Source organism: Hyperolius riggenbachi, chromosome 9, assembly GCF_040937935.1.
Source record: "Hyperolius riggenbachi isolate aHypRig1 chromosome 9, aHypRig1.pri, whole genome shotgun sequence".
Lineage (NCBI taxonomy): Eukaryota > Metazoa > Chordata > Amphibia > Anura > Hyperoliidae > Hyperolius > Hyperolius riggenbachi.
Genome location: NC_090654.1, coordinates 201,927,377 through 201,999,465, shown reverse-complemented (window position 1 = coordinate 201,999,465; position 72,089 = coordinate 201,927,377).

Genomic DNA, 72,089 nt, shown 5'->3' with positions numbered 1-72,089 from the left:
TCCGATTTTTGGTTCGCGAACCTCGAATGCGAACTTCCGCAAAAGTCCGTGAACCTACGAGCTTTGCGAACCACAGTAGGCTTCAATGGGCAGGCGAACTTTGAAAACTATAAACACTAATTCTGGCCACAAAAGTAATGTAAAAGTGATGTAAAAGATGTTTCAAGGGGTCTAACAACTGGAGGGGGGCATGGCGGAGTGGGATATACACCAAAAGTCTCGGGGAAAGTTACGTATTTGATGCACAGCAGCGTTTTAAGGGCAGAAATCACATTGCATTGCTAAATTGGAGACAAAAAGTGCTTTAAAACATCTTGCATGTGTATACATCAATCAAGTAGTGTAATTAGTGTACTGTTTCACACTGACAGACCAAACTCACTGTGTAACACACCGCAAACAGCTGTGTAGTGATGGCCATGCTGGAATGGTGTACACCATGGCGAGAGTGCAGGCGGTGGCGGTTTTCAAGCCGATATGGTCGGGCTGAGGTAGCTCAATGAACGAACAACAGTGACTGTCCAGCTGATCGAATTTGGTCTGTCTACAATGAAGCAACGACCTCATTATCTTGCACACTCATATAGCCGGTCATTGCTTCATTGTGGTACGCAAGCCCCGAAGGGGAATTGACACATGCCTTTTGTTTTGTTGTTGCAGCCGCAGTGCAGCCAGAAAAATTAGGCAGGCATGTACACCCACCAGAAAAAAGTATTATTGTTTTCGTTAGTGGCCGCTGCTAGCAGCGGCCTTAAAAATTCAGGAATCCACCTGGAGTCCTGGACCCTGTTGGTGGTGCAGAGAAGGCAGTCAAGCGGCCTGCAGGAAAAGATGCTGTGAGAGGGGACTGACTTAGTCTTGGGGCAAGCAGCAGCGGCCGGCAGGCAGGCAGAGATGATGTGTGGGGACTGACTTAGGCTTCGGGCAGGCAGTAGCCCTCTTGGATCCATGCCTCATTCATTTTGATAAAGGTGAGGTACTGAGCACTTTTTTGACCTAGGCGACTTCTCTTCTCACTTACAATGCCTCCAGCTGCGCTGAAGGTCCTTTCTGACAGGACACTTGAGGCAGGGCAAACCAGAAGTTGGATGGCAAATTGTGACAGCTCTGACCACAGGTCAAGCCTGCGCACCCAGTAATCCAGGGGTTCATCGTTGCTCAGAGTTTCTACATCCGCAGTTAAGGTCAGGTAGTCGGCTACCTGCCGGTCGAAGCGTTGGTGGAGGGTGGATCCGGAACGGCTAAGGTGAGGCGTTGGACTAAAGAATGTCCGCATGTCCGACATCACCATAGAGCGTCCTGTCCTTGCCTGCGTGGATATGGGAGGAGAAGGAAGATTACTGGCAGTAGCACCTTTATTCCGTTGTGCTGTGACATCACCCTTAAAGTAGAGTGACCAGACGTCCCGGATTGCCCGGGACGCGTCCCGGATTCGGGGTCCGCTGTCCCAGGCAGCATGAGGTCCTGGGAAACGTCCCGCTTTCAGCAGCGGGACGTCCCGGCCTCGGAACTCTGGCCACTGTGCGTTTATTTTGTACTGACATGTTTGCCCGCATTGCGTTTATTTTGTACTGACATGTTGCCCGCATTGCGTTTATTTTGTACTGACATGTTTGCCCGCATTGCATTTATTTTGTACTGACATGTTTGCCCGCATTGCGTTTATTTTGTACTGACATGTTTGCCCGCATTGCGTTTATTTTGTACTGACATGTTGCCCGCATTGTGTTTATTTTATACTGACATGCTGCCCGCATTGAGTTTATTTTCTGGTGTCCGGGGTAACAGTTACTGCATTTATTATTTAATGGTCAGAGATGGCTATGTTTGCTGCTTTGTGGTTACGATATACTATTAGCATCACACAGTTTCTGCACACCCATGATGCAAAGTCTCGTTTGACCACATCATGGCGTAAACACTGCTTTCTTATGCCTCGCTGTTACATCATTACGTTAGCTCCGTCCATACAATGTCATGTCATGGCCACGCCTATTTTCGCCCCCACCCCCAGTCTTCGCCACTGCGCGCTCCTCAGTCACTCCACTTTTCGCCGCGGCGCACTGCACGCGCTGAAAATCCCAGGTTGGACCCACAAAAATCTGGTCACTCTACTTAAAGGCACTGTAAAGTATACTTGCTAGCTTGTTGTGCAAGTGCTGCATCCTTTCTGTCTTGGTAACATCTCCGCCACTTTGTGCTTATACCAAGGGTCTAGTGGCATTGTCACCCAGTACAGATCATTCTTCTTGAGTTTTTTTTTATATGGGGGTCCCTCAAAAGGCTGAACAGCATGAAAGACCCCATCTGCACAAAGTCGGATGCTGACCTACTATCCATCTCCTCTTGCTCTTCCTCAGTGATGTCAGGTAAGTTCTACTCCTCCCCCCAGCCACAAACAACACTACGGGAAAGGTGAGCAGCACAAGCCCCCTGCGACACCTGCTTCAGTTGTTCTTCCACTTCCTCCTCAAAAAAAGCACCTTCCTCATCTGACTCCTCTTCCCCAGATGACTCCTCTTCCTCCTCACCCCTCCTCTGTGCTGCCGCAGGTGTTGATGACAAATCTGGTTCTGGTCGTGATGTTTCCAACAACTCTTCCTCCTCTTCCTGTTCATTCTTCTCTACAGCTTGATCCACCATTCTACGCACGGCACACTCCAGAAAGAAAGCATAAGGGATGAAGTCGCGGATGGCACCTTCACTGTGACTCAGCAAGTTTGTCACCTTCTCAAACGGACACATGAGCCTGCAGGCATCACGCATGAGTGTCCAGTACTTCAACCAGAAAACGCCGAGCTCCCCAGAGAATGACCTTTGAGCATAGCTGTACAGATAGTTGTTGACGGCTTTCTCCTGCTGTAGCAGGCAGTCAAACATGAGGAGCATTGAATTCCAGTGAGTCTGGCTATCACAAATCAAGCACTTCGCCAGCAAGTTGCTTTTCTGCTGAATATCGGCCAAGCAAGCCATGGCCATGTAGGAATGCCTGAAATGCACACTCACCTTCCTAGACTGCTTCAGGACCTCCTGTAAGCCTGGGTACTTACACAGAAATCTTTGGATTATTAGATTCAGCACATGTGCCATGCAGGGTACATGTGTCAACTTTCCTAAACTCAAAGCCGAAAGGTGATTGCTGCCGTTGTCATACACCACGTTGCCGATCTCCAATTGGTGCTGGGTCAGCCACTGATCCACCTGTTTGTTCAGAGCAGCCAGGAGAGATGCTCCAATGTGACTCTCGGCTTTGAGGAAAGACATGTCTAAGATGGCATAACACCATCATACCTGGCATGCAGCATAGGCCCGGGGGAGCTGGGGGTGTGTAGTTGGAGAGGAGATCACAGCACCAGTAGAGTGGCACTGCCACTCAGCCGAGGAGGAAGAGGATGACAGTGAAGAGGATGGAGTAGGAGGAGTAAGAGGAGAAGGAGGTGGCAGCAGCCCTGCCTGCAAGCCGTGGAGGTGTCACAACAACTAGGTCCACTGCAAAGCCACGTACTCCCTGCTTGCCAGCAGTCACCAGGTTGACCCAATGTGCCATATAAGTAATGTTCCTGCCCTGACAGTGCTTTGCAGACCAGGCATGGACCCTTGACCCAACGCTGTGTGCCAGAGATGACACCACTTGCCTTTCAACATCACAGTACAGTTTAGGTATCACCTTTTTTGAGAAATAATTGCTGCCTGGTATCTTCCACTGTGGTGTCCCACTCACCACAAATTTTTGGAAGGCCTCAGAGTCTGGTATGGTAACAGCTGGCGAGCTAACAGTTCTGCCAAGCCAGCTGTCAGACACCGGGCAAGGGGGTGACTGGCAGACATTGGCTTCTTCCACTCAAATATTTCCTTCATGGACACCTGGATGCTGTGGGCAGAGGAACAGGAACTGCTCAAGGTGAGAGGTGGTGTGGAGGAGGGTGGCTGTGAAGGTGCAAGGGATAAAGCGGCTGAAGATGCTGTACCTGAAGGAGGAAGAGGAGGCAGAGGGTGGCTTTGCTTTTGTGTGCTGCTTTTTCTCAGGTGGTCATCCCATTGCCATTTGTGCTTTTTCATCATGTGCCTTTGTAAGGCAGTTGTCCGTACGTGGGTCTTGGTCTTTCCACGGCTCAATTTTTGGTGGCGGAGAGTACAGATGGCATCACTGTCACCTGAGGCAGACACACAAACACATTTCCACACCGCTGAGCCCTGGGATGTTGGCACTGTGGTGGTGGCTGCAGCTGCTGACCCTGAAAGGCGTGTTGGCTGGCTGTCCATAGGTGGTGATACATGCTGCCGGACACTGCCACAAGCTGTTTCTGACGACGAGCTCCTTCTACTTCTTTCAGCAACTCGGCTCCTCCTACTTCTCTCTGACTCCCCTTCTGAACTGTCCCCCTGTTCATCTCGTCTATTGGGAACCCACGTAACAACCATGGCAGGATCATCATCATAATCCTTCTCCACAGCTGTGCTTGTATCAGACACCTCAAGAACTGCACCAACAGCAGGTACTTCATCATCCTCCTCACACCTTACGTCCATAGAGACACCTAACTCAGACATATAAGGTGGTCTAACTTGCTTAGTGCCTTCATCTTGTTGTAAAAATAAGGTATGCACTGACTGGTATATAAAACAGTTTGCAGTGACACAGATGCAGTGGAATTTATGCAGTAACTGCTAGAATAACAATGTGCAGTCACACAGGTGCAGTGAAAATGGATGCAATGACTGCTGGTATATAAAACAGCGTGCAGTCAGACAGATGCAGTGAAAGGTATGCAGTGACTGCTGGTATAACAATGTGCAGTCACACAGGTGCAGTGAAAAGGTTGCAGTAACTGCTGGTATAACATTGTGCAGTCACACAGGTGCAGTGAAAATGGATGCACTGACTGCTGGTATATAAAACAACGTGCGGTCACACAGATGCAGTGAAAGGTATGCACTGACTGCTGGTATAACAAAGTGCAGTCGGACAAGTGCAGTGTAAATGGATGCACTGACTGCTGGTATATAAAAAAGCGTGTGGTCACACAGAGGCAGTGAAAGGTATGCAGTGACTGCTGGTATAACAATGTGCAGTCATACAGATGAAGTGAAAGGTATGCACTGACTGCTGGTATAACAATGTGCAGTCACACAGGTGCAGTGAAAAGATTGCAGTAACTGCTGGTATAACAAAGTGCAGTCACACAAGTGCAGTGAAAATGGATGCACTGACTGCTGGTATATAAAACAGTGTGTGGTCACACAGATGCAGTGAAAGGTATGCAGTGACTGGTATATAAAACAGCATGCAGTCACACAGAGGTACTGAAAGGTATGCTGTGACTGGTATATAAAACAGTGTGCGGTCACACAGGTGCAGTGAAAAGGTATGCACGGACTGTTATGTAAAACAGCGTTTTGTCACACAGATGCAGTGAAAGGTATGCAGTGACTGGTATATAAAACAGCGTGCAGTCACACAGGTGCAGTGAAAATTTATGCACGGACTGGTATGTAAAACAGCTTGCTGTCACACAGATGCAGTGAAAGATATGCAGTGACTGGTATTATAATACAAGGGGCCTGATTCACAAAGCGGTGCAAAGTGTTTGCACGCCTGTAAAAAGCCCTTTATCACGCCTAAACTCAGTTTAGGCATGATAAAATGAAACTCGCGCGAAATTCCCGGGCGCAAAGTTTTGCACGCGCAGTCGCGCGGCGCACGGTTCAGTGCGCGCGATGAGCATATTAAACTATATGGGCGCTGTGCGCGCAAAACTTTGCACGTGGGACTTTGCCCGCGATAAAGAGCACAAATCGGTGCTAACTCAGCGGTGCAAAGGTTATCACGCCTAAAGTTTTTTAGGCGTCATAACTGAGTTATCACCGCTTTGTGAATCAGGCCCAATGTGCAGAAGTCACACTAGGCACTGAATGTGCTGGGCCTGGCACAGTAAAGCAATTATCCAGGTGCGACAGACAGGGCTGTATATGCAGTGTCAGTGGGCCACACATAAAAAAAAAAAAACATTGCAAGAACATTAGCTCTCAAAAGAGCTGTTTTGGGATGCTTTTTATCAACAAATATCAGCAAGGAGCAAGCTAACAGACCTCCTATCGCTTTCCCAATCTCTCCAATGTCTCTCCCTTCTCTCACTAATACAGCAGCACACAGAGTGAGAAAATGGCCGATGCTGCTGCCTTATATAAGAGGGGGGGGGGGGGGGGGCTCCAGGATGGAGTGCAGCCTGATTGGCTGCCATGTGTCTGCTGACTGTGATGTAAGGGTCAAAGTTTAGCCCAATGATGTAGTATAGGGGGCGGGTCAAACGCAAACGCGAACCCACATTTTTCGCGCAAGCAAGTTCGCATGCGAACTGTTCGGGCCATCTCTACTTGTAGGATATTTATTCAGGATTTTTGTTTAGGTCTGAATATATATCTGAATATCTTAAAGTCCCCCTTTTTCATGGAAATCCCTAACTCTCCCGTTTTTGAGGACAGAGAAGTATTTAATTGGTGGGTAAGAAATGAGCAATTCAATGACAATAAGTTTCCTAAGACTAAACAACTTATAATGTATAATGGGCACCCCTGGGCACCAAGAGGGAATGAATGTGCGGTGCGTGGGTGTGGTCATGTGTGGGGCCAAATGTACATGAACATAGCAGTGATGTAACTTAAATATATTAAATAGGCAGTATTTCACATAAATAAGACCTTCACCTGGCTTCTGTCTTGTCTTCGGCTGGCTGGCCTGTGTGCTGTATGCTGGTGGTTATGCTGGGCTTGCGTGCTTCGTGTCTGTGAGCAGCGTGGGCCCCTGTCTTGTCGCCACCGATCTGAGGTGCAGTGCAGAGGCAGCGGGGATCGGGAGCCGGCACACTGTGGGGGGAGGGCAGGGCAGTTTCTCGGCTAAATTGCACCTAGGGCGAGGGTATAAAGTTCGCCCCCCCCCCGGAGTCAGGTTTCAGTCGCCCCCAGTATAGGTAGCCAGGCATAGTTGCCTCCAGTATAGGGTAGCCCATACAATTGCCACAAGTATAGGTTAGATAGGTATGAGCCCCAATACAGGTTAGATAGGTAGTTGCCCCCAGTGTAGGTTAGATAGGTAGGTGCCTCCAGTATAGGTTAGATAGGTAGGTGCCCCAAGTATAGGTTAGATGAGTAGGTGCCTCCAGTATAGGTTAGATAGGTAGCTTTCCCCAGTATAGTTTAGATAGGTAGGTTTCCACAGTATAGGTTAGATAGGTAGGTTTCCCCAGTATAGGTTAGATCCTCCGGCAGCGGGGGGAGCGGGCACAGGTAGTTACGTTATCACAGGAGGCGCTGTAACCAACGGATGGACGCCAGGGAAGGAAATAGAAAGAAGCTGGAGGCTGTATGCGGGGATCGCGGAGGACGGGGAGTTTGTAACTACCTGTGCCCACTCCCCCAGCCGCTTGGTGCAGCGCGCCCCCTCCTGCCGCTCAAACTAGCCAAAACACTCCTGGGGGAGGGAGACTCACGGCCGGGGCACCCGGCTATAATGGATCCGGGGCACCATGGCAACAGGTTCACGGCCGGGGCACCCGGCTATAATGGATCCGGGGCACCATGGCAACAGGTTTGGGGGCGGTGCCTCAGATCACACCCCCTAGCGATGCGCATGGGTATTACAAGACTGGGAACTCCAATGTCCTATATTAGAAATTCTATGTGATGTAAGACTTTTTTTTATAAAAGCAACGGACATTGTTCCTTATTAAATTTACTTTTTCTCCTGAGTTTTCTCTCAGCATTTCCTCTGAATATTATCTAGCTTGCTGGGGACTTAAAAGACTTTTTATTGGCAAGGGGAGAAAATATAATCTAGGAGAAAACTCAGGAGAAATAGTAAATTGAAGAAAAGCCACTGATTCCCAAACCTTCTGGTGATATTTATAACAATTTTTTATTCAACAAGTTCAAGGAATGCCAGAAAAGTGTTCCTATCATAATTTCTCCTTCATTTTCCACTCTTCGTTTTTCATAGGTTGCTCACCAACGTTAAACCTATCTTCTCAAAGGGAAACTGAAGAGAGAGATATATGGAGGCTGCCATGTTTATTTACTTTTAAACAATACCAGTTGCCTGGCAGCCCTGCTGATCCTCTGCCTCTAATACTACTAGCCATAGCCCCTGAACAAGCATGCAGCAGATCAGGTGTTTCAGACTTTAAAGTCAGATTTGACAAGACTAGCTGCATGCTTGTTTCTGGTGTTATTCAGATACTACTGCAGAGAAATAGACCAGCAGGGCTGCCAGGCAACTGGTATTGATTAAAAGAAAATAAATATGGCAGCCTCTGTATACCTCTTACTTCAGTTCCCCTTTAAACACTTGTTTTCCACATCTACCATTTATCTCCACATTATTGTGACAGTCAGGCCCATATGCAATTCACTTTTCAACTGAATTTTCTCCTAGGAGATAATTTTTCATGTTTGATTTATAATAACTTTTTAGCACTTTGCAATTGAAAAAGTACCAAAAAGTAGGTGAAAAAGTGCTATCAACATTATTTTTAGTGTTTGTTTGCTTGCTGGTGGTTTACAAGGCATTTTATTGACAGGTTCGAACATTTCACCTTGGGGAAAACTCAGGTGAAAAAATGAATGAATTGCATATGGGCCTCAGTGGGGCTTCTGTTTGCCATTTTGACACCACTCTTTCATCTTGAGTATCATCTACTTTACTCCACTAGGATGCCTCTTTTCTCCAATTTCTCAGCCTAGGTCACAGGTGAAAAGTGTTTGTTCTCCATCTCTTATAGGAATTGATTCACAAAGCTTACTTGTTTTCCACCATAAATGTAAGGAGAGCTAGCACATGAGATAAACAAATAAGGAGAAATCATTAAAGAGATAAACAGATCAGGGCCCATATGCAATTGACTTTTTCTCCTGAGTTTCCTCATAGGTAATATTTTAACTAAATCATTTGTAAATGACTACTGTAAAAAAAGATAAGCAATTTTTTGCATTAGGTTATCTTCACTAAAGTTGTACAATCTTACCAAATCTATATAGTAGAAGGGCGAATCGAGTGAATATGCTTTGAACAGACACTTCAGGTGTCCCTCATACTACATAGGTGTGGTAACATTGCACAATCAAGACATTGATATATAATATTTATTATGAGTACTGTATGAGCTAGACAGCCGAACAAGTACGGTAACATAAATTAGGAAACTAAAATCAAAGCAATCTCCAATAATAGACATAGATGATAAGCACAACAAAAGGCCATAAGTCAGTCACATGATGTTAGTAAACATGGTCTGTTTTTTTTTGTTCTTGTTTTTTTCATCACATGACTTATGGATGTTTTTTAACAAATGAGTTTATTAAATAAAACAGAAAATTGCATACAAAAATTCCAGTATCAGAAGTTTTGAATGAGATATAAAAGTACATTGCATACAGTCATATATAGTAAAAAAGTGAATCAGTGCAAAGATTTATATGCACAAAAAAAGATCCCATCAATAAAACTAACAGGACCACTTGCTACATGTAAGCAATAATCAACCACAAATACAAGGCAAGGAAGAAACACCTCTAAGACCCAGCCCTACCATGTGGGGAGCACCAATCAGACCATATAAACCATATTTTCGTGAACTTGTCAGAAGTTATATAAGGAGAAGGTCATTTCTACCATTAGGAAAATCTTGTGCAGCTTATGAGAAAGAAAGAGCTGTGAGGTGAATAGATCAGGATTTCCACTTTCTAGCAATCAGAGCCTTAGGCCCGGTTCACATTGGCGTTTATTTGCGGACCGCAGCCGGACCGCAAAGTCCGCAAACGGAATGGACGATTAAGGGTCCATTGTTAATCAATGGACCCGTGTGCACTCGTCCGTTCCTTCAGATCCGGATGCGGTCTGTGGTCCGGCCTGCGGTCCGGAATTTTCCAACATGCTCCAATTTTCCGGACCGGTCCTCCGTCCACCGCCGCCGGACCGGATCCGGACAAAGAATCCAGCACAACAGGTACTGAGGGGAAACGGAAGTGCACAACACACTTCCGGATGAAAGCCGGACGTCCTACCCAACTTCCTGTGGGGTTCTCTATGGTGCAGGCGGCCATGTGGATGTACCCAGCGCCGGACAGCCCCCCAGCCTCTCCACAGCCACCCCAGAACACAGCGGAGGATGGAAGGACCCGACCATCCAGACGCAGGGCCCCTACGGGACGAGGAGGATGATGTCCGCACAGCAGGCTCTCCCCAAGAAGGACTCCAGTGCTTTTCCAGACCTTCCAGGCCCCTCTTTGAAAACGGAAACGGATCCAGGACGCATGAAGAACAGAAGAAGATCCGGATGAAAACTGAACGTGACCTGACTGGATCCTGATGGCCTCACGATGGCGAACGGATGTTCTCAGAACGGACCGGACTGGAACGGACCCGTTCCACCGGTAAGTATTTCATCAAAACGCAAGTGTGAACCGGGCCTTAGTCACATTACAAAATTTTGAGGAAGTTTTGATATAGCTGCTTTAGATCCCCTTTAGTGGTATATTTATGAGATGGCTATGTCTTGCTGGGATTTTGTGCCTCCACTGATCTGGCACCATCTTGGCTTCCTCAGCCTTGTTCTTCCAAGCACAGAGCTCGGGGATACCAGGGTCACCGTCCAGCATGGTTCATTGGTACCCATGCTGGGGTAACCAGCAGCGTGTGCGGCAAGTGGAAAGTGAAAAGGCAGCGAGGCGTGCATTAGTGGCTGGTCGGAGTGGAGCTAATCTGCCATGTGTCTCTCGGTGGTGCATCCAGGTTCCGCCCCCACAGCAGCTACTTTTTGAAAGCTTCAGAAACTAGGTGACATTATACTGTGGGGCACACTATAGCCATATATGGTGAAGTCTGGGTAGGGTAGGAAAAAATCTGCTGAGAGTCTACCTTTCACTCAATGACCTGAGAAGAGGCCAACTGCTGCTCTCTGTGGGTTTCTGCCTCATGCCAAAACAAGCTTGCATGTGGTGCTGCTGAAGTGGGGAGTACTTTATAGAGTCCTCCTGAGGCCACACTCAGGGCCCGAATTTGTATTCTTTACTATCACCAGCCACCCCCCTTCAGTATAGGTAGCCAGATGACCCCTCCCCCTCAAGTATAGGTAGCTAGATGACTCCCTTAATACCTACCTTTCCCACTCCCACCTTTCTGTACAGGTAGCCAGCTCGCCTTCACACTGCAGTAGCCCTGCACCCATTAATATATCAACATTGAGGGGAAATTTTGACGCCTGTGATGCCGGATATACAGGGCCGGTTTAAGCCACACGAGGGCCCTGGGGCAAAAGTAACTTGGGGCCCCCCTACACCCCCCCCAGCGGAGTCAGCCCCCGAACCGACTGCTGCCCCTCGTGGTCTCGCATAGACTTCCCCTGTGGCCCCCGCACATTGTGTAGCTCAGCTGCCTTGTAATAACTCACCTGTATCATCTGCTCCATCCTGGGCTTTGCCTTCAGCCCTGCTGCCTGTGTCTCCTCCATCCGGCACATGTTACATGTAAATAACATGCACAGGGTCATAGAGGCAAGCAGCGTGGCTAAAGAGGGAGTACAGGATGGAGCTGCTGCAGGGACAGGTGAGTTATTACAAGGCAGCTGGGTAGGGGCGTAACTACATCAGGCCCCTCTGCAGAGATTTGTTGGTGGACACCCCCCTTGGACAAGAACAGAGACATACCAGCAGAATCAATAAGTAAAGAAAATAAGTGTCACCCAAGAAAAAATGAGTGTCACCCAAGAATGTCCCACAAAGCTACGTATGCCATGTTCCAACAAGCTATTCAATCAACTATTCAGACATTTAAAAAAAATCACCAGGATTGCACTTTTATTTAGCTTTCCTGTATAACAAGAAGACACAGCCAGCCAGCACTAGGGGAAGAGGGAAACAAAGGTGAATGAGGGAGGGCAGGTGCCAACCAAGAGGGCTTCTGAGTGTTTTTCAAATCAACAGTGATTTGGAAAGCACTTGGCTAATGTTACCCTATGACGGTGTTCTCACAGCAGCGTTGTGATTTTTTTCAAAATAACAAACACACTGCATGTGGCATTTTTTTGAGCGATTCATTAAAAAATCGCTCTGAAAATCATTTCATAAAATCGCACTCACAAATTGCTAGCCATTGCTATTGCGATTTTGGCGTCTACTAGCCCAGAGAGAGGAGGAGTGGAGAGAAATTCAGAATAGCCTGAGATGGAGCAGAGAGCTTATCTGTATTGCAGTCCCACATCACACAGAGGCTACTTGCCTGTAATAGGATTCCTGTCCCTGCCAGTCTCTCACACAAGTCAGAAAGCAGCCCTCCTGGAGTCTAGGGACTGTCAAAAAATTTTCAAGTTGTATAACACCTTATCCACACATGCAGTCATTATAACAATGGGGAGAGACAAGACAGATGTTTGCCCACGGACCCTCCAGGCAAGCTCTGCATCATGCTGTGTATATTTACCAGCTTGCCTGCCCTCGAATTGCACTTTTATCAGCTTGCCTTATGTTTTACATTGCCTTGCAACAACAAACCTGAATACACCAGACCCCAGACTAGTCCTAAATCACTGAATAAAAGGAGGCCTGGGGGGAGATGGCCCCTTCCCCCCTGGCCAGTGTGGGTCTGCCTGCCACTGCAGCTGAGCTGAACATGCAGGCATATGGGAACAGTCTGAAAGACCACCTGGGGGGCCCAGCAAAGGTCAGAGGCCCCGGGGCATTTACCCCTTTTGCCTCTATGGTAGCGCCGGCTCTGCGGATATAGCCCTGCGCCCATTGCTGCTAATATAATTTCTTCGCTTTAAGGAGAAGCCGGGTGCATACTGTTGAATTTAACAAATATGCACGAGGATTCTCCTTATAGTGGAGAAACTACATTAGCGACATACCGGTTCCCAAACCTCCTCGCGCCTTAAAGTGGATCCGAGATGAACTTTTACTTATTGCATAATTGTGTTCCTTTCCTATTGTTCCTCCAGCCAAATACTTTTTTGTTTTTGTTTTAATTCTCTAATTCCCCATAAACTAAACAATCCTCGCCCACAGTTTTTCAGAGAGCCTTGGCATTTTCAGACAGTAGCAAGGGCGCATGGGAGCTCAGTCTGGGCAGGAGGAGGGGGAGGTATTACTAGCCAGAGATTTCAGAGGCAGAGGGGAGGAGGGAGGAGGAGGAGGGGGGAATTAGGTTTTTTCATAGGGTGAGACTGACGATACAGATACGCTTGCCTGTTTGTAATGTTTAGAAACAACATGGCTGCTGTCATTGTATCACAGGAAGAAATAATCATATTCTATTGAAGCTGTTTGCAACTAGATTTGCTGTGTAAACTATCTAAACTTTAGATAAGATATACAGTATAGACAAGTTGCTAACATTTGCATATGTGAAAAGATAGCATGGAAAAATGTGACTGATCTGACAAGCATGGCTGGAATATAGATCAAGAAATAACTTAGCCTATGTGCTTTTGCTTAAAATTATTTTCTCTAGCTGTCCTGTGAAAATCCTGTATGTTATTCTACCCTGATATGCCGGGAGCCTTTTGAAAAATATATCATTATATGCTAGTGGCAGTGAACTGGGTGATTTCCTTGAATTTCCTTGACTGAATTTAAATATAGAATGGATCACATATTGCTAAAAGACAAAGTTTTTCACATGAGGATAATATGGATACATTTAGATTGATCTGGGAAGAATGGATGGAGTGTAGATCAATTAATATGCCTTAGCACAAAATTTGCTTTAGCCTGAATTGATTTTAACCATTTCTTTAGCTACCCTAATCCTGTATGTTAGGCAAAATGTTTCACCTTGCAGAAATCATTTTTTTTTTTTCAGTTTGCATTGCTTTAAAGTGTTCCCAAGGTCACATGTGACATGATGAGATAAGCATTTGTATATACAGTGCAAAACATTATTAATTAGGCTGTTTTACTTGTATTATTTTGCTCCCTGACAGAGTTAATTTTTAGGCGTAGAAGTGACAGCTTCTGTCTTGTTGGTACCTTAATATAGTAATCATCACTGATAAGCAAATTGCAGCCATAAAAGTTTTCCTGGCAGAATACACTTCTGAGATTTGGGGGAGATAGGCTAAGGTCAATAGTTAATGTATTTTAATTTAGGGACACTTAATAGGCTGCCACTGAGCAGAGACAACATAATATTCATTCTACTAAATATAAATAAAACCATGGGATAGCTAACAAAAAAAATATTTTTAGGAGTAGGAGGATAAATCGAATTGTTTATTTCATTCGTTTATTTTCACTTTGGGTTCACTTTACAAAACAAAACTTTAGGCAAAAGGGAAAAAAGGTGAATGTATGGCGTACGAAAAGGTATGCTTATTGTTGGGTTTCTTCACAGCATACCAATATTGAAGAATCTAACTTTGAAATGATTTATTCATTCGGCAGGTTGTCCAGTATACTCATAGCACCGGCAGAATACCCTTCTCCACTGTAAAAAATTCATAAGGCCGGGAGGAATTGCAGGCAACACTGAAGGCATAGCTAATCCTCAGCCAGCTCGGAGTCTGTTGTGAACATGAATAGTACATCAGTGCATCCTATAGTGTATTCATAAAATATACTAATGCTGTAAAATCTCCATTACTGTCTCTCTGTTGTACGTGTTATATTAACCTTGGTTTTACCCTAGAAATGCATGTCTCTTCCAGGCTCAGAACAAATTTTAACCGTTAGACTATTTACAGTCAACTAATCGTAAGAGCTGAGGTGAGGTCAATTTTCAGGTACACACCATTAAATACGGCAGGCTCTCTTCCTTTGTGCCGCTATACACTGCCCTTGTCTTTCCCTATTTATGGAATGCGTAAGTTATGTGGTCTTTTACCTGGAACTGTTCATTAACTCATTTATTTGCTATTTCCCCTTATCAGTAAAGGACAGAAATACAAAGCAATATCCAGTCTGCCTAACCGCTTATTCCGATGTTTGATTTTGAAATAAAACACAGTGACATCCGCAGATATATTCTCTCGGAGTCCCTTGTGCAAAAGGGTATATAAATCATTTTTATATTTGGTTTAATACAGGACTTCACAGGCTGCGGAGGAGCCATTTATTTTTCAGCGCCAAGCAGGCTGTGTCCCCAGGTCTTCTTACAGACTTTCGCTAAGAAGCCTCAGCAGGAGTAACGCAATGTTTTCACAATTTTAATCTTATTTTCTTTAAAGAATAATTCCAGTCTAATTAAAGACTAGGAGCTGCTGAAATCACAAAATATATTCAGTTAAAGCCTAAGGGATTGTTCACACTGTTGGCATAAAAAAATGTAAGCGGTAAAAGCAAAAAGACGAACTAAAGAATGCTTGCATTAAAAATTGCTAGAAGCAACAAAATGCCTCCGACTACATCTGTGAACATTTTGCAGCATTTCACATGCTTCTAGTCATTCCTACTAGTGCTGGTCGATTATCCCGCTGTTTGGTTTGACTACAGTTGAGCTGAACAAGTCAAAAGGTTTTGGGCATGAAAATCCAAACACTATTGAAGTCAATGGGTCAGGAAATCATAGATGATTTTAACTGGCCTCTTGAGGGAAACTGCTGCAGCCAATAACAACAAAATGAAATGGTGTTGAAGCCCAGTAAATAACCAGATGGCTGACAAATAGGGAGCAGTTGTAAAGGGTACAATACACGTTCTGTTTAAAAGGGCACCCTCTATAAAAGCCTGTGGGTGGGTGCCAGCTATGCAATCTGTGGCCAGGGCTGCTCATCCGGATTCCGGATATCCGGGTAACCCGAATATCCGACCTTTTTTCAGCTATCCGACCAGATTCGGATTCCAGATAGTTGGGACCAAATTCGAATAGCTATCTGCGGATAGTTGGGCGCATAACCCGGATATCCACGGATATTGCGGATATCCAGATCCAAAATACTGTAACTAAGGAGCTGACATCCTGGAGCCAATCAGAGGGCTCCCAGCAGAAGCCCTAGCAACCAATCACAGAGGGGAACCCTGGCCAGCCCCACCTGACCTCATTGAGCCAATCAGAGGGCTCCCAGTCTAAACCCTGGCACCCAATAACAGAAAGGAACACTGGCCAGCCCCCCTGTATAATAAGGAGGGCTGCCATGATGAGACAGATCGTCCTAGCTTGCTGAATGCTCACTGAGAGACATGCTCCAGTGCTGATGGCAGGGCTGCCTGTACATAGTTATAAACCTAACGCTATTCAGTGAACCCTTCACTATCACTACACTATAGTAAATCATTAATTAGCTTGATTTCATTGTGTGACAGACAGTCAGAGTGTGAGCTCCAGTGCTGCTGCAGCTGCTATGTGTCTGTGCGTGTCCTGTGCACAGACCATGCCAGCTGTTGCCTGCTGGCCAGCTATTAGCATTAGCCATAGCTAGCTACAGTTTAGATTAAGTTAGGGATTAGGGAATAGCATTACTGTGTAATTGCGTAGTTACTGCTAGTTAGTACTGTAGTACTGCAGTCAGTGCTAGTAGTTGTTAGAGTAGTAGTACTACTGTGTTAGCTTACTACAGAACTGCTGTGCTGCTGAGCAATGCCAGTGTGACAGTTAGTGTCCTCTCCTCTGCTGTCTGACTGTCACTCAGCACGTGGCACTCGCCGAGTGCAAAGTTCCACGTGCCACATGCAAACACGTGAAGTGCCACGTGCAAACACGTGCAAAGTGCCACGTCACGTGCAAAGTGCCACGTGCAAAGTGCCACATGCCACCTTGCACGTGGCACTTTGCACTTTGCACGTGGCACTTTGCACGTGGCACGTTGCACTTTGCACATGACTTTGCACTTTGCACGTGGCACTTTGCACGTGGCACTTTGCACTTGGCACTTTGGACTTTGCACGTGGCACTTTGCACTTTGCATGTGACTTTGCACGTGGCACTTTGCACTTTGCATGTGGCACTTTGCACTTTACACATGGCACTTTTCACTTTGCACGTGACTTTGCACTTTGCACATGGCACTTTGCACGTGGCATTTTTCACTTTGCACTTTGCACGTGACTTTGCACTTTGCACATGGCACTTTGTACTTTGCAAGTGGCACTTTGCACGTGTCAGGTGGCAGGTGGCACGTGCAAAGTGCCAAGTGCAAAGTGCCAAGTGCCAAATGCAAAGTGCCAAGTGCCACGTTCGGCACGCTCCTGGCAGACGTTACACCTGCTGCGGCTGCTGCTGCATTGCCCTGCTCCTTCTGCCTTTGCTGCTCTCACCGCCAGGGTGCCACAGGCCACTGCTGCTGTCCTGATACCAGGTATATTTAACCCAAAACACAATTGCTGCATAATTTTTTAGAGGTGTGTGGGCTGAAAATTGCCATGTCCCAGTTGTGCGGTTGGACTTTGGACACAATGGGCTGCACGACCGCTGTCTGGAACCTAGCTAGACCTGATGTTAATTGACAGTCATTTTTTTTTTAAATCCCTACATCATCAATTAGTGTTCCCCTTTACAAAATAATGATGCTACATACCTCATTTACCCCAAAAAAATTGTTTAAAACAATTTAAAGGCCACTTCCGGTTTTTCTATCCAGATATCCGAATCCGGACGGATACCCCGGATAGTAGGGCCGGATAATTGGGAAATTTAGAACTCGGATATCTGGGTATCCAGATCCGGATCTAATCTGGATTTTGAAAAGGGGTGTCCGAGCAACCCTGGCTGTGGCTATGCAGTTTCCATAGTGGGTGGTTTCGGCACTGCTAATATAGCGGGCACCCTTTTAAATAGGGCACATCTTAACTAAGTTAAAGCGGACCCAAACCAAACATTTTTTTAAATTGAAAATATTTAGTTGCACCACTCTAACACATACAAAGATAAATAAACACTCCTTCAAGCCTATGAGCATTTCAGTGCATGCTTTTCACCCTTCTCTTTTCATACCTAGGGTTATACAGGTGGCAGCCATTAGCAATATCGCCTTTGCCGGACACTACCTACTCCACCAGTTTGCCGGATTCTGTCACAGCAATATGAAAGGAAGGTAGGGGTTCCTCCAATAAATGTAAAATACAGTGGCTTGCAAAAGTATTCGGCCCCCTTAAAGCTTTCCACATGTTGTCACATTACTGCCACAAACATGAATCAATTTTATTGGAATTCCACATGAAAGACCAATACAAAGTGGTGTACATGTGAGATGTGGAACTAAAATCATACATGATTCCAAACATTTTTTTACATATCAATAACTGCAAAGTGGGGTGTGCATAATTATTCAATCCCCTTTGGTCTGAGTGCAGTCAGTTGCCCATAGACATTGCCTGATGAGTGCTAATGACTAAATAGAGAGCACCTGGGTGTAATCTAATGTCAGTACAAATACAGCTGCTCTGTGACGGCCTGAGAGGTTGTCCAAGAGAATATTGGGAGCAACAACACCATGAAGTCCAAAGAACACACCAGACAGGTCAGGGATAAAGTTATTGAGAAATTTAAAGCAGACTTAGGCTACAAAAAGATTTCCAAAGCCTTAAACATCCCACGGAGCACTGTTCAAGCGATCATTCAGAAATGGAAGGAGTATGGCACAACTGTAAACCTACCAAGACAAGGCTGTCCACATAAACTCACAGGCCAAACAAGGAGAGCGCTGATCAGAAATGCAGTCAAGAGGCCCATGGTGATACTGGACGAGCTGCAGAGATCTACAGCTCAGGTGGGGGAATCTGTCCATAGGACAACTATTAGTTGTGCACTGCACAAAGTTGGCTCTTATGGAAGAGTGACAAGAGGAAAGCCATTGTTAACAGAAAAGCATAAGAAGTCCCATTTGCAGTTTGCGACAATGTGGGGGACACAGCAAACATGTGGAAGAAGGTGCTCTGGTTAGAGGAGACCAAAATGGAACTTTTTGACCAAAATGTAAAACGCTATGTGTGGCAGAAAAACAACACTGCACATCACTCAGAACACACCATCCCCACTGTCAAATATGGTGGTGGCAGCATCATACTCTGGGGTTGCTTCTCTTCACCAGGGACAGGGAAGCTGGTCAAAGTTAATGGGAAGATGGATGGAGCCAAATACAGGGCAATCTTGGAAGAAAATCTCTTAGAGTCTGCAAAAGACTTGAGGCTGGGGCAGAGGTTCACCTTCCAGCAGGACAACAACCCTAAAGATAAAGCCAGGGCAACAATGGAATGGTTTAAAACAAAACATATCCATGTGTTAGAATGGCCCAGTCAAAGTCCAGATCTAAATCCAATCGAGAATCTGTGGCAAGATCTGAAAACTGCTGTTTTCAAACGCTGTCTATCTTATCTGACTGAGCTGGAGGTGTTTTGCAAAGAATAATGGGCAAGGATTTCAGTCTCTAGATGTGCAAAGCAGGTAAAGACATACCCTAAAAGACTGGCAGCTGTAATTGCAGCAAAAGGTGGTTCTACAAAGTATTGACTCAGGGGACCAAATAATTACGCACACCCTACTTTGCAGTTATTGATTTGTAAAAAATGTTTGGAATCTTGTATGATTTTCGTTCCACTTCTCACGTGTACACCACTTTTGTATTGGTCTTTCACGTGGAATTCCAATAAAATTGATTCATGTTTGTGGCAGTAATGTGACAAAATGTGAAAAACTTCAAGGGGGCCGAATACTTTTGCAAGCCACTGTATTTTGTATTTGTCATCATGTAGCTGAAAAAAGGCTGCTATTTATTATTATAATTTAGAAAATAGATTTTATTTCTGAAATCTTGTATTTTTAATTTGGGTCCACTTTAAGGTTAAGGTTAGGTGCCCATGGAGGGGTTAAGATTAGGTGCTGAAGGGTATTAGGGCTAGTTGCCCACCAGTGGGTAAGGGTTAGGCAACCAGCAGTGGGGTTAAGATTAGGCACCACCAGGAGAGGATTCTGTGTGATAATAAAATATCTATAAATATTACTGATATTTTATGATATGAATGTAGTAACATATCAGTAAATTTACCAATCTTGTACCAATGCTATGCATAGGCAAGTTTAGGGGGTATTACTGGTGCCAAGAATCCCCCCTTCAGACCGGGGCTGATGCAGTGTCTGAGGACAAGCACAAGTTGAGTAGTACTGAACAGGTGCAGAACGCTCCAGACAATGGGAGCGCGACGGGAACATGTGCAGTTTGCCCCGGACTGGAGGACTTTCTGGGGCCAATTGCTGAAAAACAAGGAGACGGAAGAGGCCAATGAGGAAATGTATACTTTTTAAGGCCCAATCTCAGGTTCTCTTTAAAGGGAAGGTCTTCAAAAATCTGCAAATAAAAAATAAAAAACCCATTTACCTGGGCTTCTTTCAGCCCCTGACATCTGTCCTGTGCCCTTGCCGCAGCTCCGATGGCTCCCGGTCCCCTCCGGTGGAGAAGTCTTGCCAGGTTGCCAGGTTGGCTTCTGCGTCAGCTTCCTCTGCGCTCCAGCGTGTGGTTCACTGGTTGCACTGACATCATCTGGACTGTACAGTGCAGGCGCAGTAGTTCTGCGCCTGCGCTGTACATCGCTTTGTGTCCCCAGGGAGAAAAGCACTATATAAATATTATTGTTATTGTTATTGTTGTCACACAGCCACATGTCACAAGTAGATCTGCTTACTACTAGTGACCAGCTGCTCATCCGGGAGGAAGCAGGGACCAGGAGAACATGCAGGCGAACAGAGCCCGGAAAGCAGACTCCTCCATGGGCGCCGCACACTGACAGCCTGCAGTACCGCTACAGGACATCAGGGGCCATATGCAATTAAATTTTTCTCCTGAGTTTTCTCCTGGATGGTATTTTTAAACTTGTCAATAAAATGCCTAGAAAGTACTAGAAAGCAAGAAGGTGTCATTACACGGTGGTAACGTGATGATGAGTTGACGTCGGACGCAGGCAGCCCAAAAGGAGTCAAGACAGGTGATTGCACTAGTAATCTTCTTTCTTCTTCCATTTGGCTGCACCAGTGTAATGAATAGCAAAGATACGGCCGCAACAGCAAGCGGCATGGCGGCTATCTCCGCGTCTCAGCTGGCGGTCTCCGCCGCGTGGCTACATGCTGGTGCTCTGCCTGGTCCTTCTATTGTTCACAGACTAAGGACTACGCGTGCGCGCGCCAGGCGACAGGACCTTTATGCATCTAGAAGGGGAGTCAGCTGATCAGGCAATCAGCTGACTCCAACTATGCTCCAGATTGGCTGTGTGACTGGGGCGGCGCTGTGGAGCGCTTGCAGTATATATAAGACAGGACATTCAGTTGCTCCGTGTCTGCTGTTGCAAATGCTACGTGTTAGCACTCAGACCTAGTCAGATCCCAAAGTGTGCTAGAACCAGCAGGAGCTGGGGAGTGGGGATCCACACTTAGCCAGATTCTGTTGATAGCTTAAAGTACTAATTGAATTGTATTATTTGTTATGACCTTCTGCTTGCTTGACTACTCTTCTGTTTACTGATCCTGTACCTTTGCCTATCTGATATAGTTGCCTGAAATACTACTCTGATCTAGCTTTCTGTCTCTGTACCGTATTTGTCCGATCGTTGCCTAACCTGCTTGTCTGACTCTTCTATCCTCACCAGTGAGCCTAGTCACTGGTGAGGGATTCTCTGATAGTATCACCTGCTTTGTCTGGTGAATACAAGCTGCAGTACTATCTGAATCACTTGCTCCTCAGGTGGTCAGTAGCTGCAGCATTGTCTGAATCACCTGCTCCTCAGGAGATTACTAGCTGCAGTACTATCTGAATCACCTGCTCCTCAGGTAGTCAGTAGCTGCAGTACAGTCTAAATCACCTGCTTCTCAGGAGATTACTAGCTGCAGTACTATCTGAATCACCTGCTCCTCAGGTGGTCAGTAGCTGCAGTACAGTCTGAATCACCTGCTCCTCAGATGTATAGTCACTACAGTATCATCACCTCTACCTGCCCCTCAGGTAATAGTGACTACAGTACAGTCTGAATCACCCACTCCTTGGGTGATCAGTACACTCGTTGTTACATAGTTCCACCCGCTCCTCGGGTGAACTATATTACTATTGCATGTATCTCCAGCTTGCTGGAGTTTGTATTCCTGTGTTACATAGAGATACTCATATCTCCCAGCTCCTCTGGAAATAGCGAGTATCTCTATCATTACTGTTGCACCAAACACACACCCTCACATTGGTTGTCCTGGTCCTGGCTATACCAGTATTATTGGTGATTCTGCAGATCACACATAATCAGGTATAGCATCTGTATTATTGGTGATACTGCAGATCACCAATAATCAGAGAAATCTGTTCTTGCTGACACCAATCGTTACAACCAGGCGTCACCATCTCCCTAATGGTTATGTCCTTCTGCCTGTGCCCCCCTTCTTCTATTTCCCGGTCTGCGGCTGCGCCCAGGGTAGTCACCCTGCCCGCACTGCCCAAGAAACAACGCTGTTCCCAGCTCCAGGATTCAGATACAAGCAAAAAACTTATAGGCACTTACAAGTTTAACATGGGCAGGTGTGCTGGTTAACGATTAACAGCAAAAATTGCTGACAGTACTATCAATACTGCTGTGCCTGCTGGAATACAGTGTGTGCAGCATATTATATTCAATTGCCGCCAGGTTGCGCCATGGGGTGGATCAGGACTCCCTGTGACGTCACGATGACAATGACGTCATTCCATTCGTTGCCATGGCGACGGGGAAGCCCTCAAGGAAATCCCGTTCAGAACGCTATTTCCTGATGGGCATGATCGCCGGCGGCGATCGGAAGGGTGGGAGGGAACGAGCAGGGAGGGGGGAATCATGTAGCTAGCGCTAGGCTAGCTACATGATAAAAAAAAAAAGCTGCAAAAAACCACCCGCAACCAGAACACTAGGGAGGTTAAACATAAAATAAAACTTTGTAATATCATAAAAAGTCATTTTTAGGAGAAGGAAGATAGATACAATAGTTTATTTCATTCGTTTATTTTCTCCTCTGGTGTCCTTTAAAACTGATTCTGATTCTAAAACTTTTTCAGAAAGCTAAAGTATGTTATGCATGTTTCTTCAATTTAGCAAGTACACATGTTTTATTATACAAAATGAACGGTAACTGAAATATTTAGTTAAGATCTATTGCAGACGACCACAAGCTAGCTTTACGCAATAAACACTTTCAGAGGAAAGTCAACAAGATACACCAGGAATCGATACTAGGGATGCTCATTCAGATTCCAATTTCCGCATTTCCGATTGGAAATCGGCATCTCCAATTGGTAAACGGAAATCGGATTTCTGCGTAAATGCTGCATTACTGCAACTTGGTAATTTTAGCCCAATCACAGAACTCGAAAGCATTGGACCAATCAGAGAATGCACAGTCACCTCTGAAGTACCATATTTGGCCAATCAGAGAATTTAAAAAAAATTACCAAAAGTCGACTCCTTGGAAATCGGAAATAGGAATCGGAAATACACGGAAAAGGGCATTGGCGGAAATGTAAATTTCCACAGAATCGGTAATCAGGATTTCCGACCATCTCTAATTAATACAGACACCTAAACTGAAGTCCAGAAACTTTACCTGGAATAGAGGCTTGCAGTCTGGGATTAATCCCGAGGCTGATAAAGGGTACCTAAAAATTTGTGCTTGTCTGTAGTATGAACTTTTAATAAATAAGTAGATTGACCCTCAGCTGCAAAGTCCAAATGTTAAAATATTTAGTTGATGACAGCTTCAGATTTTGTTACTCAGGCCAATGATATGTCCCAAGACAACAGACTATCACAAAGATATGTCACAGCTATACTGTCTCTTGTGTACCATTGCCCTAGGAAATCTGCTAATCTGCAGATTAGGTGTTCTTTCATTGCTTGTAAAAAGTATTACAAAAAAAAATGATTAAAAATAGTTAAAGCTATCCTTCAAGAACAAATGTCTTCCTGACCCTGTAGGCATTTAATGGCAAAGCTTATTTTTATCTGAATCAAAACTGTGTGATTAACTGACATGGTATAAATCGCTTTCCAGTTTCCAAACAACGGTAACCCCTGGTTAATGAAAACGATATAGACAGTAGGATCATTCTTAACCTGAATCTGTTTGTATGTCAGAACACTGTGCCCCCCATTGTGCCTCCAGTGTCTCCTTCTGTGCTACCTCTGTACCCCTGTGACTCCAATGCTACACTGTGCTCCCTTTCCTCTGTGCCACCAGTGTCTTGTCTATGCCTTCTGTGTCCCCCTTATGCCTTCTGTGTCCCCCTTGTGTTTCCACCACCACGATTGTGCCACATGTGTCCTCCCTCTACCTCCACTGCCCCAATTGTGCCTTCTTTGTCCCCTCTGTGCCTACACAGCCTCGATGATGCCTCCTGTGTCCACCCTGTATATCCACTGCCCCAGTTGTGCCTCCTGTGTACCCCTCATGCCTCCACTACACCCATTGTGCCTCCTGTGTCCCCTATGTGTCTCTACTGTCCCTATTGTGACCACTTTGTTCTTCCTGTCCCCCCAGGGTCTCTACCCACCCCTCTCTATGCCTCCTTCTCTCCCGATTGTGCTGCCCCTCCCTCCTCTTTGTTCCCCCTCTGTGCCTCTTCCTCTGCCCCTGTTCACCCTCTGATATCCTTGTGCCTCATATGTACCTCCTTCTCTCTCCCTGTCCACCCCTGTGCCTTTTTCTCCCCCTGAGCTCCCTTTGTGCATCTGTCTTCCCCTCTTGGTCTTCCTCTATGCTCCTCTGTGCTGTGTGTCCTCTCTCTTCCCTTACCCTCTCATCTCTATTTGAACTGCTCCTTCCTCTTCCTTTTCTTAAACAGTCTCCCTGAGTTCCAAAGCTCATCTTGTTCTAGGTGCCGGCACCTGGGGACGATGTCATCACAATGTGTTTTTTGCTGGCATTCATAATGGTGGGGTGTTCATATCTAAAATGTTTGTACGATAAGTTGGGGAATCCCTATATATAATTAGTAGGGTTTTTTTCTTTGGTGATTCTTGTAAGGGCCAAGAATACCTAGGTGAGAAGTAGGGAGAGACCGGGAGCCCACAATGGTTCAGTATTGTCAAGTATAGGGAGGATAATTATAATTAATTGTTCCAGCGCGCTCCACTCTAAAACTCTAGGTGCTTGATTCACTAACCCGCGGCGGCGCTAAGCCGGTTAGTGTGCCCTAAGACTTAGTGTGCGCAAACCACGGCGTTAGGTAGTTTGCGTCCACACATTGGATACAGCCGCAGTACGGGTGTGCCTATATTAGTGCACGGTGTGACGATAACGTCGAACCTGCTGCCTCTTAAACGTTGCACCTGATGCGACGAAAACGGTGCATTAGGTGCCCGTTAAAGTGAACCTTAAGTCTGAAAAAAAATGAGTTTTACTCACCTGGGGCTTTCCTCAGCCCCCTGCAGCTGATCGGTGCCCTCGCCGTGTCCCTTCGATCTTCCTGTCCGCGCCGGCGGCCACTTCCGGTTTCGCCGTCACCGGCCGCCAGGCTGGGAACTCGAGTGATTCTTCGCGTTCCCAGCCACAATATCGCCTCCTATGCTGCTATTGCCGCATCGCATAGGCTGTCAGGTTAGTGGAGACCTTCCACCCACTATACTCCGTGCAAAGTCCTATATAGTATCACCACCTTCACTTGCTCCACCACCTCTAGGACCGCTCTCACCTTACTTTATGGCTGCCTACACCCCACAGACAGCTCATATAGCATAATTCTCCAAATCACAGGATATAATTCCACTTCATTGTATCTTCAAATCCTCCTCTCATATACACCATTCATAAAAATTTTTAAAAAATCATCGCATAGGCTGTTTTATATTTGCACATATGAAGGGATACCACTGCCAGGGAATAAACACCATGCTTCTTTATTTGGTATCACCTTTTATAAAAACGTGCCCCAACACCAACAGGGACCGTGCTCACCTTACAACCTGGCTGTCCCAATCACAGACAGCTGCATACGTTTGTGTGCACGATTCCACTGTTCCCCAGCACCTCCACTGTAAGTTCATATCCAGTCCCTTCACAGTACTCAGACAGCCCACTGCAACTTAAAAAAAACTTATATAGTGTAAAACCTTTAATGTAAAAAATACAAAGGGTAGCGCTACTCACAAACATTGAAGTATATCAAGCAAATCCGAGGACGTCTCCTCCGTGTACTGCATGCTTCCTGACTGCTGTAGCAATTACCTCTCTTTTTCTTATATAATTTTTTATATACAAATACTAGAATAGAACACACATTGGGCGCCTCCATCCTACCAATTACCTACATATAATCAGGACGCGTACGTTAAAAAGGGGCGCTGGGAAAAAAGGGCGCCGGGTTTTTAACGATAAGCATGGATAACGTTTAAAATTGTATTGTACTGTATTTCGTTTAAAATTAATGTTTTTTAAAGTTATAATTCATTAAATAATGTGCATTAAATCGGCAATTGTAAAAACGTTAATCTTTCGTTTAAATAGTGAAACGTATAATAACGTTTAAAAAAAAATTTACTAAGTAACCCTCCCTGTACCTACCCCTAACCCCTAGACCCCCCTGTTAGTGCCTAAACCTAAGACCCCCCTGTTGGTGCCTAAACCTAAGACCCCCCTGTTAGTGCCTAAACGTAAGACCCCCCTGTTGGTGCCTAAACCTAAAACCCCCTGTTGGTGCCTAAACCTAAGACCCCCCTGTTGGTGCCTAAACCTAAGACCCCCCTGTTGGTTTTTTCGTTTAAAAATAATGTAAAAAAAAAAAAAAAAAGTACTGTTTTTCGTTTAAAAATAATGTTTGGGAAAAAATATTGTACTGTTTTTCGTTTAAAAATAATATTTAAAAATGTATAAATCATTAAATAATGTGTAATCATGAGAAACAGTAATAAAACATTAAGTCTCCGGGCGCCGCTTTTAAAACGTTAGTTTTCTCCGGCGCCCTTTTTTCCTATCGGGCGCCCATTAAATGATATTTATTATAGGAGTGAATGGCGGCGCCCGATTTGTCCACTAGCCTCAGGCGCCCGAATTTACTGTTTCCAATCAGGACTGTCTCTGCTAACCACTTCCTGCAACACAGGCTTCTATTTCTATACAATGCAGTAGTTTCAGAGAGTTGAGCCGACAAAAAGGGCGCCACCATAAACTCTAATGGAATTATCGTTCATACGACGAAAAAAGCAGAAGAAGGGTGCCCGATAAATATCATTAACAACATTAGAACATTCAAGTTTTTGAAGTATGTTATTGTTTTAGAGGCACAGACTAACCAGCAAGTTCATGGTGAGCCAGAACTCGTTGGGGTGTGTGAGGGACTACAATGGTCCTAAAAGCCTCCTTACCAAAATGCTATGGAAAGCAAAAGTTTACGATAATTCAGGTTGGAGTGAGCTCCGAGATGTTTCCCAGTGCATCACTGCTGAATATATGCAAATTAACCATTGTCGTCCTTAGAAGCTAAGCACACCTCCAGATCCGCTGGAATGCAATAATGTGTCAGCTGTTAATTGTGCAGACAGAGCCACAATACTCGAACATGCATAAAGACTGTTTCAGACTGGTTGGTCTTCACCAGTGCATAGCATGATTAATGTGGCTCTATGAAGTAGAGTTTGCTTTCTGTTCTAAGAAAGCAAACTTTTGCTTTTCATAGCATTTTAGTAAGGAGGCTTTTAGGACCATTGTAGCCCCTTACACACCTTAACGAGTTCTGGTTCACCATGAGCTTGCTGGTTAGTCTATACCTCTGGGTGTTTCAAGTCCTACTTCATAGGACTTCATCCATGCCATGCACTGATGAAGACCAAGCAGTCTGAAACAGTCTGTATGAAGGTTGGATTATTGTGACTCTGTACAATTAACAGCTGACACATCATTGCATTCCAGCGGATCTGGAGGTATGTTTTAGGCACCACACCCTGGGGAGGGTTCTGTGTGAGAGTAGGGCTGGGTTAAGCTGTTAGGTATCGATTTTTAATGTTTCTGTATTTTCGTTATCAACTCCCGTCTGTTTTAAAACAGCAGTTATCGTTAACAAATTTCGCTAATGATGTTTATCGTTATTGAGATTTCGTTATCCAACTGGGCCCTTTTACCTGGTGCTCTTTTTTCATACACGCGTTCAGTCTGTGTAACACCTTCTAACAACCTGAATAAAAGGAGGAAGTTGAACCAGATACTGTCTACTCATAGGGCCATATGCTATTCACTTTTTCACCTGAGTTTTCTCCTAGGTGATATTTTTAAACTTGTTAATAAAATGCCTTTTAAAGGGAAGGTTCAGGGACTGTTAAAAAAAAAAAAAAATCCGCATCCACTTACCTGGGGCTTCCTCCAGCCCGTGGCAGGCAGGAGGTTCCCTCGGCGCCGCTCCGCAGGCTGCCGGTGGTCTCCGGTGGCCGACCCGACCTGGCCAGGCGGGCGGCCAGGTCGTGCTCCTTCCGCGTTCCAAAATGCGCCTCACGGCGGCGCGCTGACGTCATCGGACGTCCTCCGGGCTTTACTGCGCAGGCTCAGTAGTTCTGAGCCTGCGCAGTAAAGCCCGGAGGACGTCCGATGACGTCAGCGCGCCGCCGTGAGGCGCATTTTGGAACGTGGAAGGAGCCCGACCTGGCCGCCGGCCTGGCCAGGTCGGGTCGGCCACCGGAGACCACCGGCAGCCTGCGGAGCGGCGCCGAGGGCACCTCCTGCCTGCCACGGGCTGGAGGAAGCCCCAGGTAAGTGGATGCGGATTTTTTTTTTTTTTTAACAGTCCCTGAACCTTCCCTTTAAGCCACCAGAAAGCAAGAAAATACTCAAAATCATTTTGATAGTACTTTCTCACCTACTTTTTGGTACTTTTTTAGTTGAAAAGTGCTGGAAAGTTATTTTAAATCGAAGATGAAAAATTATCTCCTTGCAGAAAACTAAAGTCAATTGCATATGGGCCCTAGTATCTGATATTAAATTCTTTAAGTCACTCAACTTTAAGTTATGTGACCAAACATTGTAGCGTCAGCATTTTTGTTTAGCATAAAAGATGGACACTGAGCCAATTTAAGGACATTTATTACCAAGCTGATATGTAGGTCTCTGTCTAGACATGGACTTTAACATTTGAAGCAACAGAAAATTTCAATACCTGTCCTTTTAAATTACACTGAATATATTGTTTAAAATAAAAAAAACATAATTCTTTCTATAGAAAACCTTCACTGTTTAAACTTATTGTCTGGATGAATCATAGAAACACTCTTTACTGCGTCAAGGAATTGTGGACTATGCAGGTGGGTGTCTGAGTGATGCATCACTATTATTATCTGTCCATGTATTGCGCATCCCATAGGCATTTCTATATAGTATCTGCAAATGAATAAAAATATATTCTCTTATCCTAAAGTAGTCTTGAACTAACTTTGAGCAATATTAGCAGAACATAGGATGATTAAATATATATAGTAGGCAGAAGTTATCACCAATTAAAAAAAAAAACATTGCTAAATGATCCCCCCCCCCCCCCAAGATTTATCTAGAATGATATGAAGAATAGTACTGTTGCCAGGGGCGGACTGACAACTCATGGGGCCCCCGGGCAATAGGAGATTATGGGGCCCTGTACACCCGCAAGCCACATCCACCCATCCTCAAGCTCCACACACACACAGCCCCACATAGCCAACGCTTGTTATAAACCTTAAACAAATGAAATGCAACAATAATTTTCTCAGACACATGAAATGCAAAAACCATTAGCTCCCACACATGAAATCCTTTGGTTTGTTTGAGTGCTGGGTGGGAGTGAGGGTGGTTTGAGTGCTGGGTGGGTGGTTTAGGTTCTGGGAGGGTGGTTTGAGTGCTGGGTGGGAGGGTGGTTTGGGTGCTAGAAGGGTGGTTTGGGTGCTGGGTGGGTGGAAGGGTGGTTTGGGTGCATGGGAGAGTGGTTTGGATGCTGCTTGGTTTGGGTGCTGCTTGGTTTGGGTGGGAATTTTGGGTGCTGCTTGGTTTGGGTGCTGGCTTTGGTGCCAGGGGGGGCATTGCAGAGTTGCGAGAGGACTAGCTGGCTTGTCACAGATACTTTTGTGCTCCAGGGCAGGTTCCAGCAAGCAGCGGCATTGCAACACTGACTGCTCTCTGTTCACCGCTAGCGTCCTATCCTCCGGCAGGTGGTGCCTCCTATGACGTCATGGGAGGCACTGCCAAAACCATGGGGACAGGATGCCAGAGGCAGAGAGAGCAGTGAGAGGGGTGGTGCTGGAGCCTGCAGCACGTAAGTACTTAACCTATTTTGGTTCCTGGACGTAGAAACTACGTCCAGGAACCATGCGCGCTACCGCGCGCTCCCACGGCCGATCGCGCGCGTGCACGCGCACTCCCTGCCGCGGATTTGGTAGCCAGGGAATCAATGTATCGGGCTATGGTGCCCGATCACTGATTCCTCTCCCCCGCTGAAAAAGCGACAGCTTCTCTCGGAAGCTGCGCCTTTTCTGGCCGTTCCCTCCCCGATGCGTCACTCTAAGCGTGTGTTACGCTTAGAGTGACGTCATGTAAACAAACTCATGGCCGCCATCTTGTGGCCAAAAAGTAATACCACAACTGAAAATAAAAATAAATTAAAATGAACACACATTTACATTATAAATCTATTGTTTACCTCCCACCCTCCCAAAATTACCCAAATAAAATGTTTACTATAAAAAAAAAACAAAAAAACATTACAATAAAAAAACAAACAAACATGTAAATATTTACCTAAGGGTCTAAACTTTTTAAATATCAATGTAAAGATGAAATATTTCTATATTTTTTTTATTTTAAACTTGTTAATAGTGATAGATGCAAAATGGAAAAAATGCACCTTTATTTCCAAATAAAATATTGTCGCCATACATTGTGATAGGGACATAATTTTAACGGTGTAATAACCGGGACATATGGGCAAATACAATACGTGAGTTTTAATTATGGAGGCATGTATTATTTTAAAACTATAATGGCTGAAAACTGAGAAATAATAAATGTTTCCATTTTTTCTTATTCTTCCTGTTAAAATGCGTTTACAGTAAAGTGGCTCTTAGCAAAATGTACCCCCCAAAGAAAGCCTAATTGGTGGCGGAAAAAACAAGATATAGATCAGTTCATTGTGATAAGTAGTGATAAAGTTATAGGCTAATGAATGGGAGGTGAACATTTCTCATGTGAAAACCACAGAACCTGAATGGGTTAAAGTGTCGGTGCCAACTAGCTCCGCTCGCAACTCTGCAGGCACGGCACCCAAATCTCCGGATCGGAGGGTCATCAAGGGTGGGCCCCATACTGACCACGGGCCCTTGGTCCATGTCCGAGTGATTGAATGGTCAGTCCATTACTGTATGTTGCTAAAAGTGCCATGAAGAACTTCACTTTAGCCCTCCAAGCCTTGCTATTGATCCTTTAATGTGATTAATTTCTTTACTGCTCACACACTTAACTCTAGATTCAACTTTGCCTGAAAGGGACCCTGAGTGCTCCATAAAATCGTAAGATGGACTTACCTGGGGCTTCCTCTAGCCCACCGTAGCCTGCGAGGTCCCCTGGCGTTCTCCTGGCTCCTCTCCCCGTCCCACTTTATTCGGCAACTTCAGCGTGAAGTCACCCATGCTCATCCCCGCTGCACACGCTATGCGTCATAATGCTGGTCCGCGTGAGAGTCCTGCGCATGCACAGTTCAGTCTTAGAGAACCGCACATGTGCAGGACTCTCACGCCGGCCGGTGTGATGACATGTAGCGGGGACGCACACGGGCGACTTCAGGCCGAAGTTGCCAAATAACAGAGCTGCCTTCGAGACGGGGATCCCAGGGGACCTCGCGAGCTATGGTGGGCTGGAGGAAGCCCCAGGTAAGTCCATATTGCGATTTTACAGAGAGCTCAAGATCCCTTTAATTCCTGATCTCTGGAATTGCTGGAATTGCATCACTGGAAATTAAGGCATGGACTTTTGACTGGAAATGTACTCTGATTATGTATTTTGTTGTTTTTGTGTTTCTCCTCTATTTGCTTTAGGGTTGCTTTGATCATCCAGGGCCCAAATGAAATAAAAGTTCACTCCTGAGTTTTCTCCTAGGTGATATTTTCATATATAAAATAAATTAAATGCCTTTTAACCACTTCCGGACCTTGATGATTGAAACCTACACCCTGTTTTAATCCTGTTACTTTCTTATTTTTTTAATAATCTTTATTTATAGAAAAAAAAATTATTCCAGCAAATATACAAATACAATAAATATCATACTCAATATAATACCAAACAAATCCTAAATCCAATTAACAATAATGCCATACTAAGAATGAAGGGGAAAAAAAATCCCTCCTCACACAAACCCCATTCCACTATCTTCAGGGGGCGTGTCCATGTAACCCCTATTCAAGCATAACCAGTGGCGTAGCAATGGGGATAGCCGCCATAGCGTTGCTACGGGGCCCCCGCGGCAGCGCTACGTCACAGGGGGCCCGCAGCTGCCCGAGAGGAATTTTTTTTTTTGTTTATTATTTTTTTTTTTACTTTTTGTTTGGGGCCCCGGGGCCCCCCTCCCTCCTCACCTGGGGTCCCCCCTCCTTTTATCAGCGGCGGGAGGTGAGTCATATACAGAAGGCTCCGGCGGGGGTAAGCAGCCACTAGAGGTTCAGCTGCCTCCGTGCTACGGTGTCCCCACTGTATTGCTGCTCGCACCGCTTCCTGGTTTTATTGCGAGCAGCAATACAGTGGGGACACCGTAGCCCGGAGGCAGCTGGACCTCTAGTAGCTGATTACTCCGACGGAGCCTTCTGTATATGACGCACCTCCCGCCGCTGATAAAAGGAGGGGGGACCCCAGGTGAGGCAGCTACCTCCCCTCCCGCCCGGCTACCTAACTGCCCACTACCCCACCCGGCTACCTAACTGTCCACCCTACCACCCGGCTACCTAACTGTCCACCCTCCCACCCGGCTACCTAACTGTCCACCCTCCCACCCGGCTACCTAACTGCCCACTCTCCCACCCGGCTACCTAACTGCCCACCCACCCACCTAACTGAGGGCTACCTAACTGCCCACCCACCCACCCGGCTACCTAACTGCCCACCCACCCGGCTACCTAACTGCCCACCCACCCACCCGGCTACCTAACTGCCCACTCTCCCACCCGGCTACCTAACTGCCCACTACCTAACTGCCCACCCTCCCACCCGGCTACCTAACTGAGGGCTACCTAACTGAAGGCTACCTAACTGCCCAATCTCCCATCCAGCTACCTAACTGCCCACCCTTCCACCCAGCTACCTAACTGCTCACCCTCCCACCTGGCTACCTAACTGCCCACCCGGCTACCTAACTGAGGGCTACCTAACTGCCCACCCGGCTACCTAACTGCCCACTCTCCCACCCGGCTACCTAACTGCCCACTACCTAACTGCCCACCCTCCCACCCGGCTACCTAACTGCCCACCCTCCTACCTAACTGAGGGCTACCTAACTGCCCACCCTCCCACCCGACTACCTAACTGCCCACTCTCCCACCCGGCTACCTAACTGCCCACTACCTAACTGCCCACCCTCCCACCCGGCTACCTAACTGCTCACCCTCCCACCTGGCTACCTAACTGCCCACCCTCCCACCCGGCTACCTAACTGCCCACCCTCCCACCCGGCTACCTAACTGCCCACTACCTAACTGCCCACCCTCCCACCCGGCTACCTAACTGCTCACCCTCTCCCACCTGGCTACCTAACTGCCCACCCTGCCACCCAGCTACCTAACTGAGGGCTACCTAACTGCCCACCCTTTCACCCGGCTACCTAACTGCCCACTCTCCCACCCGGCTACCTAACTGCCCACTACCTAACTGCCCACCCTCCCACCCGGCTACCTAACTGCTCACCCTCCCACCCGGCTACCTAACTGCTCACCCTCCCACCTGGCTACCTAACTGCCCACCCTCCCACCCGGCTACCTAACACCCTCCCACCCGGCTACCTAACTGCCCACTACCTAACTGCCCACCCTCCCACCCGGCTACCTAACTGCTCACCCTCCCACCTGGCTACCTAACTGCCCACCCTGCCACCCGGCTACCTAACTGCCCACCCGGCTACCTAACTGCCCACCCTCCCACCTGGATATCTAACTGCCCACCCGGCTACCTAACTGCCCACCCAGCTACCTAGCTGCCCACCTGGCTACCTATCTGCCTACCCTGCCACCCAGCTACCTAACTGCCCACCCTGCCACCCGGCTACCTAACTTCTCACCCGGCTACCTAACTGCCCACCTTTCTACCTAACTTCCCACCCGGCTACCTAACTGCCCACCTTTCTACCTAACTTCCCACCCGGTTACCTAACTGCCCACCCGTCTACCTATCTGCCTACCCTCCCACTCATCTACCTATCTCCCTACCCTCCCACCCAGCTACCTAACTGCCTACCCAGTGCATTGCCTGCACCGCAAATAGTGTGCCAGCCTGCCCAACCACCCTCCCTCCAGGTAATTAATGTTAGCCCACTATAGACCTAACTACATATACTGCATTTTGTGGGGAAATCTGGCGACAATCTGGTTGCATTTTGTGGGGAAATCTGCTGACAATCTGGTTGCATATTGTGTGGAAATCTACCGACAATCTGGTTGCATATTGTGTGGAGATCTGCCGACAATCTGGTTGCATATTGTGTGGAAATCTGCCGACAATCTGGTTGCATTTTGTTGGGAAATCTGCCGACAATCTGGTTGCATTTTGTTGGGAAATCTGCCGACAATCTGGTTGCATTTTGTAGGGAAATCTGCCGACAATCTGGTTGCATATTGTAGGAAAATCTGCCGACAATCTGGTTGCATTTTGTGGGGAAATCAGATTGCCCCACAAAATGTTTGGGTGGGAGGTCCGTGGGGTTGGAAGGTCGTCGGGGGAGGGGGGGGGGTAATTTTTTTTTTGCTATGGCGCCCAGTCATTTCTAGCTATGCCCCTGAGCATAACCCTTTAAATTGGACTCTATCCCCCAGAGCTAGTCTCCCAAGTCTCTCCCCTTTCACCAAAGTTACTAAGGGGAGAGAGCAAGGATCCCCAGCCTATCAATCTTGACCATACAAACCATCCATACAAAGGAAAAACAAACCAAAAAAAAAAAGAAAAAAAAAAGAAAAAGGAAAAAAAACTCACACCAGGGGGGGAACACCTCATGCCACTGCCCCGAGACATCCCAGACCTGAGCTACCATCAACAAACTTGTTAATCTTACTTGTCCCTCACACACTCAGTGACCCTATAAATCTCGGGCCTGTGCATACTCCTCAGAGGATCTAAACTCCAGCCATTTAGCCCATGTATTATAGTAGACATCCGATCTATTCTGCACCATATGCATAAGATCTTCCATATTCATGATATCATCTATCTCTCTGATCCAATCCCCTATTGATGGAGGGATAGCCTGTTTCCATTTCCTAGTTATCAAGATCTTAAGAGCATTCAGAAGGTGTCTCAAGAGTGAATTTTTATAATTCTTGATGCTCCACGTATTTGCATGCAGCAAGAAGTAAGCAGGGTCATCTGGGGGGGGGGGGGTAAACCCTAAGATCTTCTGTATATAACCCTTCACATCCGTCCAATCCCTCGCATCCCCAAAACACATGTAAGATCGTACCCCGCTCTTTATTACATCTCCAGCACATGGGTGAAGCGTTCGGGAAGGCCTTGTTTAACCTGTCTGGAGTCCAATACCATCTTGTGAAAAACTTATAGTTGGACTCTTGTGTTTTGGATGCCACTGAGGATTTATGGACAAACAACAAGATTTCCCCCCACTGCTTATCAGCAAATGTGCTATTCAGGTCCCCCTCCCACTTGGCCCTAATATATCCCGCCGGATCTGCTTCATCGTTTAGAATATCATGTATTCGTGAAAGAGTACCCCTATTTGCCCCCTGTCCTCTACACAAATCTTCAAATGCAGTTAATTTACTAGAGAGTTCTCTCTTGCTACCCATCGCCCCCAAAAAGTGGCGGAAGCGAATAAGGCCCCACTCATCCAACCTAGGGTTGCCCACATTTTCCCTAATCTGATGCAGGGTGATCCAATTCCCCTCCTCAATTAGGTTTAATGCTCTTAGTTCCCCACAGCTTTTCCAGTATGGGAATCCCTCGCTCGTAACGCTACCAATTAACTCCGGGTTCCCCAATAGTGGTATCATGGGGGTTGGCCATGGAGACATGCCCCCCGCTCCCTGTACTTACCAAATAAAGTCAAGGTTTGGTTTATCAGAGTACCTGCCAGGTGGGTTATCTTAGCACGTTTTCCAATCCAGGGTGTATACTGAATAGGATAAGCCACCAGCTCTTGCTCTCATTGTTTATTGCCCTTATGTCTAGACCAGTCCACCACCCATGTCAACACTGCAGCTGCATGATACAAGCGCACATTAGGCACCGGCAGTCCGGCGAGTATATAAAAAAATGTCCTATAATATTCTGAACCACACCCATCTGGCCCGGGAGCTTTATTTGGGGGGACTGCCAAACCGCCTTCTGCATCTCTTCCATCGAAAAAGGAGGCCAGTGCCGGGCCTGCCGGCATCCCAGACCACCTCAAATATTGTTGTATTTTATCTATCTTCTGTTCTTTGAAATTTACCCCCGTCTGTTCAATATTATAAAGGGATTCGTAATAATTTCTGAAGACGCGCGTGATAGACTCACTTTACACCCGCCATTCTCGAGGTCCCATCTAGAATCTGTGGGATATACAACTCCCTTTGCTGCTGTCTCAATGCCCTGGCCAGTAACCTCCCACTCTTATTCCCATGCTCATAATACAGGCGTCTGCATTTTGCTGCCATCTCCTTAGACTTCTGGAAGAGAAGTGTTTTTAGTTTCTCTCTTTCCCCCCTTAACTCCTGCCATACTGCAGGCAGCGGATTTTTCTTATGCTTTTTATCTAACTCCTGCACCCGGTTCCAGGAGTCCACAATAGCTTTAGTTCTTGATCCTGTTGTACCTGCCAGGGAATATATTTCAATCCTCTCACCGCATTCTCTCGCTGCTACTGCCAATTGCGCCTCTCTCTACCCGCTGCAGCAGATCACTCGCCCTGCCGTCTATGTGACGGCAGAGCTGTGTAAGCCGGTCAGGTGCTGATTTCATTGGCTCCTGACCCAGTCATCACTGTAAGCCAATGTCATTGGATTACATTGAAGGACAACATCAGGAGCCAATGAAAGAGGCTCCTGACCTTCTCACACAGCTCTGCCGTCATAGTGATGGCAGAGAGAGGGCACTGCGGGGATGGAGGAGTGGCGGGTATGTGTGGCGATTCGTCGGGAGGGGCCGTTCTTTGGTAACTTATGGCATTTCATGACTTAGTAAACCTTTATTTTTTATTTGCAGACTTCCCTTTCAATATGCAGCAACCAGGGCTGGATTTGCACTCTTTACTGCCCAAGGCCATTATCACCAGCTGCCCCCCTTCAGTTTAGGTAGCTAGATGACCCATCCCCCCTTCCCTCTAGTATAGGTAGCCTGATATCTCCCTTAATCCCTCCCCCCCCTTCCACTTCAGTAGCCAGCTGGCCTTCACATCGCAGCAGCCATCAGTGTCATTGATTTCTCCATTCGTCTCCAGTGCAGAAGCTTCCTCTTCCTTTCCATCTCCAATGCTGCCCAAGTTCATAGCCGCCGGCCACAATGCAAGCGTATACAGAGAGCAAGGTGGCTGCTGCACAGGCGGCTAGCAGCAGAGTACCGCGGTCAGGCGCTCGCCTGATCTCCCTGCATTGCAGCATTTGCAAGCTTGCAAATGCTGCACCAGTTTAGCCTGCTGCTTTGGTGCCCTTGCTCCTGTGGTTCCCTAGTCCATCGCCTAGGCAGCCTTGGCCTAAATCTGGCCCTGGCAGCAACACCTCTATACTATTCACAGCTCTCACCACTGCCCAAGTGGAACAACCTAATAGTGATGGCACAAACTGGTCGTAGGTGAACAGTTCATGGGGAACAATGGTGAACATTTGCAAAGTTCACGTTCAACCCCGTGTTAAAGTATGGGGCGAACACAAACTTCGTGTAACGTTTGTCCTTGTTCGCCATGAACAGTTCGTGCCATCACTACAACTTAACAGGCCACTATTTAAGTGCCCAACTTATTTGTAGGCATTCAGCAATGACAACAGGTATAAAAAAAAATAGGAATTCACTTACAGAACCCATGTTGATACGTGTATTTTCAAGAACACCTGGTGTGAAGAAATCTATAAAATGTGTTAATTTATATGCCACAGCACATTATGAATGTTACTGACATGATACATAAGCTTGCTTATGTTTTTGTCCCTTTTTAATACATATTCTCTTTGATTTCTATTCTCTCTGTTTAAGTTAGTACAGATTTGTATTGTTTTACCGTATTTGTATGCAGTAATGTTAGTGATAATGTTAAAACATGGAAAGCTCTGTCTACCAGTTAAACAATGACATGGAATCTGTGCCAAATTGATTTTCTTCCACCGTTCAGAAGCCTCCATTGGGATTTCTTGAGATATGAACAATCCTTGTCACACGTACTGCCTATAAAACCACAGGTGCTGCTTGCAGCACGAAACAACACATCCTCATAAAATATAAATTAAAAAGGAAAAATGCGTCTCCTGCTTTCACACTCAAAGTGTGTACACTACATTGCGTGTGTGTGTGTGTGTGTGTGTGTGTGTATGTGTAAGTGTGTGTGTGTGTGTGTGTGTGTATGTGTGTGTGTGTGCAATCAATGTGCATGGAGACATATAGTATAGTGGTAAACAAAAAAAAACAAAAAAACAAAAACAAAAATATATATATATAATATATATATTTACACTGTATTTTATTTTGTATTTATTTATTTTTTGCAGTATATATATATATATATATATCAACATACTCAACTATCATCATCATTATGATACATTTATTTTTGTCCTTTAGGTTTATTTTTTGCTTGTATATTTGTAGTCAAACAGTCCACCTAGGAATAGATTGGTCTGATTGGAGAGGCCTCTTAACTGATCTGGGGCTGGATATGTTGCATGCGACTCCTCCTCATCTTCCTTCTCATTGGATTTGGCAACTGATGTTTAACAGAAAAACATTTGTGGCTACATTTGACACAAAGGAGTGGCGTGTATTGCTTCCAGCCCCAAATAGAGATGGCCGGAACAGTTTGCTGGCGAGCAGTATTCTGTAAATATCGGCTGTTCGCATTTGCGGTGAACAGCAAACATTTGGTGTGTTCAATTCGCCCCCTATCATCGAGCTAAACGTTGACCCCCTACCTCACAATCAGCAGACACATGGCAGCCAATCAGCTAGCACCCCTTCCTGGACCCCCCCCCCCCATCAAGATGCAGATGGGTAGGGAAAGTATTAGCTAGGCCTGTGTTCTTGTTCCTTACTTGCTGTGAAAACACTCCAAACAGCCCTTTTGAGGGCTAGCACATCAGTCTACTGTGTTTTTTTTTGTGTGTGACACTCCACAGCCCACCACTGACACCCAGAACTGTGTGCACACTACTGCTGTTGCCTCATTAAGTTGCAGGCACAGAACCACTCCAATGCATTATTATTTCACTGTATTCTGATAGTACTGTAAACAGTTTCTAACTGCCAACTGAAGGAGAATTCCACAAACACCAATGCAGGTTGTAAAATTCAAAAAGTTTATTAAAAAAATAAATAAATAAAAAATACAGATTCTACTCCATATAACCAATGAGAATTACACACAACACAATCCAATATCACAATGCAGCTGCATTGGGGGAGAAGATGGCTAAACGGTTGGAGGAGATTTTAAACTAGGATGGCGGGAGGATAAAGTCTCAATACGTAGACAAGATGAGGTAAAAAGACAGTGGGAACCTATCATTATGGAGGGTGGAGAGGGGGGTGGGGACAGTGTAAAGATTAAGGAGGTTGGTAAAAATTCAAGTAGCCAATTTCATGTAAACAAAATTGGTAAATGTGGTGGTAAAAATATAAAGTGCATGGTAACCAATGCTCGGAGCCTTGCAAATAAAATAGACGAACTAGAGTTCATTCTGAATGACAAAGGCTATGACATTGTGGGAATAACCGAGACATGGATGGATGAAAGCCATGACTGAATAGCTAATTTAAAAGGATACAATGTGTTTAGGAGGGATAGAACAGGGAAAAAAGGTGGAGGGGTTTGTCTCTTTGTTAAGAATTCTCTTACAGCTGTCCTCAACGATGAGATGGAGGAAGATTGCGAAGATGTGGAGTCCGTTTGGGTAAATATTCATGGTGGAAATAAAAGTTGCCAATTGCTTATTGGGGTATGCTACAGGCCACCTCTTATTAATGAAGCTGCAGAACTGCGATTACTACAGCAGATTGAAAAAGCTGCAGGTAAAAATGAGGTCATAATTATGGGCGACTTCAACTTTCCAGACATTGACTGGAGTATTGAGGCTACCCATTCTGGTAAAAGAAGCAGATTTCTGGCAGCACTACAGGACAATTACTTGACTCAAATGGTAACTGAACCAACTAGGGGGCATGCGTTACTGGATCTGATCATTTCTAATAGACCAGATAATGTATCAAATGTGCAGGTTCAAGAACATTTGGGAAATAGTGATCACAACATGATAACGTTTGATCTGGTGACTGATAGGCAACGGGGCAGCGGGACCACTAAAACTATGAATTTTAGAAAAGCAAAGTTCACTCAAATTAGGCAGGCACTAAGTTTGGTGAACTGGGATAATGTACTACAAGGGGAAGACACTGAAGGGAAATGGCAAGCTTTTAAACTTATACTCAATCAATACTGTAGTATGTATATCCCATATGGAAACAAAATGTCTAGGAATAAAAAAAGGCCTCTATGGATGAATAGAAAGGTTAAAGATAAAATGAAGAGGAAAAAGAATGCCTATAAGGTCTTAAAACAGGAGGGGACCAAGGCTGCACTAAGCAATTATAAGGAGTGCAATAAAAATTGTAAAAAAGAAATTAGGCAGGCAAAGATTGAAGCTGAAAAACAAATCGCTAAGGATATCAAATCTAACCCAAAAAAGTTTTACAAGTACATTAAGTCTAAAAAAAGAAAGATTGACTGTATAGGACTCCTAAAGGATGAGGATGGGAACTCAATGGTGGATGACCAAGGTAAGGCAGAGTTATTAAATGCTTTCTTTGCTTCTGTCTTCACAAAAGAAACAGCACTGTTGCAAACTACAGAGACAGAAGAGTCTCAATCTTCTAACTGTAATATTAAATACTTAACGCAGGAAGAAGTGAAGGCAAGACTAAATAAATTAAAAATAGACAAGGCACCTGGCCCGGATGGCATGCATCCTCGGGTCCTAAGGGAATTAAGTTCAGTTATAGATAAACCCCTTTATCTTATCTTTTGTGACTCTCTTGCAACTGGCAGAGTCCCAGTGGATTGGCGTACAGCCCACGTTTTCCCATTATTTAAGAAGGGCAAAAAATCTGATCCAGGAAATTATAGACCTGTAAGTTTAACATCAGTTGTATGCAAACTATTTGAGGGGTTACTAAGAGATACTATACATGACTTCATAGTAGAAAATAATCTTATTTCTCAGCATCAACATGGGTTTACTAAAGACAGGTCCTGTTTGACTAACATGCTCAGCTTTTATGAGGTAGTGAATGCTAATATGGATATTGGGAATGCTGTAGATGTGATATACTTGGACTTTGCAAAGGCCTTCGACACTGTTCCCCACAAAAGTCTGGTGCAAAAGTTGAGGATGCAAGGACTGGGGAAGAGTCTGTGTTCATGGATAGGGAACTGGCTAATGGACAGAAAACAAAGAGTTGTGGTCAATGGATCGTACTCAAAATGGGAGACTGTTAGCAGTGGGGTCCCACAGGGGTCTGTTCTGGGTCCAGTGCTCTTCAATTTATTTATTAATGACCTAGTAGATGCAGTAGTGAGCAATGTTGCTATTTTTGCAGATGATACAAAATTGTGCAGAATCATCAACTCTCAGGAAGATAGTGTCATATTGCAACAGGATACGATAGGATGGCTATATGGGCACATAAATGGCAGATGAAATTCAATGTTGACAAATGTAAGGTCATGCATTTTGGACGTACTAATGGTCTAGCACCATACAAAATAAATGGGATACAGTTGGGGACATCAAACTTGGAGAAGGACTTAGGAGTACTCATTGACAACAAGTTAAATAATCGTACTCAATGCCAAGCAGCTGCAGCTAAAGCTAACAAAATTTTGGGATGCATTAAAAGGGAAATAAAAACTCGAGATGCTAGCATAATATTGCCCCTGTTTAACTCTCTAGTAAGGCCACATCTGGAATATGGAATTCAGTTCTGGGCACCACATTACAAAAAAGATATTGCAGTTTTAGAGCAGGTGCAGAGACGAGCAACAAAATTGATGCGTGGGATGGAAGGTCTCACTTATCGAGAAAGGTTAGATAAACTGGGTTTATTTAGTCTAGAGAAAAGACGCCTTAGAGGGGATCTAATTAACATGTATAAATACATCAGAGGGCAATATAATACCTTGGCGGATGAGCTTTTTGTCCCTAGGCCTTCTCAAAGGACTAGAGGACATGATCTGCGCATGGAGGAAAAACGTTTTAGCCATTTATTTAGGAAAGGGTTCTTTACAGTAAGAGTGATTAAGATGTGGAATGCATTGCCACAGGAAGTCGTTATGGCAAACTCTATACCTGCATTTAAAGGGGGCTTAGATGCTTTCCTTGCGTTGAAAGACATCCATGGCTACAATTACTAGGTAATGCCTAATGATGTTGATCCAGGGATTTTATCTGATTGCCATCTGGAGTCGGGAAGGAATTTTTCCCTTTAGGGGCTAATTGGACCATGCCTTGTAAGGGTTTTTTCGCCTTCCTCTGGATCAACAGGGATATGTGAGGGAGCAGGCTGGTGTTGTACTTTATACTGGTTGAACTCGATGGACGTATGTCTTTTTTCAACCAAAATAACTATGTAACTATGTAACAGTCTTCTTAATATCTTCTGGTCTTCTTCCTATAGGACACTTCCGGAAGCTAGAAGGAAAACAACTGGTTAACAATAACACAAAACCTTTCCACCCGGTAAGTATTTGCTGAGCGTATCCACCCTCCCTAATGAGAAATAGACCCTATTTAAGTTCCCAAAAACCCTGAGTACCAAAATAATTTCGGTTTAATGCTTCACTGAGAAGGCAGATATAGAGCAATTTACACTCTACATTTGCTGATCAGCAAAATCTTTCATAACTCAATAGTAAATAGAGTACTCTTACTTTTTGCTCTCAGTCTGATCAATAATTCTGGCTATTTTACTTATTCAATAGATCAGACCGTTTCCTAGGAAAAAAACAGAATAATAAATGTATCAATTAGATGGTTAAAGGTTAATAAAGTGGTTGGTTAATAAGTTAATGATAAATAATAATAAAACAAAAAAAATTGGTTAGTGAATTACTAAAATTCTTAGTAAATTAATAAGGTTACTAGAATTAAATTTAAAAAAAATGACTCAGTCACATTCTTATGAGCAAAACTACTCAATATGCTTGCAAAAAGAAACAGAAAAATAAAAACAGTTTCTTTGTAAATCTCAAATTATGTCGCTCCTGTATGTAATCTCTTCTGTTCTTTTGCAGGATCAGTCTATTGCTAGAAAAACAGTCAATTAATAGGTACTTCTTCGAAATCTTTCAATATTACCGGTAAATTAACATATTAATCCTTTCTCCTTTCTTTTACAGGAACCCAGCTGGATGACTCTTCCCAAAGGTAAGTATTTAATAAATATAACTTTGCACTGTACCACACTAAAAAACAAAAAACAAAATGCTCTTTGCACTTTATATTTTAAAAGTCAGTTGGCTATGAGGGTAAATAACAGGCCTTTAGCGGACAGGGCACTGGATTATTTCATTAAGCAGATACACTTTCTTCTCAAAATCACTATTTCATAGTCCCATACATAGTACATAGGTGATAGGCAGTTTTTGGACTTTCATAAAAAAAAAAAAAAAAAAACCTTTCTTCCCATTTCCGCAACAGTTCAGGAAAACTTATGAAAATAACAATAAAAATGATAATCATAGAAATTAGGGATTGTCAGTCTCAATTCTCAGCCTCACCAGTAGTGATGGGCGAACACCTGGATGTTCGGGTTCGGGAAAGTTCGCCGAACATGGCCGAGATGTTCGGCATGTTCGGGCCGAACCCCGAACTTCCCGAACATCCCTATTTTGGGGGCCCTATGGGGTCGCAGGCATAAGGGGGGAGCATGCCCCGATCGCGGGGGGGGGTCGGAAATTCCCCCCACCCCCTCCGCTAGCGCTCCCCCCTCTGCCCGCTTCCCCATTCAAAAGTTTCAAGAAGTACCTGTATAGCGGATGGCCTGGCAGTGGGCGGCACTGTGGAGTGAGGAGGAGGAGGAGTCCGGAGAGTGACGAGTTGAGGGAGGCCGGGCAGCGGGCGTGAGGTCAGAGAAAGGGCGGAACTTCCGCCCTTTCTCTGACCTCACGCCCGCTGCCCGGCCTCCCTCAACTCGTCACTCTCCGGACTCCTCCTCCTCCTCACTCCACAGTGCCACTGCCAGGCCATCCGCTATACAGGTACTTCTTGAAACTTTTGAATGGGGAAGCGGGCAGAGGGGGGAGCGCTAGCGGAGGGGGTGGGGGGAATTTCCGACCCCCCCCGCGATCGGGGCATGCTCCCCCCTTATGCCTGCGACCCCATAGGGGGGCCGTATTGCGGCCTGTTCGGCCGAACAGGGCCCTGTTCGCCCGAACAGGGGCCCTGTTCGGCCCTGTTTGGGGGCATACAGAAGTTCGGGGCGAACCCGAACTTAAAAGGCCGAACACCATGAGGTGTTCGGCCGAACTCGAACATCACCCGAACAGGGTGATGTTCTGCAGAACCCGAACAGTGGCGAACACTGTTCGCCCAACACTACTCACCAGCACTATACTTCAGCAGTTAGAGACATCACCATAGCCAATTCACTGTAGTCAAAATGTTCAAGCATCTTTCTTGTCACACGCTGATTTATCACCATATTAATCATATTTCATACGTGTCAGATTTGTAAACATCTTCTCAGCACCTCTGTATTATCAGCTACTGGTTATACATCTGCCTGGCTCTTTTGCATCTGCCAAAATCTCTCTCTGCTTCCTCCCTTCCTGTCAGTTTTGATTGACTGATGGCTGGCTTATCTTATGGAGGATTGAAAAATCATCATGGCGCAGTAATTTTCTCCCAAAATGTCAGCTGTCGCAGTGTCTGGCCTGCTTCTCCTCAGCTGTGCCTGCTGCATCCTTCCCATTCCCCTGTCCGCTCCAACTGCCAACTCAACCCCTCAGAGAGCCGTTATATCTTCCCTAACGGCTCCCCTGCTTGTGTGTCTGGTTGCTTAGAAACCTTCCCTCAGCCATCAGCCCTGCCTACCCACACAGCAGCGCCCATTACAACTAAGGGCAAAATGCCCTTACTTAACAAACCTGTCTCAGCATCACCTCTATTTAAAGCTGCTGACCAGGTAATAATATAAGAATAAAAATAAATAGATCCCCCCTCTTTCTACCTGCTACAGTACTAGTGTATTGTAAGAAAACGCGGAAGAGCCACCGCCATGAGCCAGCGGCAGGCTCTCTTTTCGCGCACGGTGGCGCCACACACGGAGAGGCAGCCGCTTCCTCTCAGCATGAGGCGGCTGTCTCCGTGCAGGGACCCATGGAGTGCGGAGAAACCGCCGCGTTGGACACGGCGGTTAGCGCGCATACCCCCGCTGCGGAGACACCGCAGAGCGGGGTTGCTGTGGCTGGGACTCGTAGTCCCCCTGGTTTAAGAGTGACGCGCGCGCACTCAGACAGAAGATTTATGATAGCCAGAAAGGAGTCAGCTGACCAGGCTGGTTTTGATCCAGCACTTAGGGAGGTGCTGGGGGGTCATCTGTGTATATATACTGCTGGCTGTTCACTTGCTCTTGGTCTGGCGTTGCGATCACATACGTGGGAGCACCCAGATCCGTAGTCAGATCTGCAAGTGTCCCGGGACCAGCTGGAGCTGTAATCCTACACTTAGCTAGATTCTGTTGATAGCTAAAGTACTAGTTTGATTGTGATTATCTGTTATGACCTATTGCCTGCCTGACTCTCCTCCTGAACTTTGATCTTGTACCTCGATATTACTGATACTCTGTTGCCGAACCCCGGCTCGTCCTTAGACTCTGCTTCTGCCTCCTGATATTGTACCTCGATATTTCTGATACCCTGTTGCCGAACCCTGCCTGTACCTTGACTCCGCCTTTGCCTTACGATACTGTACCTTATCTGTCCGTGTGTGTATGACCTGGCTTGTCCGACCTCGAGAGCAGACCTTACTGTAAGAGGCGGTTCTCTGTCCAGTTAGTGACACTTCCTCCAGAGTGTCACTCTCTGATATCCTTCCTTCTCTTAGCCTGACTCTTCCCGTCTTGGAGAGTTCAGGCCTTGGAAGGAATCTGAGCAGTACTATTTACTGCTCTGAGGCCTAGTCCTCTAAGTGTTACTGTTACACCAAACACTACACTACTCAGGTGAACAGAGGTTAGCTAGTATATCGGATTATCGGTGATACTGCAGATCACTTATAATCTGGTATACATCTGTATTCCCCGTGATACTGCAGATCACCGGTAATCAGATCCTCTCTGTGCTTCACCGATCGTTACATGTATCTCTCTGTGTGAGACACTCCCCAGCCACTGACACCCTTAGCTGTGCATAATTTCATTTCTGCCCATTCTGCCCATTAAGGTTTAAAACCTGATTTTGCGTCAACTCTGTAATTTTTGGTGAGACTTTTGTCATGGATCCCCCTTTGGCATGCCACCATTCAAATGTTAGACCCCTTGAAACAACTTTTCCATCATTTTTTTTGCTCAAAAACAGTCTTGTAGCTTTCACCTGCCCATTGAAGTCTATGGCAGTTCGCCAGATTCGCCTGTTTGTGAACAATATGCAGAAGTTTGCGTTCACCGTTCGCGAATGGAAAATTCTATGTTCGCAACATCTCTAGCCTCAAACTGGGCAAAGTTGCTTTTTGGTAGTCGTCCATCCCAAATACACTCTGCAAAGGGTCGTGGAGAAGAAGATCACTAGATACCACAACATAGTTAGTTTGGTTGAAAAAAGACATCCGTCCATCAAGTTCAAACAGAAAGAACAAAAAAACACTGTCCTGAACCCACACATATCCCGGTTAATCCAGGGGAAGGCAAAAACCTTAGAAGGCCTAAGCCAATTAGCCTTAAGACACAGGAGACCTGGGTTCGAATCTTGGCTCTGCCTGTTCAGTAAACCAGCACCTATTCAGTAGGAGACCTTGGGCAAGTCTCCCCAACACTGCTACTGCCTATAGAGCGTGTCCTAGTGGCTGCAGCTCTGGTGTTTTGAGTCCGCCAGGAGAAAAGCGCAATACAAATGTTCTGTGTTTGTTTGTTTGTTAAAAAGCAAAATTCCTTCCTGACTCCAGGGAGCAGTCAGATAAATCCCTGGATCAACACTCCCGGGAATTACCTAGTAGTTTTAGCTGTGAATGCCCTTCAATGCAAGGAAAGCGTCCAAGCCCTCTTTAATCCATGTATAGAGTTTGGCATAACTACTTCCTAAGGTAAGATATTCCAGATATTAACCATTCTTACTGTAAAGGATACCTTTCTAAATAGATGGCAAAAACGTTTTTAGGGCTCTTTTCCACTATGAAATGCGATCGCGATTACGATTTCCATTAGTTTAATGTACTTTGCGATTTGCGATCAGAATCAAATTGCAGGGTAGTGGAAAAAGGCCCTTACTCCACATACATATCATGTCCCCTTGTCCGTTGTACAAGCCTAGGGACAAAAAGCTTATCTGCCAAGCTCTTGCATTGCCCTGTGATGAATTTATACATTAGCTAGGTAACCTCTCAATTGCCTTTTTTTCCCAAGCCAAATAAACAGTTTTTCCAACCTTTCTTGGTAAGTGAGCTCTTCAACATCCCTCTGATTAATTTATTTGCCCTAAATTAACTATGGGAGAGGGAGGGGGCACCAGGTACACTGTATAGGAAAGGTAGGTGTTACGTCGGGCAGGCCGGATCAGGTGCTGTTGACCTTTCCACTGCGAAGTGAACCACCCAAGCACAGGATCTAAGTGACCACGGGCCTTCACCCACAACCCTTTGAGGGGGAAGCAGGACCACAACCCCTTGAGGGGGAAATGGATTCTTAGCTGCCTAGTGCCCACCAGGTTGCACTTAAGGTGATTCTACAGTGGATCAGAGAACAGGTTGACAGCTCAGTGTGGAGAGCAGCAGACAGGCAATCGTAGTTGTGGATGGAGCCGAGGTCAGGACAGGCAGAGATCTGGATAGTTGAAGGCAAGCAGGAGGTCGAGGCAGGCGGCAGGCAATCATAAACGGGAACACAAGCCAAGGGTCAGGACGGGCAGAGATCACGAGTAGTCGGGATCACAAGCCCAGGTCAAATCAGGAATACAGATCAGGAATAACGGGTATACGTTCAGGCAACGCTGTAAGAACAAACTGCACTCCTGGGAAGGGCAGGCCTGCTTAAATAGTGAATTTTGGCGCCACCAATAACGCCTGCGCATGCGCACTGCGTAACCTATTGCGCATGCGTGTGACCCTTCCTTCGCACAGCGCAAGCGCGTGACCTAACGTGCTGCGCGCGCAGCGCTGAGCGCGCCAACACACCCGGATAGGATAAAACACCCAGCATACCCGCGCACGCGCGCGTAGAGACGCGTGTGCGAGAACGCCGGAAGCGGACAGGAAGGTGAGTGTAACATTGCCCCCCCCCCTAAGGGCAACCTCCGGGTGCCCCTTGGCATAGGTTTGTTAGGAAATTTTGAGTGGAAGGCCCTGATCAGTCTTGGTGCATGAATGTTTTTCAAGGGTTCCCAGGAATTCTCTTCCACTCCAAAACCTTTCCATTTGATCAGCTATTGAAACGAACTTCCCCTTTTCCTGCAATCTAAGATCCTTTCCACCTCATATTCTTCATGGTCCTCCAACAACACAGGAGAGGGTGATGGGGTACATCTATTGAAACAGTCAGACACCACTCTTTTCAGGCATGATACGTGAAATACTGGATGGATGTTCAAAGAGTCTGGAAGAGTCAACCTAAAAGCCACAGGGTTAATTGCCTTTTCAACAGGGAATGGCCCAATGAATCTGGGTCCCAGTTTCTTTGAAGGACACCGCAGATGGAGATGGTTGGTTGACAACCACACCCGATCACCAGGAGCAAGATCAGGCGACTCAGAGCGTTTCTTATCTGCCCAGGATTTAGTTCTACGTTGTGTTTCAGATAAAATGGTTCGTAATTTCTTGAAACCTTCCTTGAGAAAAGTGATCCTGTCTTGAACGGTAGGCACACTGGATTCTGAAACTTGACCAGGCAGGTATGAAGGGTGGAAGGCGTAATTAGCAAAAAATGGAGAAGTCTTGGTAGCAGAATGAACAGAATTGTTATATGCAAATTCAGCAGTAGGCAAAAGGGCAGACCAGTCATCTTGTGATGCGGATGAAAAACAGCGGAGATATTGCTCTAAAGTCAGATTAGTTCTTTCGGTTTGTCCATTTGTTTGAGGGTGGTAACCGGAGGAAAGGAAGGAGCTAATGCCCAGTAGTCTACAGAGTTCTTTCCAGAACTTGGATGTGAACTGGGTACCACGGTCGGAGACTATCTCAGAAGGTAGACCATGCAGACGGACAATTTCCTTCAAAAACATCTGGGCAGTAACTGCGGCAGAGGGTACCCCCTTCAAGGGTATGAAGTGTGCCATCTTGGTGAATCTATCCACTACTACCAGGATAGCTGTAAAATCATCAGAAGGAGGCAGTTCGACTATAAAATCCATGGCAATCTTGTCCCATGGTCGTTCAGGTACAGGTAGCGGTTGGAGAAGACCCCAAGGCTTATTCCTAGAGCCCTTGGAACGAGCGCAAACTTCACAGGCAAGTACAAAGTTAGTACAGTCCTTGGACATCTCCGGCCACCAAAAGTCTCTCTGGAGCAACTCTAAGGTCTTGGTGATCCCAAAATGACCCGCCAGTTTGTTATCGTGACAGCTGGCAAGAATCAACTGACGAGTTGCCGGTGGAATGAACAATTTGCCTTGATGAAAGTAGACACCTCCTTCTTCATCTAGATTGACAGGAATCTCCTGAGTGGTAAGCGTAGAGGTAGCCAGTTTGATACGGTCAAGCACACCAGAATGCATCAGCAGAAAATGATTGGTAGATAAAATAGTGTCCGGAATGGTTCTCCCAGTTGAGCTTTCGTTAAACATTCGAGAAAGGGCGTCAGCCTTGGAGTTCTTGTCCCCTGGTTGATAGGTCAGATGGAAATTGAATCGGGAGAAGAATAAGGCCCAGCGGGCCTGGCGTGGTTTTAACCTTCGGGCAGTGCGTAGGTACTCTAAGTTCCTGTGATCCGTCAAAACAAGAATTGGATGCACCGCCCCCTCCAGCAAATAACGCCATTCCTCCAGGGCAGCTTTAATGGCAAGAAGCTCTCGATCAGCAACATCATAGTTCCTTTCGGCTGAACTGAGTTTGCTGGAGAAAAAAGCTACAGGATGCAGGATTGCCTTGGGACCGAAACGTTGCGAAAGGATAGCTCCCAGTGCTGTTTCAGAAGCATCAACTTCTACAATGAAGGATAAAGATGGGTCTGCATGTTTCAGGATAGGAGCGGAGGTGAACTGAGACTTGAGCAATTCAAATGCAGTCTGGGCCTCGGAAGTCCACCGGAAAGGAAGATTCACTTTGGTCAGATGTGTGATGGGAGCCACAATTTTAGAAAAGTTCTTTATGAATCTTCGGTAGAAGTTGGCAAAACCAATGAAACGCTGAACCCCCTTGCGATCAACAGGTGCAGGCCACTCCAGGATAGTGGAAATCTTCTTGGGGTCCATCTCGATTCCTTCGGCAGAAATGCGAAAACCAAGAAACTGGATCTCATAACGCTCAAACTCGCATTTCTCCGGTTTTGCGTACAGTCTATGAATGCGTAAGCGAGCGAGGACCTTTTTGACATGAACCCTGTGTTCTTCCAGACCAGAGGAGAAAATAAGGATGTCATCCAAATACACGACTAGGAAGTCATCGATAAAGTCTCTAAGGACGTCATTGATAAAACCCTGGAAAGTGGCAGGTGCATTGCAGAGGCCGAATGGCATGACCAGATACTCATAATGTCCGTAACGGGATCGGAATGCGGTCTTCCATTCGTCTCCCTCTCGGATTCTGACGAGATTGTAGGCCCCTCGTAGGTCTAGTTTGGTGAAAACTTTGGCTGAACGTAACCTTTGGAAAAGATCGGACATCAGGGGTAGAGGATAACGATTCTTAATTGTAAGCTGGTTCAGAGCTCTGTAGTCTATACAGGGTCTAAGAGAGCCGTCCTTCTTTTCCACGAAGAATATCCCCACTCCTGCTGGTGAAGAAGATGGTCTAATGAAGCCTTTCTGAAGATTCTCTTGGATATAGTCCTTAAGTACCTGAGACTCAGGTTCAGATAAAGGGTAAACTCTACCATAGGGAATGGACCCTCCGGGTTGAAGATCAATAGGGCAGTCAAAGATGCGATGAGGAGGGAGAGAGTCTGCTTTTTTCTTATCGAATACATCCAGGAAGTCATGATAAGCTGCTGGAATAACGGCATGATCTTCGGGTTTGAGACAAAGCAGCCGACCAGTGTCCGGAAAACAGAATTGAGTACAGTAGGAGGAGTTGAAGGTCACCTCCCCAGTGAGCCAATTGATGAGCGGGTTATGACTCTTGAGCCAAGGCATTCCCAGTATGGCAGGATAAAGAGGTGAAGGGATGAGGTCGAACACAAGGTGCTCTTGATGACCATTTTCGGTGGAAACAAGTAACGGAAAAGTCTCTAGGGTGATTGGTCCAGAATGGATAGAGGACCCATCAGCAAGCTGGATGAACAAGGGTTTCCTCTTCTCACGGATGGGAAGGTGCAATTGATAAGCTAATTGCAGATCAAAGAAACAAGAACAGGCACCAGAGTCAATTATTGCGTTGATTCTTCGGTTCTCCCCTGGAGGCCCCTGTAGAAGGAGAGACAAGGGTATATAAGCTAAAAGAAGGAGAAGTAAAAAGGCGCTACTCTGTCTCCCTATCCTCCCAATCAATCAGCTGCTTAATTCTCAAGGTGTGGGTATCCCTGTAATCCCCACCAAACATAAAAATAGACAAAAAACAGAGAATAGCGCTCGTATCCAGTGGTGCTCAGCAGAGCTCGAATATTCGAGTAGCTCGAATATTCGAGCTCTTTTTCAGCTATTCGAGCTCGGTATTCGAGCTCCGAATAGCTGGAGCTATTCGAATGGGCTATCCGAGTACACTCGAATAGCCCATTCACTATTCGAGCTATTCGAGCAAACGGCGCTATTCGAGCTCGGTACCGAGCTCGAATAGCGTCATAGCCCAGATTGATGTCCTTAGAGCCAATCAGAGGGCTCCCAGGCCCTCTGACGGCAGCCAATCACAGAGGGGGACCCTGGCCAGCCCCTACCCTATAAATAGCGGCCGCCATGTTCCGTTTCTCCATGCTTGCCTGAGACTTGTACAGAGAGAGAGTTGCTCCTTTGTGCTTTGGCTTAGCAAGTGCTCTATTGTGGTCATTTACCTAGCGTTTTTGCTCACCTACACCTGCCATACACACCTATATTGTTGTTAGTTAGATAGACATTGTATTTTAGTTAGTAGCTTGTGTGTTACATTAGAGACAGCCAGGCAGCTGCTGCAAGCTTACAGGTTTAGGCCTCAGGGGGGCCTTGCCTCTGTGGGCAGCTGTCCTCTGTTTATTTCTCTCATCTATACCAGTATTTCTGCTGTCCTTTACTAATAGTATTGTAGTTATACTGTACTAGGAGTAGGACACTCACTGACTGTCACTGTTTATAGGCTACTAGCTAGCTCCTGCGTGTGTGCACTCACTCACTGTCTGTGTGTACACACACTCTATTTCCTTCTGATTACTGATAGATTATTGTTAGTTAGTTGTACTTACTTACTACTTACTCTTACTGTACCCGTAGGGACACTCACTGTCACTGTTCATATAGGCTACTAGCTCCTGCGTGTGCGCACTGCACTCACTGTCTGAGTGTACACACACAACACACACTCTATTTCCTTCTGATCGCTGATTGATTATCGTAATTAGTTAGTTTTACTTACTGTTACTACTTACTCTTACTGTACTAGGAGTCTAGGACACTCAGTCACTGTCCATAGGCTACTAGCTCCTGCGTGCGTGCACTCACTGTCTGAGTGTACACACACCCACACTCCATTTCCTTCTGATCGCTGAATGATTATCGTAATTAGTTAGTTGTACTTACTGTTACTACTTACTCTTACTGTACTAGGAGTCTAGGACACTCAGTCACTGTCCATAGGCTACTAGCTCCTGCGTGCGGTCACTCACTGTCTGAGTGTACACACACCACCCACACTCTATTTCCTTCTGATCGCTGATTGATTATTGTAATTAGTTAGTTCTACTTACTGTTACTACTTACTCTTACTGTACTAGGAGTCTAGGACACTCAGTCACTGTCCATAGGCTACTAGCTCCTGCGTGCGTGCACTCACTGTCTGAGTGTACACACACCCACACTCCATTTCCTTCTGATCGCTGAATGATTATCGTAATTAGTTAGTTGTACTTACTGTTACTACTTACTCTTACTGTACTAGGAGTCTAGGACACTCAGTCACTGTCCATAGGCTACTAGCTCCTGCGTGCGGTCACTCACTGTCTGAGTGTACACACACCACCCACACTCTATTTCCTTCTGATCGCTGATTGATTATTGTAATTAGTTAGTTCTACTTACTGTTACTACTTACTCTTACTGTACTAGGAGTCTAGGACACTCAGTCACTGTGTTCATAGGCTACTAGCTCCTGCGTGCGTGCACTCACTGTCTGAGTGTACACACACCACCCACACTCTATTTCCTTCTGATCGCTGATTGATTATTGTAATTAGTTAGTTCTACTTACTGTTACTACTTACTCTTACTGTACTAGGAGTCTAGGACACTCAGTCACTGTGTTCATAGGCTACTAGCTCCTGCGTGCGTGCACTCACTGTCTGAGTGTACACACACCCACACTCCATTTCCTTCTGATCGCTGATTGATTATTGTAATTAGTTAGTTCTACTTACTGTTACTACTTACTCTTACTGTACTAGGAGTCTAGGACACTCAGTCACTGTGTTCATAGGCTACTAGCTCCTGCGTGCGTGCACTCACTGTCTGAGTGTACACACACCCACACTCCATTTCCTTCTGATCGCTGATTGATTATCGTAATTAGTTAGTTGTACTTACTGTTACTACTTACTCTTACTGTACTAGGAGTCTAGGACACTCAGTCACTGTGTTCATAGGCTACTAGCTCCTGCGTGCGTGCACTCACTGTCTGAGTGTACACACACCCACACTCCATTTCCTTCTGATCGCTGATTGATTATCGTAATTAGTTAGTTGTACTTACTGTTACTACTTACTCTTACTGTACTAGGAGTCTAGGACACTCAGTCACTGTCCATAGGCTACTAGCTCCTGCGTGCGTGCACTCACTGTCTGAGTGTACACACACTAAATTTACTTGTGATTACTACTGATTATTGTAACTGCTAGTTGTACTTCCTGACTGTTACTACTTACTTACTGTACTAGGGGACACTCACTCAGTCACCTCACCAACCAACCCACTCCATTAAAGTACCCCACTTTTCACCCGCCCTTTTACAAAACTTTTGTCTATACGCCCAAAACATTTAAGATGTCTGGAAGTGGCAGCCAGCGCGGTTTGGGCAAGGGGAAGGGCAGCAAGGGAATCAGGAGGAGAGGGAGCAGCATTGTGGCAAGCCGCGGCCGCGGGCGCGCCACCATGCACAGTTCCGCAGCAGCAGCAGCAGCGTCAGTGGCTAACATTCCTCCCATAGCCACTGGCCGTGGACGCCTTGGGCGCCGCCCAGCAGGAGCATCTGCAACTCACGCTGCAGAGACACAGCAGCAGCAGCGTGTAGCACCTGCTCCCATTTTCCTCCAGCCGGGTCGGAAACGTCCCATTGAGGAAAAGGATGCAGACACTGTGGTGCAACTCATGACGGAGGATGAGCAGCCCGCCATCAGCTCTGCATCCGAGGCCTCCACCCTCACCACCACCACCACCCCTGTTCGCAGCAGCCGCCCAGCAGGGTCTGGGGAGGAGGCCAGTTCACCGTCACTCGCCGACCTGTCATTCAGCAGTCTTTTGACCCCAGGCATCATGAGTAAATTGTCTGCTGTTGTTGGCGATCTTGAGGAGGAGATGCTGATGGGCACTTTGGGGGATGAGGGATTGGACAGCAAGACTGTGGCGACAGTCAAGCAGCCCATCCATGCATCAGGAGAGGAGTTTGGGGGGTCCTCATCCCAGCAGGACATGTTTCAGGAGGGGGAGGATGATGATGACCCGGTGACAGACAGAGACTGGGTGCCACCACCTCCAGGGGATGTCGTCCTCAGCAGCTCTGAGGAGGAGGAGGAGGATGCGCTTGTGGGCCTTGCAAGGAGGCGCATCATTGCAAGCATTGGCAGCGTCCCACAGCCTGCTGGTGTCTCAGGCTCAGCAGCAGCAGCAGCAGCAGCCAGTACCACCCCCAGCCGCACCCAAGCCCCCCCCCCAACCACCACAGGGAGACAGGCAGCAGCGCTTCCATGCCGTAGGGGGAAGTTTCTGTCACCAATCTGGCGGTTTTTCACCATGCCCACTGTGTACAGCAAGTACGCCACTTGCAACCACTGTCAGCGGAAGTTGAGCAGAGGTGCAGACCCCTTAAAGTTCAGCACCAGCTCGCTCATCAACCACCTTGCGGCTAAACATTTCCACCAGCATGAGGAGTTCCAGAGGCTGAAGGCATCTGCTGCTGGCAGTGGCACCACACCCATCACTGCACAGCCTTCAGCAGCAGCAGCAGCAACAGCAGCCACCCGCCCTCCTGCTCCTCCAGCAGCACCAGCAGGAGTGCGGAAACGCACTGCTCCTCCCCCCTCTGCAACTCCTGCCGCCGACACTGAGGCCTGTTCTGGCAGCCAGTCCTCAGTGGCCTCCTCTGCTGTGTCTGCTGATTCCCGTGTCAGCAAAAGGCCACGCCAGAGCCTTTTGAGCGAGTCCTTCCAGGGGGTGGTTAGGGCTCTGCCTCCCAGCAGCCGTCGCGTGCGGCAGCTGAACGGCTTGCTGGCACGGGCCATGTGCTCCCAACTCCTGCCGTACACGCTCGTGCAGGAGGGGAGCGACATTCGTGCGCTGCTTGCTTGCGCAGCCCCAGACTGGCAGCTCCCCAGCAGACACTTCTTTGCCCGCAAGGCCATTCCTGCACTGCACCGCTTTGTGATGGCCAATGTGGAGCGAGGGCTGGAGCACGCGGTTGGTGAAAGGGTCCACGTCACCATGGACTCCTGGAGCAGCCGCTTCGGGACAGGCCGCTACCTGTCCTTCACTGTCCACTGGGTCAGCTTGGTGGAAGGGGGTGAGGATGGGAGAGCAGCAGCGGGCACAGCAGCAGCAGCAACACAGTGGGTGGTGCCACCCCGCAGGCTCAGGGGAACTGCAGCAGGTTCCTCCGATCCTCTGCCATCCTCCGGCACACCTGGCCAAACCCCCCGCCTCAGCAGCAGCGTGAAGGCCCGCCACTGCCAAGCGCTGCTGCACTTGGTCAGCCTTGGGAAGACCAAGCTGACGGCAACCCATGTGTTGGCCAAACTCCAGGAGCAGGAGAGGATTTGGCTGACCCCCAGAGGCCTCAGAGTCGGAGAGGTGGTGGCCGACAATGGGGCCAATCTGGTTGCCGCAATAGACAGGGGAAACCTGACCCACATCCCCTGTCTTGCCCACGTGCTGAACCTGGTGGTGCAGAAGTTCCTGCGCACCTACCAGGGGATGGGCGAACTGCTGGAAACGGCAAGGAATGTTGTGCGTCACTTCCGGCGCTCGGCTGCAGCCTGTGCGAGCCTGGAAGACGTGCAAAAGGAGCTGGATCTGCCACGCCATCGGCTGATCCTTGACGTTCCGACTCGCTGGAACTCCACCCTGGCGATGTTGGAGCGTCTGGTTGAACAGAGGCGCGCTGTCAAACAGTACCTTGCCCTGGCCACTGTTTCCGCAGCTCAGAGAAGGGACAAGACCAGCAACATCCCGTCCATCGTCCCCGATGATGACTGGAGGCACATGCAGCAGGTGTGCTTAGTGCTGGCTCCCTTCCTGCAGGCCACAAACATGGTGAGCAGGGACCATGCTATGGTCTGCGAGTGGGTGCCCCTGGTTTCTCTGCTGAACAGGGCCCTCGATGCTTTGCTGGAACAGGGAGCGGCAGCCTTGGACCAGCAGGAGCGGCAACCAGCTGCGCAGTCCACCTCTGAGGGGGAGGAGGAGGAGGACTTGGTGGAGGTCCCTGACCTGGCTGCTGATGAGGGGGATCAGCACAGCGCAGCTGAGTTGGTGCGGGGGTGGAGAGAGGATGAGGCGGCAGAGGAGGAGGATGAGGACAGCACTGACGTCGATGTGCCAGCAGACGTGGCCCGCCTCTTCCCAATGGCAGCGCACATGCTGACGTGCCTGCGCAGGGACCCCAGGGTGATCCAGATGAAGCAGAGGGAGGACATCTGGATCAGCATGATGTTGGACCCACGCCTCAAGGGGAAGTTGAGCCAGTTCCTGCCGCCTGCAGGAGGAGACCCAGCGCAACAAATAAGGAGCTTGCAGCAGGCCCTTGTTGAGCGCTTGGAGGAAGCCTTCCCCCAGCCTTCCACCCCCACTGTCCAGCAGCCAGCACAGAGGCAGCAGCAGGTGCCTGCATCCAGCAGCAGCAAGCGCCCCACAGACCTGCTGTCTCTCAGCCACGAGCTCTACAGGACTGTAGAGGCTCCGGCAGCAGTGACTAGAGAGGAGATGCATGCAGCAGCATCCTCCTCCGGTCACAGCCAGCGCCTGACCCGCATGGTGGCTGACTACATGGGGTCGTACAGCGGGCTTGACAGCGATGCCCCTGTTGATCCCATGGAGTATTGGGTCAAGCGCATGGAGATCTGGAGCGAGCTTGCGCAGTACGCCCTGGAAGTGCTGTCCTGCCCCCCTTCCAGCGTGCTGTCCGAGCGCTGCTTCAGTGCAGCTGGTGGCGTGGTCACCGAGAAACGCTCACGTCTGTCTCACAAGTCTGTGGACAGACTGACGTTTCTCAAGATGAACCAGGCGTGGGTGGAAGGCGAGTTCCTGGCCCCTGTTGTCGGCGAGAGGGGGACATGAACTGGCTGCCGGAACCATCGTTAATGTGCCTTACCACCCTTTACCACCTCCTGGCTCCTGCTCACTAAGCCAGCCTGGTTCACTTTGACTATTACGTTGCCTGCAGCCACACATTTTACACCTACAGTGGGCTGCTGTGTACTGCCCTTCTGCTGTCTGTCTGTGTTTCCCACTGCCAGGGTACACAGAATTACCTTCTTCTGCTGCCACTCTGCCACCAGCTATTACGTCAAACAATAGCTATATTGGTTGCAAAACCAAAAACCAAAAAACCATAAAAAAAAAAAAAGGTTTAATTTTTCTGAGGTGCCCGGGTTGAAAACTGTGTTGTCCCAGTTGTGTATTGGACACAATGTGGGCTGCACGACCGCTGTCTGGGACCTCCTGTTGTGTTTATTTACAGCCCTGGTATCACCGCTAGGTACCAGGGCTATTATGTCACGCTGCCTACCTGCTGCCACACTCACACTGCTCCTCCATACCTCCTCCTGCTGCTGCTGCTGCTGTCTGTCTGTGTTTCCCACTGCCAGGGTACACAGATGATTTACCTTCTGCTGCCACTCTGCCACCAGCTATTACGTCAAACAATAGCTGCTCGCCTACTCCTCCATTCCTCCTCCTGCTGCTGCTGTCTGTCTGTGTTTCCCACTGCCAGGGTACACAGAATTACCTTCTGCTGCCACTCTGCCACCAGCTATTACGTCAAACAATAGCTATATTGGTTGCAAAACCAAAAACCAAAAAACCATAAAAAAAAAAAAAAGGTTTAATTTTTCTGAGGTGCCCGGGTTGAAAACTGTGTTGTCCCAGTTGTGTATTGGACACAATGTGGGCTGCACGACCGCTGTCTGGGACCTCCTGTTGTGTTTATTTACAGCCCTGGTATCACCGCTAGGTACCAGGGCTATTATGTCACGCTGCCTACCTGCTGCCACACTCACACTGCTCCTCCATACCTCCTCCTGCTGCTGCTGCTGTCTGTCTGTGTTTCCCACTGCCAGGGTACACAGATGATTTACCTTCTGCTGCCACTCTGCCACCAGCTATTACGTCAAACAATAGCTGCTCGCCTACTCCTCCATTCCTCCTCCTGCTGCTGCTGTCTGTCTGTGTTTCCCACTGCCAGGGTACACAGAATTACCTTCTGCTGCCACTCTGCCACCAGCTATTACGTCAAACAATAGCTATATTGGTTGCGAAACCAAAAACCAAAAAACCATAAAAAAAAAAAAAAGGTTTAATTTTTCTGAGGTGCCCGGGTTGAAAACTGTGTTGTCCCAGTTGTGTATTGGACACAATGTGGGCTGCACGACCGCTGTCTGGGACCTCCTGTTGTGTTTATTTACAGCCCTGGTATCACCGCTAGGTACCAGGGCTATTATGTCACGCTGCCTACCTGCTGCCACACTCACACTGCTCCTCCATACCTCCTCCTGCTGCTGCTGCTGTCTGTCTGTGTTTCCCACTGCCAGGGTACACAGATGATTTACCTTCTGCTGCCACTCTGCCACCAGCTATTACGTCAAACAATAGCTGCTCGCCTACTCCTCCATTCCTCCTCCTGCTGCTGCTGTCTGTCTGTGTTTCCCACTGCCAGGGTACACAGAATTACCTTCTGCTGCCACTCTGCCACCAGCTATTACGTCAAACAATAGCTATATTGGTTGCAAAACCAAAAACCAAAAAACCATAAAAAAAAAAAAAAGGTTTAATTTTTCTGAGGTGCCCGGGTTGAAAACTGTGTTGTCCCAGTTGTGTATTGGACACAATGTGGGCTGCACGACCGCTGTCTGGGACCTCCTGTTGTGTTTATTTACAGCCCTGGTATCACCGCTAGGTACCAGGGCTATTATGTCACGCTGCCTACCTGCTGCCACACTCACACTGCTCCTCCATACCTCCTCCTGCTGCTGCTGCTGTCTGTCTGTGTTTCCCACTGCCAGGGTACACAGATGATTTACCTTCTGCTGCCACTCTGCCACCAGCTATTACGTCAAACAATAGCTGCTCGCCTACTCCTCCATTCCTCCTCCTGCTGCTGCTGTCTGTCTGTGTTTCCCACTGCCAGGGTACACAGATGATTTACCTTCTGCTGCCACTCTGCCACCAGCTATTACGTCAAACAATAGCTGCTCGCCTACTCCTCCATTCCTCCTCCTGCTGCTGCTGTCTGTCTGTGTTTCCCACTGCCAGGGTACACAGAATTACCTTCTGCTGCCACTCTGCCACCAGCTATTACGTCAAACAATAGCTATATTGGTTGCAAAACCAAAACCAAACAAACCATTAAAAAAAAAAAAAAGGTTTAATTTTTCTGAGGTGCCCGGGTTGAAAACTGTGTTGTCCCAGTTGTGTATTGGACACAATGTGGGCTGCACGACCGCTGTCTGGGACCTCCTGTTGTGTTTATTTACAGCCCTGGTATCACCGCTAGGTACCAGGGCTATTATGTCACGGCGAGCTGCCTGCCTCATTGACTGCCTGCTGCCACACACTCATCCTCCTCCTCCTGCTGCTGAATTTACCTCCTGCTGTCTTTGTGTTTCCACTGCCAGGGAGCACATACAATGGCGCTTCCAACATGCATGCGCCCACCAGCTATTTGTTACGCTCAAAAATAGCTGCATTTCTTTAAAAAAAAAATTGAAAAGAGAAATACGTGAAGAAGAAGAAGACAATATTGAAAAGGAAGGAGAAGATGAAGATGAAGAAGAAGAAGAAGATGAAGAAGAAGATGATGAAGAAGAAGATGAAAAAGAAGAAGAAGATGAAGAAGATGAAGAAGAAGAAGATGAAGAAGAAGAAGAAGATGAAGAAGAAGAAGAAGAAGATGAAGAAGATGATGAAGAAGATGAAGAAGATGAAGAAGAAGAAGAAGAAGAAGAAGAAGATGAAGAAGAAGAAGAAGAAGAAGAAGAAGAAGAAGAAGAAGAAGAAGAAGAAGAAGAAGAAGAAGAAGAAGAAGAAGAAGAAGAAGAAGAAGAAGAAGAAGAAGAAGAAGAAGAAGATATAGAAGAAGAAGAAGAAGAAGATATAGAAGAAGAAGATCGAGAAGAAGAAGAAGAAAGATAAAGAAGAAGAAGAACAAGTATATACAGTAACACTACTGAACAAAATTAAGGACACAACTTCTCTTTCCACATTTTTTTTTAAAGGAACATCCCCACATAATCACTTGCTGTTGTTACTTGGAAAAAAAGAGGTTTCTTGCATCATTCACCCTCAAAACAAGTGTTGGAAGCTATTTAAGGCCAATTCGAATAGTCAGCTCGAATAGTTAGCTCGAATACCGACTCGAATAGTGAGCTCGAAGTCCGAGGTCGAATCGAATAGTAAAAATTATTCGACTCGAATATTCGACTGACCTCGAATAATTTACTATTCGAATTCGACCAAACTCGAATTTTAAAAAGGGGTATTTGAGCATCACTACTCGTATCCAAGTTTGTAATTGATAGTTTATTTATCTATACATAAAAAATATCTAGCCTTTGGAGTTAAAACCATATAAGCATAAAGGGTTTCATATACAAGATCACTTCAAAAGTTCTCCACTATATCCCCTCCTGCATATGTCTTCTAAAAAAATAATAATAAGTGGAACAATATAACTTCATTCATGCCATACACACTGTCATGCATACCATGGAGCCACCTGAATCTCTAATAAAAATTCCCCATAAAAAATTCTCCAGTAAAATCCGTGTAGATAAGTGTATTGGGTCGATCCGCCTATGCATTTATAGCAGTCCCCTCCGTTATCTCAGAGTGTCTATCCACCTGCCGCGAAGGACGCTTTCAATCACTTGTGCGTTCAGTCACTTACGCGTCTTGCAGCTTTTCTAATTTTCACATGCGGGCTCCGGCCGGTAGCCTCGCAAGCAGGACTCCTCTCTCTTTTCGTATCGCCGCTCCCCCGGTATGGCGTCCGTTTGCAAGCTCCTTACAGCTCCGTGCGCTCCGGCTGCACAGCTTTCCGGGTGATTGGCCAGTTGGGAGTGACGTCACTTCCCTTTCCGGGCTCCTGCGTTCCAACCAGCGTTCCAATGCGATTTCCTGCTTTCAGAACTCCCATATGCAACCATGCACCTTGTACTGTACGTGCTTTTGTTGCAGAATGTAGGGACACTGCGTGGATGCTCCTAGAGGGTATATAAGCTGCTGACAAGGTTGGCAGAGACAAATTAGATGAGCGTACAGGGCTAGGCTTACGTAAAGGGCGGACAGGACAGTCTTGAAGGTAATGACCGGATGCTCCACAGTAGAGACATAGATTTGCCATTCTACGACGCTGACGTTCTTCAGAGGATAAGGAGGGTCTGGCAAGGCCGAGTTGCATGGGTTCTGGTTCATCTAATGCTGGAGAGCTAGTGACTGGAACGGGTGTTGGAGCAGGACGAGAAGAGAACATGGGCGTAGGCCAGAGCGTACGGTTGAATCCAAGTCTCTCCTGACGTCTCTCTCTTAATCTTCTATCAATCTGGATGGATACTTGAATAAGTTCTTTGAGAGTATCAGGAACTCCAATACGAGCCAGTTCATCCTTGATGGGATCAGAAAGTCCAAGGCGAAACTGGGATATCAGGACAGAGTCATTCCAGTCTAAGTCTCCCGACCATCTACGAAAATCGAGTACGTAGTCCTCAACCGATCTGCGACCCTGGCGAAGAGCCCGTAGTGCAGCATCCGCAGAAGCTCCCTTACTGGGGTCATCATAGAGTTCTGCCATGGCCTCAAAGAAAGCAGTGGTGTTCTGAAGACAGACATGACCCTGTTCCACCAGTCTGAGGGCCCAGGCCTGCGGCTCCCCCTGCAACAGAGAAATGATGACCCCAACCCGAATATTCTCACTTGCATAAGTTCTGGGAAGTAGAGTAAAGTGCAAATAACACTGTCGAGATTTCCATATGGCGGAATATCGTTTTTCCGATAAACTGAACTGTACATGATCAAATAGGAATAAAATCTAATATTTCCTTCCCCTAAGGTACAGAAGACAAAGACTTTTTAATGTATGGTGATTGTAGGTTAATATATACATTGATCATTGAGAAAGGCAGAGCATATTTTCATATGGCGATATAATATTGCCAAGTAATACTGAATTGCACAGTATGTGTCCCTCTAGAAAGATTAGTTGGGAATAACAGGCAGTCAGCTGAGTGCTATGTGCAATAGATAACACAGTTACCTTGCTAGGACAAACAATTGCCAAACAAGAGAAGTTGAGTAACAATGGAAGAGACCTCTCAAGAGGCAAATATATTTGCTGAAAAGATGAACCTCTGAATACAATCTCTAAGGCTTGTATATTTTAGAAATTAACCATTGTTGCAGACCAAGAAACTTGGTGACATAGCAAACACAGGCTGAGTTAAACAATTCCCCATCTAAGGACACGACTCAGAGAATAACACATGACTCACTCATATGTATACCTTATGAGTAGAAATGTATCATACAAAGAGTAATACAGATATTATATGATTAAGTCTTATACATTAGTTACAATCAATTCAATAATAATATGGATATGCTATATGTTTACCAGTGTTGCATGTTAAACAATAATGTTAATGGTATAAAACTCTGCTAACAAGCACAATATGTTATAAAGGAGAGGTCCATGGTGGTTTTCAATATGTCACTATGATTTTAGATCAAATCCAATCTATCCGAAACATGGTAGAAAAGGTCACTGTATCCTGAATAATAACCAGTGATTCCAGCAAGGTCAGCTATCCATAGAGGAATTATAACATTCATTTATTCACTGTTGGGTTATAATAAAACATGATTTTTGTTTTTAGTTTGCCAAATATCCCAGTAAGTCTGTGATTAGTTAGCCAACAGCACCTACAAAGGGTGAAAGCCAGTATTACACTTGGGTTAAAGATTAGTCACAGAAAGCTCCCATTGGTCACTCCCACTGCCCAGTGATAGGCTAGAAGATTTAATCTCCTGGGCAGGACCATAGGTAGTGAGGGGAATAAGATGAGAGGGGTCATTCAATGAGAAAGGATCAGACCATCAGGAGATCTGAGCAGACCAGGACATAGAGGATTCATGCCATCTGAACACAACCACGCCTAAGAGGAACACGCCCAGAGGCCATCTTGGTGACTATACTTGAACCCAGTTCTGATTTTCTTGTTAGTTAGACGGCTTATTACAGCGCAGAATATCTGAACATATGATGTATTGATTGAATTTCATTGGTTGATATTTTAAAAAGGGGTGAGCTTTTCCAAAGTTGCAAGTTGGAAACAACTCACCTAAGTTCTACCATATGTTCATTGATAACTGGTTGTTTAACTCAGTTTTGGATAAAAGCGCTAGATACTTTAAGCTACCTCCTCTAGATATTTTGATACTTTGCCGCAGCATGTGCAAGCCACACCTAGCCAAATTTAGGACGACTCAATAGATATCTTATTCCAAAATTATATGTATTTTACCCGCTTGCTCTGTGTAGTATCACAGGCCAGCGGAGGTTAAAGTATAGACAGTGGGAAAATTCCTGTCATTTATAGTTGATTGCATAGCGATTGTGGGGCAACGCCCAGTCGTCAGATCCACTGAGTCATCCTAAATTTGTTATATTGAATGGTATAGCTGACATCAGCCAGTTTATTTTGGATAGCGCATTTTTGATTTTGGACTGCGCAATTTTGATTTTTGATAGCCACCATTTTGTTTTTGATAGCCACCATTTTGTTTTTGATAGCCACCATTTTGTTTTTGATAGCAGCCATTTTGATTTTGATAACAGCCATTTTGTTGTCGTTCAATTCATCCATTTTGTCTCCAGAGACCCTGTGGTAAATTGAGTAACAGGGCCGACGGCCATATTTGATGAGTCATATCTCTGCACTGTATTTGGGTTGACTGCTAATTGGTTTAAGCCTTTTGTATTGGTGAATAAGTATAATAACATTTTTATGTTTTACTGAAATTATTATCCAGCTCATTGCTTATTATAAGAATGACCTTATGAGTTTTGTTTTATATCAAAAGTGCAATATTATATTGTTTTGATATTGTAATATTTATTCGATATTAAATTGATATTTTTATAAATTGGTCCACATTTATTTGCATGTTTAAACCAGTACTGTAAAACCTCGGAAAACAAGCTCACACAGTTAGGCGTATGTTTGTATTTTAGCTCCTCCTATTTTCCCAGGAGCGTTACATTTACATTTTTGATTTTATATTTATTTTTAAACAAGTTATACAAACATTGACAAAACGCCCGACATAAGATTGGAGGCCCCAGCGAGATCCGTTTACTTTCCATTACTGGTTTAAACAGTGTAAAAACGTTTTATTGAGCTGGTTTTATTGCATTGGCTATTGAATCATGAGTGCTACAGGTAGTGATTCAGAACTGCATTTGGAACAGACGTTCCGAAAAATTGTGGAATTTATATTTATACAACTAAAATATAATGAGGAAGTAGATGAATGGATAGGCAGAATGAGGAAAAGTGTAAAACAGGAAGCTGATTGTATATTTCAATCTAAAGGTATGGTGGATCACTATCTTTCATGTATGATCACAATAACCTCGGATTCCGAACTGAAGAAGAGGTTGTTAGGCGCCCTACCCTCTGTGTTATATGGGTTATTAGAGGTAGATATTCTTGCACAATCTAGGAAAAAAGAGATTGTACAGTTGAGATCCCAATTGCAAGGAACAGAGGGAAACGTCCAATCATTGAACTCCCAGTTACGGGATGTGGAATCAGATCTTCAAATTATAAGGGCTGATAGAGACCAATTAATGATTGATATTTCAGACAGGGAGGTAGCGATCAAAAGTCTGGAAAGAGACGCCGAACGGAATCGTGAAGCGCATCGCAGACTTAAACAGGATTTTGAAAAACTACAACAGCAGTACTTCAAAATCCAACAGGCAGGTAGACTCGATAGATCATCCAGCCCTTGCCCGCCAGTACTCACTCCATATGACCTAAAATGGCAAGGCATGTTGGATCGTATGGAGACGGTATGTAAGACTATGAATACCATAATCGATGACAGTACAAGGGTCCCTAAAGATCAACATTTGGATTCCTCTCCAGAGAGAGATATGCAAATGAGGGCCCCTAGGTATGATGATTCCCATAAAGGTCACGACTCCCTTGCTGATATTGATTCAGATGAATTGGAGGCTGAGGAGAGAAAGCGAGAATCCAGCCCTATCCCAAGAAGGGGGAAAGGTACGTATAGGGGGGAGTCAAATAGGGGAAATAATCAGTACCCCCAAGAAAAACAGAGCTCGGCCAGCATCATAAAATTCTTAAACACCGCTGTGCCAAAGTTCACTAAAAAGGGTTCAGCGCAAATAGCATCCCACATGGAGTTGTATGAATCCACTATGGACTCTTTAAATCTGTCTGAAGCAGACAAAATCAGATTTCTCCCATGGGTTTTTGATGACAGATACCGCCACCATTTCACCTCATTTAAGGAGCGAGGTATCATTAGATGGCAAGCAGTTTCACACGAAGTGAAGCTGGAGTTTGGGCCGTATCGCACTATCTCAGAAGCAAAACGAGATGTGTATCGACTTACTTGTCGACCCGATCAGAGCCCCCGAGAATTCCTTTCTGTGCTAAAAAACTCCTATAGTTTAGCATATCGGAATCCTAATTGGGAATCTCTTGATTTCAAACAGGCATATTATGATGCATTGCCTACCCAAATAAAATTAAGCATGGCCAATGAGTTAGACTTTGGGAACCCCTTAGAGAAAATGGTTACCTCAGCGACACTGCTGTTCAATATCAGTGGGAGTTCCAACGTAAGTGGGAGGAACAACAGAAAGTACCCAGAGCACAGAGTAGAAGAAACCAAAGTGAAAGCGGACCTAAACCTTGAATCCCAACAGAAGAAAATACCTCCTGCAAAAGTACCTATCCAGCAGGGCCAAAGACAGCAACAAAACCCTAATCAAAACAGACCACAAAATCCTAAAGGGTCAGATAGGGATAGCTCAGGTTCTGAGAACCAGGTCTACCGTCCTCGGTTCAATCGCAGGTATCAAGGATACCAGGGTTACCAAGGAAACCAGGGTAGTCAAAGGTATAGAGGTTACCAGGGATATAGAGAACCCCAGGGGTACAGACGTCCCCAAAGATATAGACAGTGGGATAACCGACCCAGGCAGCAGTGGGAAAGGAGACAGCACCCACCTAATTCACCTAGGGGTAGATCACCACCTAACTCACCTAGGAGTGGATCACCCGCAGGGAACAGATATGATCCCAGGAACCAGAACCCTCGCCGACCTAATAGGTTTGATCAGCTTGTTGATCAAGTGAACAAATTGAGTGACATGATGGGTAAGTTGGCTCAGGGATCTGCAGGAAGACAGCATGAGGATTTTTTAGCTGGGGAGGCAGGGCCCAGCTCTGCCAACTAAAGGAAACCGAGACAAATCACTATACGGAAATGGATATGGCAATACTAAATACGAGTAATGAAAATGATGTGCAATGTACCGACCTACCCCAGGTCGAGGAAGGGAAGTCTAATGTTCTTGATATTTCACCACAAATGGGTGATATTATGTCATTTGAGCCAGAGCGTGAAGTACCCTCTGTTCAGATTGTCCCATTGGTAGAATCCATGGGAACCCAAATGCCTTGCAGGCAGAATCAGGAGGAACAAGTTCCTAATACCCTGACGCTACAGAGAGATCATTCTCTGAAGCAACAAATGGAAAAACATTCCAATTTTCTTTGCAATCTTGAACAGGTAGATGGCCGGTATTTTATCGATACCCATCTACAAGATGGATGTATCGGACCGATCCCAGGTTTACTGGATACCGGTTCCCAGGTTACTATTCTGTCTTTTAACTATTACCAGCAGATCTTGGATTCATCACAAAGGAAGCCAAGATTAAAAGCCTTTGACGGTGCGCTAATAAGCGTTGGTGGTAATAGTTTACAAGTAAAAGGCACATCCTGGCTGACATATAAGATCGGTAAAAAGATCATTAAACATCCGACTTTGATTGTTGATCTTCCATATGATAGATTGATCATTGGAATCGATCTGCTCAAACGACTAAATTCCATAATTGACTTCATAAATGAAGCAATATGGGCTCAAGTCAATACTCCAATTGATTTTGAGCGCTCCAGCAATGCACAATTGCAACGCAGCTGCCATATGATTGAGGAAAGGCCTAACTCTGTTGAAATCCATTTCCGGAACAGTCAGATACCAGAAGTCACTATCCTGAAAAACGGTAAATCCGAGGAAAATGCTAACACTGCTTTTCACATCATAAATATCCGAAAGGAGAAGATTGAAAAGATAGTCCTTGAAGAGGATGTGTTAACTATTTCCTTTAAAGGGGGAAACCAGGAAATGGCAGGCATAACCAAGCATACACAGGCATTGGTTGAAATCGAGAAAATCAATGATAATGTGCTGGTTCCCGTGCAGGTAAATAATATTGCTCGGGTAAAATATGCCAAGTTGGATCTCAAATCTGAGGCCAGCTACATAAGCCTAGGACTGCTGAAGCAGGTTACCGACCCTCAGGTAATCAAATTTATCTCTACACAGGAATGGATCCACGATCTGGATAACGATAACCAGACTCATAATGTAATTGCAAAATGCATCTTATCTGTGTCTCTAGGAAACAAATCTACAAAACATGTCTTCAGTGTGTTAAAGGAACCACAGTACCAAATGTACTTAGGAAACGACATTATTCACCGATTTGCCATACAGGTTGATCTGGTTAATAATGTTCTGTGGTCCAAATTATCCGGAAACCCAGAGGAATTCCAGGATAGAGAACAAGCCTTGAGATGGGGACAGCGAATACCATATGCAGTGGATATCACTGTCGCTGAAAAAGTAAAAGTCCCTGAAGGTTGCAAATCATTTCTTTTACCCATTCAAGTAAAGAAGGGGCAAAAGATGAGAAATGCAGATGCATTGATTTGTTTATCCAATCGGATGCAACAATTGGGGTTGAAGGTAAAACCAATTCCCCTAATAAATATTCATCAGGAACCATTATACATGGTCATGCAAAACATGAGCCCTCATAGTATCACGTTACAGGAGGATACAATGATTGGCTTAGCCATTGACTCAGAATATTACACTTTTGGATTCCAAAATGAAGTCATTGGAATAATACCTGATGAATATTTGACAGAAGAACAAATAGTGGGCCAACAATATTTCTCAACACCTGAAGGATTGTTCAGCATACACTCTGTTTATCCTTTCAGTCCTGAGGAAGGTACATGTCATGTCGAGGGAACATCATTGATTTTTAACCATGAGATCAATGAAAGTGAGTATCAAACACTCCAGCAGGGTAAGGATCAAGCATGTTACACCCCAAATGACTTAACTAATAGGCTTGAAGAAGCTTATGAGGTAGGTCAACCTGAGATTTTCCCAGAATTTCAGGAACGGGTGGAAGAACAGCTCTCTATATCTGATGGATGTTCTAATGAATCAGAACGACAGCAGCTAAGGCAATTATTCTGGGATTTCCAGGACATGTTTGCCAAGGACTCTTATGACTGTGGGGAAACTAACCTGCATGTTACGAGAATCCTGACTGATCCAGATGCACCCCCTGTGTTTATCAAACAATATCGACTTCCGCTAGCAGCCTATGAATCATTATCGGAAATTGTTAAGAACCTGGAAAAGAAAGGTATTATCCGACCAGTACACAGTTCCTTCAATCATCCAGTACTCGGAGTTCTTAAACCGAATGGTCAGTTCCGTCTATGCTCAGACTTGAGACAGTTAAACAAACGTGTCTACATGTCGGGTTGGCCTGTACCATACATTGACCAATGCTTGGCGCAAATCCAGGGATCTAAAATATTCACAGCCCTTGACTGCGCACAAGGATATTGGACAATTAAAGTGGATGAAAGGGATCAATACAAACTGGCGTTCACATTCGGTAATAGACAATTTGCGTGGACCCGGACGCCTTTCGGATACATCAACGCAGGCCACGAATTTGCTGTGTTCATGCACAAAGCAATGCCTGATGCAGCTGAACGAGGTACCCTAACTTATGTCGATGATATCCTTATCAAAAGTACAATCTTTGAGGAACATATTTCAGAGTTGAGATATGTATTGAATCAACTAAGAGAAGCAGGTGTTAAACTTTCCCTACAGAAAGCTCAATGGTGCCGATCTAAAGTAAATTTCCTAGGACATGAAATTACTGCAGAAGGAATTAATCCACAGAAAAAGAAAGTGGAAGCAATCAAAAATACGAAGTCCCCCACAAATCTCAAGGAACTGAGATCATTCCTGGGGATGATGAATTATTCTCGCAAGTTCATAGATAACTATGCTGAGATTACAAAGCCGCTATTGCAGCTGCTAAAGAAAGGAGTACAATGGGAATGGAATGAGTGCCATGAACAAGCTGTATCTGAGCTTAAAACAAAACTCATAAAGGCCCCATGCCTTGCTTATCCTGAAGGTGGTAAACCCTTCTATGTTGAAACAGGTTTTACCGACAAGAGTGTAAGTGCAGTTCTTTTCCAAAAGCAAGAAAGACTGAATAAAATAATTGCTTATTCCAGCAAATCACTATCACCAGTTGAAATCAAATTTAATAATTGCGAGAAGGCATTATTAGCAACTGTGTGGGCTTTGCAATATTTCAGAAGTTTTATTCAAGGTGAAAAGATCATTGTGGAAACTGCACACCGATCACTACAATATTTACAAAGTGATCAAATAAAAGAAGGTAACCTGTCAAACAGTAGGATAACCGCATGGACAATGTCCCTAATGGGATGGCCACTGGAAATCAAATATAAACAGGATACTAAAAATCCAGTTGCTCAGGGATTAGCTGAACTCCATGATTGTACTCATGTGGAACATAAAGATGAGCCACTAGAAAACGATTTTCTGGAAGAGCAATCTTTATCTCCATATAAATCCTATGAAGAAGAGTACTGCAAATCACTACCATGTACATATGTTGACGGCTGTTCTTTTCACACAGAAGGAGATGAAAAGATGCTGGTTGCAGGTATCGGTATCGTATGGAATAACATATTTCCAGAGATATCTGCGGGATACAAAATTGGTCCCAAAAGTAGCCAGGTCGCAGAACTCGCTGCCGTGTATAAAGCTATACAAATGGCTATCGAACATGACCTTAAGGAATTTGTTTTGATAACAGATTCTGAGTATGTTCGGAACAGTTTTGTGGAATATTTTCCCAGTTGGAAAAGGACTAGCATGACAAGGAGTAACAAAAAGCCAGTCAAACATGGTAAATTGTTTTGTAAAATTGATGAACTGGTTAATACCCACGACCTTACCATTTATTGGAAAAAGGTAAGGGGTCATTCGAAACACCCTGGCGCTGATAAAGATGGGAACGATCTAGCAGATTCCCTCGCTAAGAAAGCAGCCATTGATGGTGAAATCTTCGATATCAATGACCTCATGGGAACTATCGAAGTAAATGTCACCACTAGGGGGCAGGCCCAAAAGGAGTCTCAACCCAGTGTGGCAATGTGGTGTCAAGATTCTCCTAATGAGGATCTCATTGCGAGCCAAAAGGGGGATCCCGTTATTGGTTTGTTTTATAAACATATTGGAAGTCCACATGATTATCCCATCACCGTGGAAGACTGCAGTGACAACGAAGAATTACGTATTCTGATGAAAGGTGTGTCACAATTTTCATTACAGGATGGATTGCTAATACGAACCTCGAA